We start from the raw sequence: 72,089 nt of genomic DNA on the forward strand, positions 1-72,089 counted from the left end.
ATAGGGGCAGACATGCTAGCGCTTTAATAATTGTAAAATAAATCAATCTTGCAAACTCGGCTCATTCTGTCTTGAAGCTCTCTAGATCTACATGTATTCGCTCAACTTTAAGCTTGTCATAATAAGCTGGTGCCTAAATCTCATTCAGCTTCACCTTGCATGACATTGAAAATATCTTTATCTTAGGCTAAGAAAAATAAATAGCTTGTTTCTCGTCCTCGCGAGCGTCAATTCAGACCCGCCTCGTCAACCTTTTTTCTGCTCATGAGGAAATAAAATGCAAAAAATACGCTAAAATACGCGACGATAGTGAATAACACAGGGCTGTATAAAACAGAACCGTAAACAAAATAACTGACAACTTACATTCCATTCAGAACTGTACACATATGTCGCTATTATATTAAGCTCAAAACTGTGCATTTGTGCATTTCTGCACAAAAGGTTAAACCGCAGAACTGTCGCTATACAAAAATGCTAAAGCAATACTGCTGTGCATTTTATCTCTGCATGCATTCCTATGCTGTTTTAATGTTTTTGTGCGTCGTTGACTGAAGAATTAAAAAATATTGAGAATAAAAAAATCGCGTCACCTCATCATTTTTGCAATATATCTTGAATGAGAAACAAACTTTTTATTTTCCTTGGCCTTATTGGCCATCCTAGAAAAAAAAAATCACACAGAATCAAACGATGTGGCTGAATAGAGTAGAAAAGAGGAAGTCACTACCACACCTGAAGTTCGTCACATCGAGCACGTCGGAAAACGAAAGTCGTTTAAACCTTAACACAGTATATTTACAAGGACAGTATTTCTGTACAACATTCTCATTTAATTAAGCAAAATCATTTACGTTCGACATTTGACATAGACGTGCTAGAAGAAATAAGAACGATAACGTTAAACAAACACGCCCTTGACCGCACCTTCTATTAGGCCTATTTCGGTAAATGTTGTAGTTTAGCTCGATACTCCACGACGTCATATGTACAAGCACTGGATTATGGCACTAAATAGAGGAAGATACCTCTCCGTCGTACATGAATAGATAAACATCGTCAAATATCAATAGTACAAATTTCATTGAAACTTACACTGTAACCAATTCTGCGAACAGAAAACAGGCAAAGGCCAAACTAATATCACCTCACATAAATTACCTTCGACGCTCAGAACAATAAAAATGGAATTTGTCGTCAGTAATCTTTAAGGTCGAAATAGGACAAAAGTGAAATGATAATAGATTTGGAAAGTTGACGGCTTAGTACCGTGTCGTCAAGAAAGACAATGTCACGGCAACATCCTAGTTTTTGATGTCGCTTTCGATTCAGACTATTTTCACTATAACTGAAGTCTGAATTTCTCCGCTATCGTCAATGCACAGGGTCAAAGTTCGGGACTGACAATGGCGAGCAAACAAAGTCGCCCAACTTTTATGATGCGCATGAATAATACCAAACTGTTTAAAATCAGACTGAACAAGGAATTTACACCACAGTAAGTACCTCGTGGGCAAGAAGGAACATGTCATGACCACATCATAATTGTTAATGTCGCTTTCGATTTAGACTTTGCTACTCTTACTGAAGCCTATTGTCCTTGCTGTTATGTGAGCATACAGAGTCTTAAAGTGGGAACAAGTAAAAGACAAATAAACGAAAGGGGTGACCTTGAACCCGACGCTTTTTGTCTGTCGCTCTGTGCTTTATTGTGTCGCGTTTGAGTAGACAGGTACAAAAAAAACAATGCAACTAAAATCACCTGACCATTTCAGCTCACTCGGATATGTTGATAACATATGCTGACATGAATGTAGTCAGTGGTCAACTGAATCGTGAAACTATGGAGGAACAGTGATGATGGACGTGGAAGATCAAAAGTGAGTGGCTTATCATTTTTCATTTTATTTTGATATAAATAATAAATTACCGCCCATTTGCCTTGGTGTTGTGAACGATGACTCATGCCTGTTGTTTGTAATCACAGTTGTGTGGATTATCACGTTTTTATCCACTTTGCTGAAGCCGACGAGCTTTCTCCCATATTGAATGAATGCGACATGGTCATTCATAAATACATGTGAATTTCAGATCATTTTTCAACTTTTAAACCTATTCATGTAATAAAGCAATGATGCAGAGCTTTTGATATTTTAACTTACACAGTTAAAATGACAGACTGGTCAATTTAGTATGTCGAATCTCTTCGATTTAAATGTAAAGTTTACTGCTAAGGTTCAATATTCGTCTCTCTGCCTGTCTTATATAGTGTCGTCTTAAAGCTTTGTATCACCTCTTTTTATTGTCTTTTTCACGGAAACACCGCTTTTCAGTGTCGGTCAAAATTACGTTACCTGAAAAAACACCATCTCATATTCTGGTTGAAAGTAAAATTAAAGAAGATGATATATATATTTAGTACAAGCGGTTCGTGTGTTTGAACATTTTTGAGAAATATCAGCAAATGCGCAAAGTAACCGGAAAACACGGGGCGAAATATGGTAGTAAATTTTTAAGAGTTATATTAAAAGCTTGTCAATACCAGTGAATTTCGTTAGGTCATCCCCCAGATTATCACTGATAATATTCCGATTACATGCAGTGTTGTTGCCCTATATCTACAACTTCCCTGTATTGCAAAAACTATAAAATAATAGCAAATATGTACCCGGTACCAAATCTCGGTCCCTAAAAGATTGAAGCAAACTCTTCGCACTCCGTAACATGTCGTGCAAAGTTTTCTTTGGCCCATCATTTTGGTCCGGGAGGAGATAAATTATTGCGTAATTCATATAAATTGTGACTGAATCGGTTAGTTAAAATCCACCTCTCTTCAGTTTCACTTGGGCATCGCAAGTGTCTTTTAGCTTTTCAAGTGCTGCTTTAAAATACTACCGGAAGAAACTTATCAGAACAATGTGCAAGGAATATTGCGCAATACAACACGTGTAAGAAAGAGAATGCCAGTATCATATTTAAAATTACTGTCGTCCCTTTCGTTTTTTTACAAAGCAGTACAATTAGGAAGTCCGGAATTTAAGTATGAATCCTTCCCAGTATTTTGAATCCAGTTCATGTCAACCATTCTTCCTCGTGCCACTACAATGCAACTATTGTCACAGATTAATTTATACAATACATATCGTTAATGCCCTATCACCATATATTTAAGGGCTGAAATATAACAGTGCTCAGAATTTTACATTCTGTCGTTAGGGACCATAGCACAGTGTTATCGCGCACACGTCTTCCTTCACTGTCGACGCGAATCTTTCTTGTGTGGCTTTTTGTTCTTCAGCTTTCGATTGTGGACTTTGTAACACAAAGACAAAAACCGTGATGTTCACGAAAGCAACCGCTGCGATGCGCAAGAACAATATTTAGATTATTTTTTTAATCAAATTAAACTAGCAATTTATACACAGCTGCGTCCTGCAAAGTACCTTTAATAAAGACTTCTCTTCCCCTAAAGACAACCATGATAATGAAAGAATATCTTATCAAATGTTGTAGGGAGCAAAGTCTACGAAAATAGAACAATAAATTAAAATCACCTGAGTACTTCAGTTCACTTTGGTATGTTGTACAGTGTTTATATGAATGTAGTCATCGTCGTCACTGATCCACTGCAGGCTGAAACAACAGAGGAGCAGTGATCATGGCGGACAAGGAAAATGAAAAAGTGAGTGGCTGATCCATTTTTATTTCCACATAATATTTTATGTAAATGATACAGTGCTGTCAATTTGACTCGGTGTTGTTAGTGCGTGAGGTGTTATCGAGTAAGATGAATAGTATTTGATAAAAATAGCTCTGAGTTCCTGCCGTTTAAGTAAATTTTAACATCTACTGTTGAGATAAATATGAGATAATTTCATGACTTCTTTTCAAATCGTCTGTTGTTGTTGTTTTTGCCCATGGTAGACTACTTATAGCTGTTTTGAAAGAAACAGCTAAAATGAACACAATTATAACATTGTCATTGAGAGTGGATTTTGATGCTTTTTATCCACTTTACTGAAGTGAAAGGGGACTTCTCGCATATTGAATGAATGCGACATGAACATTCATAAGTATTTAAAATTAAGGCCTTTTTCCAACTTAATTCAGAGTTTCTGAAATTTTATTTTACCCGGTTTCAAAAGGAATAGGTCATGTTCGTATGTCGTATGTCGAAGCTCTTCAACTAAAATGTAAACTTAAATGCTAGGGTAGATTCTATGTTCGCCAATCTCTGTCTGTCGAATAGTCCCATCTATAGCCTCGCCTTGGTATCGAGTCACTTTTCAATGCAAGTGACCAAATCTTTTTGACGGCAATACTGCTGACGAATTTCGGTTGGTATTTCATAATCTAAGTAAAACAAACCAATATTCTTATCGGAAGTTCAATCAAAGTGAAGGCCTAAAGTAGATACGGGCGCTTTTGTTTTGAGCACATTTTAATTAATCGCACGGCGCAGAGCAAATAGCTGAACTCTTTCAATACGATGAATGAATAAAGTTAGTGTGGAGACCATACTTGACTGGTATACTCAAGCTGGCTCCAGACTAGTGTTATGTACAAGGTGTTTTAGAGTATTGACAAGCTGGCTGCGGACAAGTGTTATGTACAAGGTGTTTTAGAGTATTGACAAGCTGGCTGCGGACAAGTGTTATGTACAAGGTGTTTTAGAGTATTGACAAGCTGGCTGCGGACAAGTGTTATGTACAAGGTGTTTTAGAGTATTGACATTGCTAAAATTACGTGAGTTGCGTTTTGTAAAACTGGCAGCTTTAAAGCTTTTAAAGTAACAGAATTGATATGTAAAGAGTAGTTCATTTTTGGGTCAGAAGAACACCCAGGTCTTTAAACTGGTGTTACTTTACCTTGAGGTATACCGTACTTAACTTTACTCCAGGAGAGGAAATGACCATTAAGGGTTGCACGCTGTATTCTATGACTGAAGATATGAGTGGAACCAATTCAAAATGTTACGATGGATTTAAAAGTGTGAGAGTCTATGCAGTAGAAATCTATTATTGACTGAGTCAAAGGCTTTGCTGAAATCAAGATATGTAGAATCAACTTGGTAACGATCATCGATAGCTCTAGATAAATAGTCTGTGTGTTAAACAAGATTGGTAACAGTGAAGCGGCCCCTAACAAATCCGTGTTGATTGTCGGCAAGTGCTCTATATGCGTGATTATAAATGTGGGGAGAGACAGATTTACAAAAACTTGACTAAAAATTGGAAGGCCTCATTACAGAGGCCAGATTTATGAACTGGAACGTTATCATCTCTTTTGAACAAAGAGGCAAAGACGCCATTCCTGTGTAATCTATGATTTACATGGTCATAAAATGGCATAATCGCATACCTTTCTTAAATGTCAATTCCCCCCGCCCAGGATTTATTATATTATTGTTCGTGAAAGACAGATGTTAATGCCCGCTGCCCTGCACGAAACGAAAGAGCGCGAGCTAATTATGGCAGTAATATCATTTTAAAGAACGCTACTTGCGAGTGGCGTGTTTTCTCGATCTGTATGGTTTACTCAAATCGCAATATCGAGGCACAACTACTCGGCTAGAGCTCCCGTTAGTATATTCTTCTCACCCACATAAGGAAGCATTTGGTTAGTACAGGGGGTGGGTGGAACTTTAGCGACAAACGAAATGTAAAAAGCGACCCCTCCAAGTCAAATTCTAAAATTTGACCCCCAAAATTCATCAATTGTAAAATGTGACCCCCACCAAAAAAAAATCATCAGATTTGATTCATTTACCCATCGCACCCTATGGTACTGGGCTGAAAAATTAGGCCCTTCAAAAGTTTTTGAAAGAAAAAGAGTTATCCACCCCAATTTTCATGCACAAAACACAGCGACCCTTCCCCAGATGTCACTGTCCGTATCAATAATATCTTAATTGACTTATAATTTCCCATTTGACCTTCGAACTTTCAAAGAATCCGTTTGAAGTTTACAAATATTCACTGGGTGAAATTCCAATAGCACATTGGTTTTTCAGATCTGCTCTTTCAAACATAATATTCTCATCACGTTCATTTATATCAATTGTCAAACCTTTTTAAAGCACAGATTTTAATAGCTAGTTTTGTATTGTAAAACAAATATTCTAAGTTTCCTTACAGACCACAATGTATAGAGAATCAACTTTTTTGGTAAAATTCAAAAATCAATATTTTGCACACACATCCACTTGTATCCACCCTAGTGTAATCAAATACATTAATATCAATACTCGAGGGTACACAAATACACAGATTTAGCTAGTTTTGTATTGGAAAAAATATTCATAGTTTCCTCATAGACAAGATAGTGAATCAACAGTTCGGATAAATTCCAAAATCAAATTTCGTCACACATGCACCGGTAACTACCCTAGTCTGATCAAGTACATTAATATCAATAACCAAGAGTCTATAAATACACAGATTCAGCTAGTTTGTATTTAAAAGAAATTATTCATAGTTTACTCATAGACTCCTCATAGATTATGTATGGAGGATCGAGCAACATTTCGGTGAAATTCAAAGTCAATGTTTCCGTAACTCCATACAAACCTTTGCAAATGTTGGCCCCTTCCAATCATTGATTATAAAATTTGACACACCCTCCTGATTTCCACCGACCCCCTCCCTGTAAAAAAACGAATGCTCCCTTATAGTCAAATGTTCATAAATACAGTCGCTGTAGTCGCATGAACGTCATTAGACTGCCTTAGATCAAACCACACTAGACATCTAGAATTTCACTGCATACATGATGTATCTTGTTTATTATCAAGAGGATCAAAAAATTATGTTGAGCTTTATTTACAACAACTTTCACTTTTTAAAAGACAACTTTAGTGAAAATCTCTTAAATCACCAGTATACAAGTGAAAGGATTTGTTTCATAGATTTACTAACAATTTTTGCATTTTCGTTGCAGGTGTTACTTTTTAATTCCATTTTCATTTTATGTAAAGAACATGTCCTAAAACAGACATTCACTTTTTAAATTTTCGGGGAATATTATACTTGACGCGGAATACGGAACTTTTCTCATAAAAATGGCATTTTCATTTCCCAATCAACAGACCTTGAGTTAATTAGTCTTTACAACACCATCGATGTTTTAGCTCGATTCCAGTCAACCAACATGCTGACCCGTGGTAATTAAATAACGCTTAATGCAAATAATACACTAGCCAGATACACAGAGAACCAATGTTGTAAGAACTGCTATGTTGACATGATTGACGTATTGTTTCATTTGACAGGCACAACCTACAGCGCCTCAAGGGGACGAACCTGATGCAGGTATGATTCTTTAATTCATGTCAAGGAATTCTCGCTTCGTTTACTATTCATGCACTTGTGACTTCATTTATAAAAAAATTCAGCTTTTATCAACTAGCAGAATATGAATAATAAAGTAATAAGTAATTCTGAATACAAAAGTTAAATATATTTATTAAACAATATGCATGTCGGCTTACTGAGAATCCGCTGTTGAAAGTGGTAAATATATATGCGCGGTTTCTTTTACTGATATTATGATCGACTTGATAGAAAAGAGTGAGATTTGAGGTGTCTGTCTGTCTGTCTCTATCAGTGTGTCTGTGTCTCCCCTCCCTCCTCTCTCTCTCTCTCTCTCTCTCTCTCTCTCTCTCTCTCTCTCTCTCTCTCTCTCTCTCTCTCTCTCTCTCTCTCTCTCTCTCTCTCTCTCTCTCTCTCTCTTTCACCGGGTTTTTTATCTTTAAGGTGGCATATTACAGCGCGTGAGATCAGTCAGACAAGAATCAACGGGAGCAAATGACTTAGTCACTTCACTTTGTGCGATAATATACATATCAGGTAAATAGTACACCGACTTTGAATGTTCCGTCAGACACCTATATAGTACATATCCTTGTTCTCTGTGGCAAGCCTTTTTTGTTACCCTGGTTTGCAAGATATTTTTAGGTTACTTAATATCTCCTGATAAACCAGCATGAGTTTCATGTGCTGTGTGAGACAAGTCACCAAACAAATGACTCGAATGCTGATATGACACAAAGAACAGGTGATAAGGGTCAATTTTTTTATCCGGCAACATACTGTAGAGCGCCGACTAGTCAGCGGCAACCAGTTTGTTTGTTTACCTTACAAGTGAATTGTTCTTCGGGTGTACCCCGCAACCGATGACGTTAAATGTGCATATCTCGACCTTTAATTTACCGTAAAATGTCAATAAACATATTTTACGGGAAACGTACGCGTTACCATGGCTAAGATGTTGGCATAGATACATAACCAAATAAATCGTTACTCTTCGAATATTCTGCAAAGCCATGATAATGTGAGTAGATTTCTTTCACACCCCTCTGCTGCTAGCGAAGATGTTTTATTGCATACTGCATGCCCTAAATGTAATGACTGGGCAGGGTACGGGACTGAGAGTTTGCGTGCACTAAAAAGAGGGGGGAGAAGAGCAAGAAAACTCTTTCTGCTACAGTAACGCGAACTCATAGCCTCGCCTCGCGCGGCACCCTCGTTGAGAGTGTGTGATAAAAAGACTTCACAGGCATTAATAATTGCATGCCATTGTGACATTACATTAGTTTTGCACACATATTTTCCTCCAATTTAATACAGCATAAAACTTATAGTTTCAATTAATATCTCCGCGTTACATTTTCAATAAAGCGTAATCATTAAAATAATTTTTTTCTGTTCCAGCCCTGGTCCTCGTGATTTTCTTTGTGGTCGCCGGAATATCACTGTCTGTGCCGATTACAATGATAGTCATTGGTGAGAAGCTATAATGAACACTAGTAATACCTAGTTATGAGGGATACAGTCCCCCGCGTATAACCCCGAGGACAATGGTTACTGAAAATACATCGCATCTTGCTCGAGGCCATGTAGGCCAACTTGAAGGGATGAGACGTGTTTCTGGTAACGCGCAGCCAAGATGAATAAACGGGCGTTGTAGCACGAATAACGATTTGGTTGTAGGTCTTTTAAAACACTTGCGTTAATATATATATATATATATATATATATATATATATATATATATATATATATATATATATATATATATATATATATATATATATATATATATACAAGTACTTTGTGTATAACGCAGAGCAGAGCAGTTAAACACAAAGTACTTGAAGACCAAAGTGACAATATCTATTACTTAAGTTTCATGCATCCTGCAATCTGCAATCCTGCGATGCATAAAACTTAAGTAGCAGATATGATTATTCTGTACTTGAAGTAATTTCTGCAAATTTATATATATATAGTTAGACAACTACAGACATTACTTTTTTGAATGTTTATGTCTCTGATATCTTACATATTTACACAATAGAGCTTAAATTCAGCACTGGTCATCAAGCTCCTTCTATACTGCGATGTTTTATAAATCTGTGGCCATAGCAACGGATCATCGATCATAAAAGTTAACGCGCAAGAAACATAATTGCTAAATTTTAGTGTCAACCCCCTCCACTCAGAACGAAACTCCTAAATGCGGAATTTTCTTCAAGAAAACTGTATTGTTTATTGTTTGTGAAAATACCAACCAGTCTTTCCAAGAACCCGTTGTGCAACATCTAAACATGTATATAGATAAACAAACTTTACGTTTACACTTTTTCAAAGATCCAAGTAGTCTACTTTCTTCTATCAGAGTTTAAATAACGTTCATTTGGCGGGGGGTGTCGTAATTTGGGTCCCATTTTTTTCTCAATGAACGCGTGGAATTGATACTGCGTAGGAGCCGTATTGCCACATTAAGATGAGCTCCCATGTTTAAAACTGCTCAGGAACAAGTGTCCCCGCCCATGTCTGTACGTCTTGTCATTTTTTCTTTTCTATCGATTTTCTGTCTTCCCTTCTGCTTTTATGTGTTCCACTTACTATATCGAATTCATTATGGTTTCACGTTCTGAATTTAGTATATTTTTGGTACGGCTTAATCCTTATGGCGCTTTGACTCACGCAAAACGAATTGGGGTCGTATCCCCTCCCCGCTAAACTAACAAATCACGTTTCTAGTGCGTCAAATTTGATAATCAACAGCTTCTAATGGATACAGTGAAAAAAAACTTGCTGAAAAAGCTGATACAGGCGCGCGATCACAGCTCTAAAATTTGACCGAAATTATAGACCCTGCGACAGAGGCCTTTAAACTAAACATATGATAGGCACTAAGTCATGACCTATCACACTGGCAGGCATGTCCTGAAATCCGCCAGTGTATTCTTTGCTATGTACACTATTATTTTCGATTTTAAGCAGTCTACGTTTGTCTGCAGAACATGAAAGCTTTCCAGACTATTACGATTACTCTATATAGTTTCTAAAGAATGTACAATTTCTTCCCCAACTCAGGAGCAATTTACAAAGACCAAGATGCGGCTGAACTTTACATACCAATTTTTCTGATCGTCAGTGGCACTTTCACGATTTTATCTATCTTCCTGTCAATATATGCCGGTAACAAGTACAGCCGTGAGATGAACAGTGGTGCACAACGACGAGGGCGCTGTTCTTCGTAGCTGTGCGAGGTGTATTTTCATGCTGGCCTGGTTTATCGCAGGTAATTATCTAGGGGAGGGGATATAATATTTCCTTCCTTGAGCTGCTCTAAAATGCACATGCATTCTTAGAACCGTCGGGAGGTCGTATCATTCTTGGTTCTTGACCTCCTCCTCGTTTGCACTCAGGTTCTGCGCGTCCAAGACCCCTAAAAAGAACACAATCAAACATTGAAAGAACAAACACAATCATAACAAATAGTAAAGCCGTATCATTTAACTATAAAGAGTCAGACCCGGTTAAAATACGAAAATTTGATTTCATTTGGTCGGAAATTGTCAACAAGCTTCTCAGCGGTTTCATCATGGAATCTTACATTTTCAACCATTATTGTTGGACGAATACTGATGACATCAATTCAGTGCAGTTCTTTAAGTGGATGTCAATAAATTTGACGAAATTAGTCTCAAATATTAAGCTACGTATGTATTTTATTCTATAAGACTGGGATCTGAATGATTTGTAAAATTTGTATGACAGTTTTTACAATTTATCTTCCAGTCATTTCAAGTACTTGTTACAAACAATTTGTAAAAGTGTGTTTGGTCACAAATGTATCATCACTAAAGAGTGATCTGTGACGGAGAAATGGCCAGAGAACCCTTGCGAGAATGCAGTAACATATTCAACGTAAAACATATTAAGTAGTTAAATTGTCCATATGTGTCATGTTTTCCAGCCACCCAATCTCCACAAACGTCTTTCATCAAAAGTAAAAGTTTATTTTCTCGATCAAGGCATGAATGTCAATTGTCTTATGAAGAATTTATATTTCTTCCCCGACGCTCCCCTGTGGATTGCTAATGAAGTCACAATCATACAGACTCCGACGGTTGTTGATGGGTCTTGGTGTGTTTTTTACAGGTAACGTGTGGATCTACAGAACACATGAGCCCAATTACAACGATGTGGAAGCGGATGACTACTGCCACAAGACTCTATATCTGTTCTCGTTCTGGCTGCTGAACGTGACCTATACTGATGGGGCTGAGCTGCTGTCTTGGCTGTTGTGGCTGCTTCGCTATCCGTTCTGATAGATAAGAATCAAAGAGGCCTGGAAGACACATTTTTAAAGTTTCGTCTAGCGGTGCTGTACTTGTCAACTATAACGGCACGATCATATATTTTTATTTGTCCTCAGCGTAAACATTTCAATCATTTTCAGTTGCATACAGAGAATATACATAAGTCAAATTGATATTTTCGGGTTTTAATGGGTTTATCAAAGCCGGTCATTATAATTCGACTGAGCGTTGCATCACGAATATTATTGAAACATTTCTTTGTAATTGCAATTAATGTAGATCGATGAGAATCTTTGAAACAGTTGCTGAACGTCATCTGCACTCGATGTTCCGCGTTAACATAGTCAGCTACATTACAATGTTTGTTCGTTTTTAGTTCATTGGTTTGGTACTTTGATGTACACTCGTATCATATATCTGTACTTGGTAAATACTAAGAGACACGAACAGGCATAATCACTGATTCCATAACACATGTAAGATATATATTCTGTCATAATCTTTCTTTTTCAGTACAACTCATGCAAAATTTTTCGTAACATAGAGTATCTTTCAAATTATATTAAACAGTTAGACCCGCCTTAGCTTACAATGTTCATTACTTCATCGAGGAATTCAGGATTATATTCCAGTGGTTAAACGGGAAGTTACAGGACCATGGGCGCACAATAGGGGGATTACTGATGACGCAGCCATTTGCATACCCTGGGCGCCGGGAGTTTTGAATTCTCAGAGCATCGCTTCGGGACATATGCAAAGCGGGGTCAAATGGTCAACAGGGAACACATTTGAAACATATGTGCTCTCCGATAAAAAACGGAACATTTTTTCTGTTTATTTTCGACTCAAGAGTAGTCGCTATATACTGACAGACATCATATGCAAGATTCAATGACAGTGAACGCCTGAAACATGGCAAAATTATAGGATTCTGGGACCAAACATTACACGTCCGATCACTACAGCGTGGCTTTTTTTTTACATTTGCATGGACTTACGATAATCTTGCTTTTATAGGGGAAGTTACTGTAGAGAGAGCGAGAGAGAGAGAGAGAGAGAGAGAGAGAGAGAGAGAGAGAGAGAGAGAGAGAGAGAGAGAGAGAGAGAGAGAGAGAGATGTAATTAGAGCAATACAGACAGACAGACAGACAGACAGACAGATAGTGAGACACATTTATAGATGGAGTCAATGGTACTTGGCTCAAGAGAGGCAAGAGGATCATACCAAATCACGGGAAACATTTTGGCCATACTTGGTCTTAAAATTAGAGTACGTAAAATTGAGATTATTGTACACATACGCAACTGTATTACATGTACATTGTAATTGCTAGATACAAGGTAGGGTTGTACATTCATGTAACACAGCGTATTTTACTCCGAATCACTTTTTTGCAAAGAGTCATTTAATTTTCATTTTTTGTAAAAGATTAACATTTGTTTGGTTCACCTTCCCTTCTAGCGTGACAATCAGCTGTATATTAGGTGAGAAAGAACTTTTAAATTATGTAAACGTATCCCTTGATTTCCTAGCTTCTTTTTTGTCCCGATTTCAACATTCAAAAATAATTACCTACCCTCTTTGTCAAATTTTGTTAAATTTCGATATTGTATTTTTAATTACATTATAACAATAAAAATATTTAGTTTGGCGATTAAGTTGTGAAATTACCATCGTAGGTCACCCTCTCTGAGACATCTAGTAACTTCAATCAGGATATTGGTACTGCTTGAGTCCACAAATCTAAACAGCGCATATCTACACATAAGCGAAGTTTCTTGGATTCAATGGTAATTGGCATTACAGCGGCTGGAGGGGGATCTACACCAACTTTTCCACTAATTTAAATGCGCCAGATTCTAATCTTGGTAAAGTACCGAGAGATGCTTACATCATTTGTAAGCCAGTTCATGATCATATGTCCATTATCGAGGGAGAATGTCATATTTCGCCATAAATATATACAGGTGTTGTGAATTTCCCAAGCTCTAAAATGTTCGGGGTGTCTGAAGCTAAAGTGTCGATGGGATCATTTTTATAAGTTTCCATTAGCCACTTCCTGGACATCCGGGGTATGGTATGGATATTTATTATAGTGACATTTGCACTCGCAGCTCTCGGCTGCAACTGCGACAAAATACAAAATGCAAAACTGTAAAAATACAATACGTGCAACCAGCCCACACGGGCTTACAGGTCACTTCAGAGCAGTAAAGTACAATAAATTAGCACTGGTGATACAAAAAAGTTTTCCTGACAGTATAAGCTGCTTCAACAAAGCGAGCTAATGGTCTACAACAATTTGTAAATAAGATTTTTAACTTTTTAGGGTCTAATAAGTCACTAAAGTTTGCTAATTTTTCTGTAATTTTGTCATATAATATTCGGGGTTTTGGCAGGCCCAGGTCTGGGGACGCCCTTAAACCCATGCGAAAGCATATCATGGCGTCTACTTTCAAACTTTCCGACTGCTTAGTTTTTTGTATCGGGTTAAGTAAGAGGGGGCAGGAATTCTGGTCAGCTGACCAAATTGTCGGAGTTCCGAAAATTTGGTCAGCTAGCCCCAATTCCTGGCCCCTACAGTGCTTCATCCGTCACAAAATCAAGAAAATGAAGACCAACATACACACATTTTAGGGTTAGGGCTAGTTAGTTCATGTCATCACGGCAGTAATTCTGTGTCACTCCGGGTATAATATAACCTATCTCACATTTTATTCATCAAATTTGTTATCATGTACAAACTGACTCCGACAGCGATGGCCATATTGACCTCTTTTCAATACAGCCGTTGCCAAATTTATACGGGACACTGTTACGTAACAGAGGGTATAGTCCAAAGCAAATAGCAATCAATATAAATATACAATTCAAACTTATTTGAACAACCCAAATTTTGGAGGTGAAAGTAACAGCAAGTGAGCTGCGTGCACACTATCACTCCGATTAATAATAAGTCCATACCTACAGACTAGTTCCCCGCATCCGCTCCTTATCAGGAAACCGGTATCCCATTTCGTCTGCCCAAGCCAGTTATAAGGTACCATCCATTGCTATCCTAGAAAAGCTCCCCATTCCGTTCTCTCTCTCTCTCTCTCTCTCTCTCTCTCTCTCTCTCTCTCTCTCTCTCTCTCTCTCTCTCTCTCTCTCTCTCTCTCGCGCCGCCAGAAAAGTTCCCCATTACGCTCTCTCTCTCTCTCTCTCTCTCTCTCTCTCTCTCTCTCTCTCTCTCTCTCTCTCTCTCTCTCTCTCTCTCTCTCTCTCTCTCTCGTACAGAAAAATACGGAGAAATTTGCAAGAAATGGACACTTTCTCGCTTTATTGTGAGAAGTAAGCGAGAATACAATTTTCTCGCAATCAACAAGCTGCGAGAACAATGTTTTCTCGCTCTGCATCTGCGAGCAATTGAAGGCTCCCAATCGGCCAGTGAGAAATTACTTTTTCTACTATGAAAGACATGGTTAATTTTTGTGAAATACTTACACAGAAAAAATCAATTTCCCCCTGATACAGAGCGAGATATCTAATTCCTCGCAGATTTATTGCGAGAATTCAGTTTCCAGCAGATGCAGAGCGAGAAAACACAGTTCTCGCCAGCTGATCGCGAGAAAATTAAAGTCTCGTCAATTGATTGCGAGAAAGTATTTTTTCTCGCTTACTTCTTGCAAAAAAGCGAGAAATTGCCCATTTCTCGTAAATTTCTCGCAAATTTCTGTACTAGTGTATCTCTCTCTCTCTCTCTCTCTCTCTCTCTCTCTCTCTCTCTCTCTCTCTCTCTCTCTCTCTCTCTCTCTCTCTCTTCCTTTCTCTCTCTCTCTCTCTCTCTCTCTCTCTCTCTCCTCTCTCTCTCTCATCTCTCTCTCTCTCTCTCTCTCTCTCTCTCTCTCTCTCTCTCTCTCTCTCTCTCTCTCTCTCTCTCTGCCATATGCCTTTGCCCTCCATATCGGCAAAAGATAGCAATAATGTCCCTTAAAGTCCCAGTATGTCAAACTTTGGGCTCTTTTTCAGCATTTCATTCCTTGAAGCTTGTTCTATTTACTGCAGCATCATGAATGACAAGAAATTGGCTTCTAAGCACAGCTGTTATGTGTACAATCAGCATTATTATTGTTGTATATAAATTCTAGTCCTCACTTGGAGGGCATAAACAGGCTACGTTGAGATTCTTAATGCTGGGCATGTCTTCCTACTATAGGGAGTGGGATGGGAATGTTGAGGTTATACTCAGAACAAAAGTACTGAACACAGTGGGAGTTACTGGGCCTTTAATTCAATAGTATTACCGATAAGCCTAGGGGGATGTATATTAAGTATGTAAAGCCTCGTTTCCAAGTATTGAATTTTGAACTTTAAATTTAAATTTTGCATTTGAACTTTGAAATTTACACTACAAAATTCAAAATGCAAAATTCAAAATTCTTTTGCGTTTTCATATCTGCCTTTCGATAAAAGGGTTGTAATAGACATTTCACAGATTGAATAATCGTATTCTCAAGAACATCGCTTCGATATATATATATATATATATATATATAGAGAGAGAGAGAGAGAGAGAGAGAGAGAGAGAGAGAGAGAGAGATAGATAGAGAGAGATAGATAGATAGATTATAGAATATATATATATATATATATATATATATATATATATATATATATATATATATGTTTATAACCGCGCACTTGGGTAGAATTAGTCATTATTTGATATTCTGTTGGAGAGTTTATTACAACTCTGTTGAGCACTTCAAATCTATCACATTTTAAAATTTAATTTAGGCTAATTTAAGCCGGGTAGAATGCACCTCGGGGACAGACATTTGGACTCTCAAATTTATACAATAGTTTTCTGATCTACCACATGTGGGGGTTCATTTTAAAGCTCTTGGTGAAAGAAAACTTTTCACCGGCTTAGTTTTTCGAAATTCTAAAATTTTCATTTTTCTCCATAGAGTTAACACAGGGATGGCGGCCATTTTGAATTTCTAATATCGGTAAATCTTGGGTAATTTGTTTCTCTAGTAGGCCTATCAATTTTGCACTGTGACCCCCTATTTTTAATCTTGATTTTGAAAGAGAATAGTTGAACGATTCCTTGAGGAAAGTTAGAGCAAAAGTTTAAGTCTTTCACTTTCGAGGTGCATACTACCTTAATTCAGTACTTCATCCAACGGACGAACCAACGCCCAATTATAAGATGAGGTACCCAATAGACACTGCCGAAAATGAAGTGCCTTGCTATAGGGTAGAACAGCGTGCTTGGGTCTCGAACTCGTTATCCTCCGATAGTGAGTCCGGTACCCTAAACAATGTCTACCATAAGGGAATCAGTACGTTGAGTTTGCTCTTGGTTTGAATTCTCTTCTTCTAGAGAGTACTGTGACGTAAATAGTCCAAAATTACAAATAACTATACCGTTTGACTCGCGGATGACTGTGTTACACTTGCATACAACTATTTCATTATTGTCGTCTGTTTAGGGATTTAGGTCAGTAGTTTGATAAGGACACAGTAGCACATAAATGGGCCATAAATTTCCGCCATATACTGACACCGTATGGCATTCAAGCATCAAAGTAAGTGTTTCCGAAGTTTTCGTTTGAACACTAAGGACAAAACCTCAAATTGCACAGTGTCAAGCTGAATGCGAAGTGTTTTCAGATGGATTTGTACTGAACGACTTTGGAATTTTCATTGAATTCGTTATGCCGGACTGTTCATAATTTTTGAACAATGTTCTATCATTAAGAAATCAGTTTGTTGTGTTTCTCTTTCTTTCGATTCTGTCTCAGTTGAAGTATTGTGACGTAGAAAGTCATCGGAACTACGCCAGCGCGACGTTGTTCATTACAAACAATGTATTTCATGGACGATACCTATAGATGCAACGCATCGACATAGCTGCGAGTTTTAAATTTTATGATTTTAATTATTTTACAATGTTTACATGGGTGATATGGTCTCATACCTTTCAGAGCTGTTTCAACACCCCCGCTTTAAATAGCAATAATAATTATCGCTTGACCTGCTGATGCCGTTTTAGGTGAGCATACAACTGAGCAATGTATTTTGTCATTTTTCTCTATGAATCAGGAGCCAAAAGAGTGCAATTGCTCTTTCACATATTAACACTAGCTGTCCCTCGTTGGCTCCGATGCGTGGCCCTCTGATGCCCTCAATTGAGCTTAAACGCGGTTTCCTCAGTAAGTTTGGCTGGAGCTTGCCTTACCAGACCGTTGAGGGCAACCATTGTGCAATAAGAATCTTATCGCATACCAAGGAAGGGTGTTATTGGGAATTAGATGTTATTGTTGGCAATCATGTTCGCACGTCAATTCAAGTGAATGGCTGTACACATAGCTGAATGTTTGCTCCTGTCTGCTGTGTTTCTATCCAGAAACCATTGAATACCAAATTTCGTTGTAAATCACGTGTTGCACAGTGATCTAGTTATTTTCATTCTTGGTTGGCGGTCGGCAAAAAGAACAAGGGAAGGCGAGGCTATTGTTATGTTTAGCAGGCAGTCAGGTCACGGAATCTTTTGAAGGTCGATTTTAGTATTTTATTACGTGAAGGAGTGTACTTTCTATGATAACGCACTTGAAAACTTTCCAAACAGCGCGAGGACAATCGACTTTTATATTGTCAAATAACGTCACTTATCAGAGGAAGTGGGTTTTATTGACACATGTCACCTGAACGTACGAAAACAGTGAACAGTTGTGTTGCAAAAATGTCAAAGTAGACCAGAATACTTTTGGATCGTGATTTGTCTATGGTGCGACCATTGGTTATAAGTACGAGTAGAGTTGCGTCACTGAAAAGTCTCGTGTGAACACATTCATTTTTTGCATTAAGCAATGAATTGTGGGTTGGAATGGAACGGGTTGGTAGCTTTGGAATGCAATAAAGCACCGCAACTAGTACCGGATTTACGGGCTTTGGTCATGACTCCGTGCAGGTACAGGAGTCTTTCTCAAATTCGAATGAATGTGACCTGAAAATTTGACAAAAGCATGTGCACGCTAGGAACTGTTTAATGATGCATAATATTCATGCTTATTTGTCCGGTTTTGTTAATGAAAAAATAGGGTGAGACATGCAAGCGCTTTAGTAATTGTAAAATAAATCGATTTTGCAAACTGGGCCCATCCCACAAGCTATCTAGATCTACATGCATTCCCTTATGCGTAAGCTTGTCATAAATAAGCTTATCATATGATGCACATATTTCCATTCAGCTTCATCTTGCAGGACATTGAAAATAATTTTATCTTAGGCCAAGAAAAATAAATAGTTTGTTTTTCATCCTCGCGCGTGTCAATTCAGACCCGCCGCTTCAACCTTTTTTCTGCTCATGAGGAAATAAAATGCAAAAAAATCCGCAAAAACACGCAATGATAGTGTATAACACAGTGCTGGATAAAACAGAAGTGTAAACAAAATAACTGACAACTTACATTCCATTCAGAACTATACACATATGTCGCTGTTATATTAAGTTGTCAAAACTGTGCATTGCTGCACTAAAAATCAAACCGCAGAACTGTTGCTATACAAAAATGCTAAAGCAACATTGCTTCTACATTCTATCTCAGCATGCATTCCCATGTTGTTTTTAATGTTTTTGCGCGTTCTTGTTGATTGCAGAATAAAAAAAACTGACAAGATAAAACCCGCGTCACCGCATCATTTTTGCAATGTATCAGCATTTTCCCCTTGAAATGACAGTCTAGAAAAAACACACCACACAGAATGAAACGACTATGGTTGAATGCAGTAAGTAGAAAAGAGGAAGTCACTGCCACACCTGAAGTTCGTCACATCGAGCACGTGGGAAAACGAAAGTCGTTTAAACCTTGAAACAGTATATTTACAAGGACAGTATTTCTGTACAACATTCTCACACACAGGCAAGTTAGCGTTGTTTTATTATGCAAAGTCGTTTACGTTCTTCATTTGACATAGACGTGCTAGAAGAAATAAGAAAGATGACAATAAAAAACACGCCCTTGACTGCATCTTCTATTATTTCGGTAAATGTTGTAGTTTAGTTCGATACTCCATGACGTCATCTGTACAGGCATTTTGTTGTGGCACTAAATAGAGAAAGATACCTCTCCCTAGTACATGAATAAATAAATATGTAGATAAGCATCGTCAAATTTCAATGGTACAAACTTACACTGTAAGCAATTCTGTGAACAGAAAACAGACAAAGGCCGAACTAATATCACCTCACATAAATTACCTTCGACGCTCAGCACAATCAAAAAATGGAATTGGTCTTCAGTAATCCTAAAGGTCGAATTAGGACAAAAGTGAAGTGATAATAGATTGGGAAAATCGACGGCTAAGTAATGTGCCGTCAAGAAAGACAATGTCACGGCGACATCCTAGTTTTTGATGTCGCTTTCGATTCAGACTGTTTTCACTGTAACTGAAGTCTGAATTTCTCCGCTATCGTCAATGCACTGGGTCAAAGTTCGGGACTAACAATGGCGAGCAAACAAAGTCGCTCAACTATTATGATGCGCATGAATAATACCAAACTGTTTAAAATCAGACTAAACTAGCAATTCACACCACAGTAAGTACCTCGTGGGCAAGAAGGAACATGTCATGACCACATCATAATTGTTAATGTCGCTTTCGATTTAGACTCTTCTACTCTAACTGAAGTCTATTGTCCTTGCTGTTATGTGAGCATACAGATTTTCAATGTGGGAACAGGTAAAACACAAATAAAAGAAAGGGGTAACCTTGAACCCGACCCTTTTTGTTTGTCGCTTTGTGCATTATTGTGTCGCGTTTGAGTAGACAGGTACAAAATTCTACGAAAAAAACAATGCAACTGAAATCACCTGACCAGTTCAGTTCATTCGGATATGTTGACAGCGGTGTTGATATGAATGTAGTCACTGGTCCACTGAATCGTGAAACAACCGAGGAACAGTGATGGCGGAAGGGGAAAGTCAAAAAGTGAGTGGCTAATCATTTTTTCATTTTATTTTGATATAGATAATAAACTGCCGCCCATTTGCCTCGGTGTTGTTAACGATGACTCATGCCTGTTGTTTGTAATCACAGCTATGTGGATTATCACGTTTTTATCCACGTTGCTGAAGCCGACGAGCTTTCTCCCGTATTGAATGAATGCGACATGGATATTCATAACTACATGTGAATTTCAGACAATTTACAACTTCTAAATCCTATTCATGTAATGAAGCAATGATGCAGAGCTTTTGAAATTTTAATGTACGCGGTTGAAAATAAAAGACTGATCAATTTAGTATGTCGAATCTCTTCGATTTAAATGTAAAATTCTACTGCTAGGGTTCAATATTCGTCTCTCTGCCTGTCTTATAGTGTCGCCTTAAATCTTGGTGTCATCTCTTTTTAGTGCCTTTTTAACGGAAATACTGATTTTTAATGTCGGTCAAAATTACGTAACCTGAAAAATACCACCTTATATTCTGTTTGGAAGTTAAATTAACGAAGAAGATAAATATATGTAGTCACAAGCAGTTCGTGTCTTTGAACATTTTTGATAAATATCAGCACAGCACCGGCAAACACGGGGCGACATATGGGATGTAAATTAATAATTATATTAAAAGCTTGTTAATACTAGTGAATTTCGTGACGTCATCCTCCAGATTATTACTAATAATATGTCCGATTATCCAGTATTGTTCCCTAACTATTTCCAATATCTACAAATTTCCTGTATAGCCAAAACTTCAAAATTGATAGCAAATATGTACTCGGTACGCAATCCCGGTCCATAATAGACTCGAGCAAACTTTGCACTCCGTAATGTGTCGTGCAAAGTTTTCTTTCGTCCATCATTTTGGTTCGGGAGGAGATACATTTTATGGCGTAATTCAGATAGATTTTGAAATGTGTTTAGCTGTGACTGAATCGGTTTAGTTAAGTTCCGTAGGCCGTCTTATTCTCGATGCACCCACCTCTCTTCAGTTTCACTAGGGGCATCGCAAGTGTCTTTTAGCTTTTCAAGAAAATGCTGCTTTAAAATACTACCGGAAGAAACTTATCAGAACAATGTGCAAGGAATATTCGGCAGTACAGCACGTGTAAGAAAGAGAACGCCAGTATCATATTTAAAAATACTGTCTTCACTTTCTGTTTTTACAAAGCAATACAATTAGGAAGTATGGATCCTTTCAAGTATTTTGAATCCAGTTCATATCAACCATTCTTCCTCGTGCCACTACAATGCAACTATTATCACAGAGTAATTTATACAATACATATTGATAATGCCTTATCTCCATATATTTAAGGGCTGGAATACAATAGTGCTCAGAATTTGACATTCTGTCGTTAGGGACCATATCACAGTGTTATCGCGCACATGTGTTCCTTCACTGTCGACGCCCAGTAATTGCATGAAAACTTTAGTGCGGTTACCTGATGTTATTCACAACACAATTGAACACAGACCACTTTGGGCATGCGCAGTGATATCATCAATTTTTGCCGAATCCTTCTTGTATGGCCTTTGGTTCTTCAGCTTTCGCTTATTGACTTTGTAACACAAACACACAAGTCGTGATGTTTATGAAAGCAACCGCTATGGTGCGCAAGAACAATATTTCGACTATTTTCATATCAATTTAAACTAGCAATTTATACATATCCGTGTCCAGTTTATTAAAGGCTTCTCTTCCCCTAACGGCAACCATGATAATGAAAGAAAGATCTAGAATCTTATCACACGTTGTAGGGGAGCAAAGTCTACCAAAATAGAACAATAAATGAAAATCACCTGACTACTTCAGTTCACTTTGGTATGCTGTACAGTGTTTATATAAATGTAGTCATCGTCGTCACTGATCCAGTGAAAGGCGAAACAGCAGAGGAGCAGTGATCATGGCGGACGCGGAAAATCAAAAAGTGAGTGGCTGGTCATTTTTTTTATTTTCACATTACATTTTATGTTAATGATACAATGCTGTCAATTTGACTCAGTGTTGTTAGCGCATGAGTTGTTATCGAGTAAGATGGGCCGTTTTGATAAAAATAACACTGAGTACTCTTATATTCGAGTTCTTGCCGTGAAAATAAAATTTAACATCTACTGCTGGGATAAAAATGAGATAATTTAAGGATCTCTTTTCAAATCGTCTGTTGTTTTGCCAATGGTAGCTACTTATAGCTGTGTTGAAAGAAACTGCTGAAATGAATACAATTATAACATTGTCATTGAGAGTGGATTTTGATGCCTTTTATCCACTTTGCTGAAGTGAAAGGGGACTTCTCGCATATTGAATGAATGCGACCTGAACATTCATAAGTAGGTAAAATTCTGACCTTTTTTCAAACTTAATTTAGAATTTCTGAAATTTTATTTTACCCGGTTTCAAAACGAATAGGTCATGTTCGTATGTCGAAGCTCTTCAACTATGTAAACTTAAATGCTAGGGTGGGCTCTATGTTCGCCACTCCCATCTAGCTTCGTCTTGGTATCGAGTCACTTTTCCATGCATGTGACCAGATTATGACGGCAATACTGCTGACGAATTTCGGTCGGTATTTCATAATCTGAGTAAAACCAACCAGTATTCTCATCGGAAGATCGATCAAAGTGAAGGCATATTGTAGATAAGGGCGCTTTCGTTTTGTGCACATTTTAATTAGTAATCGCACATGCTTACAGTGAATAGCTGAACCGAGTCGTCATTTATGACGTAATTTTTTAATGGGGCCAAATAAACACTAATTATTTCTGTAAACTGAGCTACCAAAGACAAATCTGCCGACGCTTAACATTCATTTTCACATTTTCAAAAAAAATTGAGCAAACTCTCTAAATTTTATGGGTGTCAGCCTTCAAACATAAAAGTAAAATTGAATTCCTCCGACCTACGTATACCCTTATTTTCGAAGGCATGTTACCCAGACACATTTTTTTTTCAATTTGGCGTAACTGATATAACTTGTAAGATATATTGCTCACGCTCGAGGGTCAAAGCTAACAATGGATACTACCAGGGTAGCTTCGTTCCCACGATATCCAACACAGCCTCGAAACCGCCCCATTTAAATTACAATAAAACAAGTATTATTGCACACTTCCTGCACCGATGCCTCGATGCATTCACAAAAGGGCCCATCGAGTTCTGTTCAGTTTCACTGGTACATTGAAAATCTCATTACCTTTTTCAATAATACTACCGGAAGGAACTAAACAATGTGAAACGAATATTGGAAAGTAAAACATGTATAAAACGAAAACGCTATGTCATACTTTAAGCTACTGACGTCACTTTCTATTTCGTGTATTCCACGAAAGCTATAAAGCCAGAATTTATAGACAGACCCTTCCCCGATGAAATATTTTTAAAGTTGAATCAGGTTTGTATCAACCATTCTTTGCCCATGCTTCCCATTACTCATTTATTTATTTATTTATTTATTTATTTATTTATTTATTTATTTATTTATTTATTTACTGGCTGTAAACTAATGGGATTTGGCCCAAATATAGTTCCAGAAAAAGTCGAAAAGAACAAACATAAAGCACAGCAGAGAAACAAAGTAAAAACAGAGCTAAAGCGATTATGCATTAAATAAAATCCATAGTTACAATTGAAATGTCGAAATTCTCATTGTTCAAAATAATATTAAAAATTTCCTAGTTCGTTGTAAAAATGCTGAAGAATGTTGTTTTGAGCGCGAAGAGCTAGCAAAAGGCATAGAACATACATACGTAAAGGAAGGTCGCACCTACAAACTCCTGATGTGATGTAAAGCTGGAATGTTGAAAAGGGTACAGAGTAGCTTGTAGTAGGTAATGCATATAATGCAAATTGTACCACACTGTACTTACGAAATTTACACTGAACTTTCAATACGGTGAATGAGATACAGCTGATGTGGAGACCGTATTTGACTCAGTGGCATACTCAAGCAGCTGGCTCCAGACTCGTGTTATGTACAAGGTGTCTTACAGTAGTGACATTGCTAAAATTACGTGAGTTACGTTTTATAAAACCTAGCAGCTGAAAAGCTTTGACAGTAACCGCACAAATGTGCGCAGAGTAGTTCAGATTTTTGGTGAGAAGAACATCCAGGTTTTTTAACTGGTGCATGGTGTTACTCTTCAGAAGATATCCCCATAAATACTATAACCATACAGAATTGGAGTTTTCTTGTTTGTAAAGGATATAACCACACATTTTGTAAACTTCAGTTAAAGTTTCCATGCCGTGCACCATCTCTCAATGTGATTAAGGTCTTGTTCAAGGAAAATGTTAGAAAGATTTTAGAAATTTGCTAATACAGTTTTGAGTCATCTGCATACAATGAAATGAAACTTGAAAGTCAAGAACTGATATCATCACTGATATCATTAGTAACGTAGGGAACCGATAAAAGCGGACCTAACTGAGACCCTTGAGGTATACCAGGAGTAACTTTCCTCCATGAGGAGAAGTGACCATTAATTGTCACACGCTGCACTCTATGACAAGGATATGAGAGGAGCCAGGTCAAAATGTTACCATGGATGCCAAAGTGTGAGAGTTTATGCAGTGGAAATCTATGATTGACTTAGTCAAATGATTTGCTGAAATCAACTTGGCCACGATCATCGATAACTCGAGATAAATGGTATGTGTATGAAACAAGATTGGTAACAGTGGAGCGGCCCTTAATAAATCCGTGCTGATGTCGGCAAGTGCATTCTGCCCGTGATTATAAATGTGGAAAAAAGACAGCTTTTTACCAAAAACTTGACTAAAAACTGGGAGATGGGAGATTGACCGGTAAGTATTGCGTCATTGCGAAGGCCAGATTTATAAAGTGGAACGAGATTACCTCTTTTGAACAAAGACGTAAAAGACGCCATTCCTGTCTAATTTATGATTTACATAGTCATAAAACGGCATTATCGCATTCCTTTCTTAAGTGTCAATTCTTGCCTCCAGGTTTTATTATAGTTCAGTACAAGAAAGACAAACGTGAATGCCCACTACCCTGCACGAAACGAAAGAGCGCACGATAATTATAGAAGTGATATCATTTTAACGAACGCTACTTGCAAGTGGCGTGTTTTATCGATCTGTCGATGGTTTAATCAAATCGCAATATTGAGGCTCAACTACTCGGCCAGGGCTCCCGTTATGTGTTCTTTTAACCCATATAATAATCGAATGTTCAAGAATGCAGCCGATGTACCGATGAACGTCATTAGACTGCCTTAGATCAAACCACACTAGACATCTAGAATTTCACTGCATACATGTATCTGGTTTTCTTATCGAAATGACTGGAAAATCATGTTCAGCTTTTTTACAACTACTTTCACTTAAAAAAAAACAACTCTCGTGAAAATCTCTTAATTAACCAGTATAGAAGTCAAAGGATTTGTTTCATAAATTTACTAACAATGTTTGCATTTCCATTGCAGGTGTAACTTTTTAATTCTATTTTCATTTTATGTAAAGAACAGGTCCTAAAACAGTCATTCACTTTTTAAATTTTCAGGGAATATTATTCTTGGCCGAACATGGAAGTTGTTTCATGACATGACATTTTCATTTCCTATTTAAAAGACCTTGAGTTCACTAGTCTTTACAATACCATCGATGTACTAGGTGGATTCTAGTCAGCCAACATGCACAGACATGGTAAATAAATAACGCTATATGCAAATAATACACCAGCGAGAACCAATGCTGTAAGAACTGCTATGTTGGCATGATTGACGTATTGTTTCATTTGACAGGCCCAACCTTCTACAGCGCCTCCAGGGGACGAACCTGATGCAGGTATGATTCTTTAATTCATGTCAAAGAATTCCTGCTTCTTGTACTTTTCATGAACTTGTGACTGCATTTACTAAAAATTCAGCCTTTATCGACAAGCAGAAGATAAATAAAGCAATTTTGCATAAAAAAGTTTAATATATTTGTCAAACAATATGCAAATAGGCTTACTAAGAATCCGCTGTAGAAAGTGGTGAATGTGTTTCTTTTACTTAGATTATAATCGACTTGATAGAAAACTGTGATTTGAGGTAAAGGCTTGTTTGAGAAATATTGCAGTCACACTAGTATTGGGGTTATTTTGTGGCATGCAAAATGTTCTAATTTCATTTTAATCTTCTCTTGCCTCTCTCTCTCTCTCTCTCTCTCTCTCTCTCTCTCTCTCTCTCTCTCTCTCTCTCTCTCTCTCTCTCTCTCTCTCTCTCTCTCTCTCTCTCTCTCCGGGTTTTTATCTTTTAGGTGGAATGTTACAGCGCGTGAAATCAGTGAGACAGGAATCAACGGGAGCAAATGACTTATTCACTTCACTTTGTGCTATAATATGCGAATCAGGTAAATACTACGCCGACTTTGAATGCTGTATCAGACACCAGTATTTTACATATCCTTGTTCTGTGTGGCAAGCCTTTTTTGTTACCCTGGTTTGCAAGATATTTTTAGGTTACTTAATATCTCCTGATAAACAGCATGAGTTTCATGTGCTGTGTGAGACAAGTCACCAAACAAATGACTCGAATGCTGATAAGATACGAAGAACAGGTGATAAGCTGATTGGGTCATTTTTTTATCCGGCAACATACTGTAGAACGCGAACAGCGGCAACCAGTTGTTTGTTTACCTTACAAGTGAATTGTACTTCGGGTGTACCCCGCAACCGATGACGTTTAATGTGCACATCTCGACCTTTACCATAAAATGTCAATGATCATATTTTACGGGAAACGCACGCGTCACATGACTTACTCGGATGACGGCCAGATACACGATCAAATAAATCGTCACTCTTCGAATATTACGTAAAGCCATGATATGTGAGTCGAGTTTCTTTCACACCCCTTTGCTGCCAGCGAAGATGTTTTATTGCATGCTGCACGCCCTAAATGTAATGATTGGGCAAGGTTGGCACTGCAAGTTTGCGTGTTCTCGCTGAAAGGGGGAAAAGAAGAGTAAAAACACTTTCTGCTACCGTAATACCAACTCTCGATGAGAGTGTGCGATAAAAAGACTTCACAGGCATTAATAATTGCATGACATTATGACACTACATTAGTTATGCACACATATTTTCCTCCCATGTGATACAGCAACTGAAAAGAAATGTAACATAAAACTTACAGTTTCCATTTATATCTCCGCGTTACATTTTCACTTTTAAGTGTAATCATTAACATTATTCTTTTGTGTTCCAGTCTTGGTCCTCGTGATTTTCCTTGTGGCCGCCGGAATATCACTGTCTGTGCCGATTACAATGATAGTCATTGGTGAGAAGCTGTAGGGAAGATCTATCACCAAGTTATGACGGCTACAGCCCCGCGTATTACCGCCGGGGCCGTGGGTTACTACAAATACATCGCATCTTTCTTAAGGCTGTAGCCCGACTTAAAGGGGTGGGACGTGTTTCTGGTAACGCCCAGCCACGATGACCAAACGGGCGTTTTAGCACGCATAAGTCAACATGCCTACATTATGCCCTTATTATTTTAATGTGTATATGTATCTCGTTGGAAATTACAGTGCTCGATGGAGAAAGCAAAAAGCAGAGCCTTATAACACAAATTGCTATTAAGAATGTTCATATCTCTGAGATCTTACATATTTACACAATGGACGCCCTCAAATTCAGCACTAGTATTTCAAATCTGTGCCGGGCCATAGCAACGGATTGTCGATCATAATAGTTTACGCACAAGCAACATACTTCCTTAATTTGCATAGTGTCAAACCCCCTCAAAACGAAACTCTTTAATGCGAAATTTGCTTCAAGAAAACTGTGTTGCATTTGTTAATCATTGTTTGTGAAAATACCAACTAGTCTTTAACAGACACTTTGCGCAAAATCTACACATGAATACAGATAAACTTTACGTTTACACTTTTTCAACGACCCGGTAGTCTATTTTCTTCTACCAGAGTTCAAATAACGTTTGTTGTTAGGTTGTCGTAATGAAGTCCCATTTTTTTCAATGAACGCGGAGATACTACTGCATCGGAACCGTATAGTCCCCCCACTAAGGAATCACGTTTCTAGTGCGTCAGCTATTATGATCGACTGCCCCTAATGGTACAGTCAAAAAGACCTGACTGCACACTTGTTTGATGAAAAAGCTGATGCAGGCGTGCGATCACAGATCCAAAATTTGACCAAAATTATAGACCCTGCGACAGAGGCCTTGAAACTGAACGTATGACAGGCTAAGTCATGACCTATCACACTGGCCGGCATGTCCTCAGTGAAATCTGCCAGTGTATTTATTTGCTATGTACACTATTATTTTCGATTTTAAGCAGTCTACGTTTGTCTGCAGAACATGAAAGCCCTTCAGACCATTACGATTACTCCATATAGTTTCTAAAGAATGTACAATTTCTTCCCCAACTCAGGAGCAATTTACAAAGACCAATGTTCGGCTGAACCATACATACCAATTTTTCTGATCGTCAGTGGCTCTTTCACGATTATATCTATCTTCCTGTCAATGTTTGCCGGTATCAAGCAAAGACGTAAGATGGACAGAGGTGATGACGACGAGGGCGCTGTTCTTCGCAGCTGTGCGAGGTGTCTGTATGGATTGATCAGTATTTTCATGCTGGCCTGGTTTATCGCAGGTAATTACCGGGGAGGGGAGGTATTATATTTCCTTCCTTGAGCTGCTCTGAAATGCACACGCATTCTTCGAACCGTCTGGAGGTCGTATCATTCCTGGTTCTTGAGCTCATCTTTTGTACTCAGTTCTGTGCGTCCTGATCCCCTGAAAAGAATAAAATCAAAACTAAAAGAACAAACAAAATCATAACAAATAGCAAATCCGTATCATATAACTATAAAGAGCCTGACGTGGTTAAATACCAATTCGGTCGGAAATTGTCAGTATAGTAACCTTGTAACCAGTTTCTTTCTTGTATTTTCAACCATAATTGTCGACGAATATTGATAACATCAGTTCAGAAAAGTTATTTCTTTGGATCAAATAAAGTTGACAAAATGTGTTTCAAATACGTAGTTCATTCTATTAGACTGGAATCTGAATGATTTGTATAAATTTATACAACAATTTTCACCATATCTCTTCCTGTCATGTCCAGTATTTTTTACAAACAGTTTGTAAAAGTGTGTTTGGCAAAATGTATAATCACTGATTAATGATCTGTGATGGAGAAATGGCCAGAGTACCCTTGCAAGAATGCAGTTACATATTCAACGTAAAGCATATTGAATAGTTAAATTGTCCATATGTAAAAGCAGGCGTAATGCTACGTAAAGTTAAACATATTTGAGACCACCGAGACCTCCTTAATGTTTTCCAGCCACCGGTCAATTGTCTTATGACGAATTTATATTTCTTTCCCGACGCTGCCCTGTGGATTGCTAATGGAGGCACGATCACATAGACCTCCTGCGGTTGTTGATGGGTCTTGGTGTGCTTTTTGCAGGTAACGTGTGGATCTACAGAACACATGAGCCAAACTACAACGATGTGAACGCAGATGACTACTGCCACAAGACTCTATATCTGTTCTCGTTCTGGCTGCTGAACGTGACCTACATACTGATGGGGCTGAGCTGCTGCCTTGGCTGCTGTGGCTGCTTCGCTAGCCGTTCTGATGGTTAAGAATCAAAGAGGCCTGGAAGACACATTTTGAAAGTTTCGTCTAGCGGCGCCGTACTTGTCAACTATAACGGCGCGATCATATATTTTTGTTTGTCCTCAGCGTAAACATTTTAATCATTTTTAGTTGCATAGAGAGAAGATACCGCAGTCAAATTGATATTTATCAAAGCCTGTCATTATAATTCGACTGAGCGTTACATCAAAATTTATTTGTAATTATAATTCTTGTAGATCGATGAGAATCTTTGAAACAATTGCTGAACATCGTCTGCAGTCGATTTTTCACATTAAAATAGACAGCTACATTGCCGTCTTTGTTGTTTTTGAGTTCATTGGCTTGGTTCGTGTGCTTGTCTGAGTTGAAAAGTACTAATTCTTATGTATCGATTCCTTTGAAGTATACGGTGACAATTTGCTTAACTTAGATGTATACTCGTATCTTATATCTGTACTTGGTAAATACCAAGAAAAATGAACAGGTATAATCATTGATTTTATAACACATGTAAGGTATATATTCTGTCATAATCGTTCATTTTCACTAGAACGCATGCAAAAGTTTTCGTCACATAGAGTATCTTTCAGGTTTCATATTATACAGTTGTACCCGCCTTAGCTTACAATGTTCATTGCTGCATTCAGGAATTCAGGATTAAATTACAATGGTTAGGGTCAGCTGTCTTCTCTCTGTCTCTGCCTGACCTCCCTCCTCTGATAGAAAATGCCAGAAGGTATGTCACAGAGAGAGAGAGAGAGAGAGAGAGAGAGAGAGAGAGAGAGAGAGAGAGAGAGAGAGAGAGAGAGAGAGAGAGAGAGAGAGAGAGGAGAGAGAGAGAGAGAGAGAGAGAGAGAGAGAGATGTAATTAGAGCGATACACGGAAACAGACAGACAGACAGTAAGTCACATTTATAGATAGAGTCAATGGTACTTGGCTTAAGAGAGGTAAGAGGATCATACCAAATCACGGGAAACATTTTAGCCATACTTTGTCTAAAAGTTAGAGTATGAAAAATTGAGATTAATTTACACATACCTTACTGTATTACATACATTGTAATTGCTAGATACAAGGTGGGGTTGTACATTCATGTAACACAGCGTATTTTACTCTAAATCATTTTTTTGCAAAGAGTCATTTAATTTTTCATTTTTTTGTAAAAGATTAATCTTTGTTTGGTTTACCTTCCCTTCTAGCGTGACAATCAGCTATATATAGGGTGAGAAAGAAGTTTTAAATTACGTAAATGTATGCAAATCCCTCGATTTCCTGGCTTCTTTTTTGTCCCGATTTCAACATTCAAAAACAATTACCTACCCTCTTTATCAAATTTTGTTAGATTTCCATTATTGTATTTTGAATTACATTGTAATAATAAACATATTTAGTTTGGCGATTAAGTTGTGACATAATCATCGTAGGTCACCCTCTCTGAGATATCTAGTAACTTTAATCAGGAGATCCAATTGAAATGGTACTGCTTGAGTCCACAAATCTAAAAAGAAGCGCATATCTATACATAAGCGAGGTTTCTTGGAGTCAATGGTAATTGGCATTGCAGGGACTGGAAGGGGATCTACACCAACATTTCCCCTAATTGAAATGCACTAAAGCTAAAGTGTCGAGGGGATCATTTTTATAAGTTTCCATTAGCCTCTTCCTGGATATCCGGGGTTTCGGCAGGTCCAGGTCCGGGTACGCCCTTTTGCGTAACCCATTCAAAAGTACATCAGGGAGTCAACTTTCATGATTTCCGACTGCTTAATTTTTGTATCAGGTGAAGCACAGTGGGTTGGGGCAGGCATTAGGGTCAGCTGACCAAATTGTCGGGGCTCCGACAATTTGGTCAGCTGACCCCAATTTCCGGTTCCCACATTGCTTCATCCGTCACAAAACCAAGCGAATGCAGACCAACATACATATTTTAGGGTTAGGGCTAGTTAGTTCATGTCATCACGGCAATAATTCCGTGACATTCCGGGTATAATATCACCTATCTCATATTTTATTCATAATTATTGTAATCATGTACACACTGACTCCGACAGCAATGCCTATATAGACCTCATTTCAATACAGCAGTTGCGGAAGACGGCACACTGTTTCGTAACAGAAGTTCAGGGTGAATTTCAAAGCAAATAGCAATATACAATTGCAAGTAATTTGAACAACCAACATTTTGGAGAGGAAGTAACAGCCAGTGAGCTGCTTGCATACTGTCGTCTCACTCCGATTCGAAAAAAGTCCTGCATACCCTTAGACTAGTTCCTCGCCACCCGCTCCTTACCAGGAAACCAATATACCATGTCCTCTGTCCAAGCTAATTATAAGACACCCTCCATTGCTCTCTCTCTCTCTCTCTCTCTCTCTCTCTCTCTCTCTCTCTCTCTCTCTCTCTCTCTCTCTCTCTCTCTCTCTCTCTCTCTCTCTCTCTGACCATTCTGACTTGCAAATATCTGTAAATGTTCGGTAAGTTGTTTTCCAGAACCAAACTTTCCACGGCGACATCTGATTCTTATTTTTGGTTTTGGGTAGAGAATGTTTAAATTTTTCATTGACGGACGTTTGAGCAAAAAGCCTAATTATTCCACTTTCGAGAAGCATACTACCTTAGGGACTGGTCAGTTTCTTCGGCCGGGGGGGGCCGTGGATTATTTTTTGCTGACGTAAAAAATGGCTGACCCCCCCCCCCATTCCAACTTTCGAAAACGGGGTGACCCCCATTCCAACTTTCGAAAACAGGGTGACCCCACCCCTGCACACGACAAAGGTAAAACAAAATGTTGGAATATAAATTACATAACTCAGTGTACATATATATATATATATATATGTGTGGACCCTCATTCCAACTTTCGAAAACAGGGTGACCCCACCCCTACACATATATTATATATATATATATATATATATATATATATATATTATATATATACATACACACAAAATGTCATACAATGTGCCTCCCGGTTATTGTTGTCATGTCAGTTGTAAGATAGGAACTTAAAAGTTTGAATACAGTATTTTGAAGGAGCTGTGAATGTACTCCACTCTTTTTATGCATAAGCAGATGTCCAGAATGTTTAAGAGAAATGTGATCGTGAAATATGAGTGCATGTTGCTTTCTAATACTGAATTCTAATTGAGGAAACAGAAAAGTATCAGGAACTTGTCATGCTTATCATATGAACTGCAGATTTCATAATGATTACAGACATCAAGATATACCTAACATATATCTCTGATATATTAATTTACGGCGCCCTTCAGGCGCGCCGAAAAATATTAAACATCCAGATATCTCTGATATATACATATCTGATATCTGAAAGTCATGCAGCTGAAGGGCATGCTGAAAAATATTGTTTGATAATGTAAAGAAACGCGCCCTTTGGGCGCGCCGAAAAATTTTAAACATACAGGTATCTCAGATATATATATATGTCTGATATATTAAAGTTTTGCACTAAGACGGGGCTCTGAAAAATATATCTTATTATTATTAAAGTTACGCGCCCGCGCCGAAAAATGCAACTGAATGATGAAATTTGTGGCTGGCACAATGCATTTTTTGCATGTCGAAATTCAAAAACACACAGACCCCCCCCCCCCGCCCCTATTGGGCATTTCAAAAACATGGTGACCCCCCCCCCATTACCAAAGTCAAAAACAGGGTGAACCCCCCCCCCCCATGAATCAACCGCCCCCCCCGGCCGAAGAAACTGACCAGTCCCTTAAGATATCAACTGTTTGTACCAGTGTTATGAATTGCTCTCGCAAAATGATTTTGATGAATAAGGTGATATTGCATAAAAACTTATGTGATATTGTCCACGCGAGCGTAATGTTATTTTCCCCTGTGGACATTTCCACTCAGTACACACCATTTCTGTTCATAATGAATCGTAAGCGACATTCTTTGCAATAACGATGGACATGAAGACTCAAGTCACCGATAATAATTGTGCAAACGTTGCCATAGATGGGATGGCCGAGCGAGTTTTTCAAAATTCAAAATGCAAAATTCAATATGTGAAAACGGGGCTTGACAGGCGCCATCTTGGTTGGATATTTGTGATGGCTAGTTTTTCATAACTATTTTGAGTACTTCATTAAAGATAGCTTTCTCATTTCATAATATCGATCTCAATCATTTGTTTGTGATCTAGGCCGAGTAAGGTATTAATCTGGTGACCAAATAATCACAGCGGCATTGATTATTTTGTGATAATATGATAACAAGAACACGGGGTTTTTTTCCGCTTTCCTATTATGGGTAAAATACTTCCTTGTAGTAAATATTGCAATCTTCTTGGAATACAAGTGATAGGGATATGAAAAGCCATCGTGACCCTAACAGAGAAATAGTGGTATATTTCCATTTGACCATTTTGACCTAATATTGTATATGTTAACCTAATGTTCATGGAACTAAGGTTTCAAAGAGCTTGTACTTAAACAAGTAATATTATAACAAGTAATTTATACTGCCTGTATTCTTTCAATCTCTGCTAAATGGTGAGTGATCGACAATTGAACGTTGACTCTAATGATGAATGCAGCAAAATTCATCAAAAATAATAATGCCTAGAGTTCGAAAGTTAATTTAACAGCACAATTAATTTGCATCTCCAAAATCCAAAGAATATTAAATGGTTCAGCCGATATCTTTTTATTGGGTTTATAACATGTAACGCAGAGGATGTTTACACGCATGCCTAGTCGAATATCTTATTTCGAGTGTTTTGTCGTCACAGTATAGCCCACCAAAGTTAATATAGATTATGCTTATACCCTATGGCAGCACGTAATAAATAAACGCCTTTGAGTAATGTGGCTGAAATCCTATCTCTCAGGTAGATCGGTAACAGTCTTCCTGGAAGCCAGTTCTTTCTGGTGTTCCCCAGCGCTCTTTAATTGGCCCTCTTCTTTTTATTCTTTATGTAAACGATGTGTCTACTGTTATTCCTCATTCAACCTTGTCTATTTATGCAGACGATACAAAATTGTTCAAATGTCTTGACTCAGCTGATGACTGTATATTTCTTCAGCAAGATTTGAACAATATTTCGAATTGGTGTGCAAAATGGAAACTGAATCTTAATGTTTCTAAATGCTGTATTATATCATTCACCAACAAAAGAAACAAAATAGTCGCTGATTATTCACTGAACGGCTCTATGCTACAACGGGTGTCTTCAGTTAAAGAATTAGGTATAACCCTGACATCCGATTTAAACTTTAAAACTCATATTAACTCCATTATCAGTAAATATTACAAAATGCTAGGTTTTCTTAAGCGCACCTGTAAATCTTTCACCAATATACAGGCTTTGCGGACTTTGTACATTTCCTTAGTTCGATCATATCTTGAATATGCTTCCACTGTTTGGTCTCCGAACCAAAAATATCTCGTCGAAAGACTTGAAACTGTTCAGTTGAAATTTATTAAATTTCTCTGTTTTAAACAAAACATTCCCTATGTATCAGAACAATATGAACAGACATGTAAATATTTTTACCTCCCCCTGCTATTCTCTCGTCGCAAGGCCGCTGATCTTAACTTTTTTACACAAGTGCGTTCATTCCGAGGTCGACTCACCCTATCTTGTAGAACAGGTTAATTACAACTTTCCAATGACGACACTTCGTCACTCTGAGTCTTTAAAACCCGCGAGATCTCGGCTAAACGTTAGGAAGTATTCCTTTTTCCCAAGATCCATGTCCGCTTATAACGATTTAGTAGGTAAATAAAATACTGTTGACATTTTTACTACTAGGTCTGCCTTTCGTACAGATAATGTTTGTGTGTAATAGGTTCGTACACGTGTATGTTTGTATCAGACTTTTATCCTTGCTCTTATTGTCAGACCTATAAGTGGGCCTTTCGCCTGTTGGATCTGAATAAATAAAATAAAAAATAAAAAATAATAATAATGGGTTATATCCACAAGTTGTGCTTAGGGCGCTTTACAATTATTGTTACCCATGGTCAATGGGCCTAACTTGCTACCACTCCACTCCCTGGGGAACAAACAAACAGCTCATATGTGCGGCCAATCAGCGCAGCAGAGCTAAACGCAAACACATTACAACCACTGTCCTACCAGGTACCCATCACTCCTGGATGGGGAGAAGCAATGAGGAATAAAGTGCCTTGCTCAAGGACACAACACCACAGTCACGCCGGGGCTCGAACTCACCATCATGAAATCGTGTGTCCACTGCTCTAGCCATCGGCCCATGATGCTTCATTAAAGGGACATTATCGCTATCTTTTGACCTTTTTTTCACCAATATTGTTTAAAAAGAAGCAGTTGCTGATATTGTTCGACTACTTGAAAGATGTCTAAAAAATGGTCGACCATAAACAACTACCATCCCATCTTGCCCACAATGTGTAGAAAAAACCTCGTGTAAGAGGTTTTAGGTGGGCTACAATGTCTACCATTAGGGAATCAGTACGTTAAGTTTGCTCTTGGTTTGAATTTTCTTCGTGTGGAGAGTACTGTGACGTAAACAGTCCAAAATTACAAATAACAATTTCGTTTGACTCACGGATGACTATTTTATGTTTGCATAAAACTATTTCATTATTGTCGTTTGTTTAGGGATTTAGGCCAGTAGTTTGATAAGCACACGGTGGCACATGAATGGGCTATTGATTTGCTCCATATACTGACACCGTATGGTATTCAAGCATCAAAGTGTTTCCGAAGTTTTCGTTTGAACGCTAGGGACAAAACCTCAAATTGCACAGTGTCAAGCTGAATGTGAAGTGTTCTGAGATGAGTCTGTACTGGACGGCTTTGGGATGTTCAATTTCGTTATGTCGGACTCTTCCTTGCTTTTGAACAATGTTCTACCATGAAGAAATCAGTTTGTTGCGTTTACTCTTTGTTTGGATTCTTTCCTTTTTGAAGTACTGTGACCAAGAAAGCCAAAGGGGTCGTCGGAACTACGCCTTCGCAACGTTGTTGTTTACAAACAATGTATTTCATGCGCGATATCTATAGATCTGCAATATTGAATTTTATGGTTTTAATTATTTTGATGTTCATCAATCGATCATACATGTACCTTCAATACAATGTTCACATGGTGATTTGGTCTCCTACTATCACATGGTGATTTGGTCTCCTACTATCTTTGACAACAGTTCCGACGACTCTCGCTTAAAACTGTACAGCGTTAATAATTACCGCTTGACCTACTGATGATGATTTAAGTGAGTATACAATTAAGCAATGTATCTTTTCATTTTTCTCGCTGGATTCAGAAGCCCAGACAGTGTAATTGCTGTTCACATATTAGCACTGGTAGCCCCTCGTTGTCTCCGATGCATGGCGCGCTGCTGCCCTCAATTGAGTTTTAACGCGGTTTCTCAGTACTTTTGGCTGGGGCTTGCCTTACCAAACCGTTGAGGGCAACCATTGCGCAATAAAAGCCATATCGCACACCAACGAAGGGTATTATTGGTAATTACATGTACTTGTTGGCGATTACTGTTCGAAAGTCAAGAGAACGGCTGTACACATACCTAATTTTTTGCATTTCACACTAACGCTGTCTGCTGTGTATCTATCGTGAAAAGCTGATGAACCACAAGGTACCAAATTTCGTATTGAATTACAACGTGTTGCACGGTGATCAATTTACTTTCGTTCTTGGTTGGCTGTCAGCAAACAGAACAAGAGAAGGCCTGAAATAGTTGTGCTTAGTAGGTAGGCAGGTCACCAACTCTTTTGAAAGTTGATATTAGCACTTTATGATGTGAGGAAATACACTTTCTGTTACAATGCATGTGAAAAATTTCCAGACAGCGTGATGGCAATCAACTTTATCAAATTACGTCATTGATCAGAAGAAGTGGGTTGGTTTGATACATTACATCTGAACGTAAGAAAACATTTCAGTTGTGCTGAAAAAAGTAAGTCTACCAGAGTACTTTGGATCTCAATTTGTCGATTGTACTCACACTACCGACAAGTAAGCGTAGAGTTGCGTCACAGAAAAGGCACATGATTGGCGGCCTTGAAATGTAATAAAAAGCGCTACTATACCATAGTGCTGAGTTAGAGGTTTTGGTCGCGACTCCGTAAAACCAAAGGAGTGTTTCTCAAATCGAATGAATGTGACCTGAAAGTTAACAAAAGCACATTCATTACAAAAGTTAATTCTGATAAATGATGCACAATATTCATCGCTTATTTGAAAGAAAACGTATATATATATTAGTCTTGGCTTTTCCAGAAAACACAATATTTTTGCCGTCAAGAAAAATGTCATGACAGCATCCTCAGTTTTGATGTCGCTTTCGATTCAGACTGTTTTCACTCTAACTGAATTCTCAATTTCTCCGCTATTGTAAATGCACCGGGTGAAAGTTCGGGGATATCTGTGGCAAGCAAACAAACTTCCCCGGCTATTAGGATCATTATATATTGGCACAATCTGTGTAAAATCAGACTAAACTAGCAATTTATTCGACGGTGAGTAACTAGAGGGCAAGAAGGAACATCTCATGACACTATCCTAATTGTTGATGTCGCTTTCGATTTTAACTTTTTCCAAACTAACTGAAGCTTGAATACCTCCCAAAAATAAAAGCACAGTGACTGGGTAAATAAAGGGCTAACAATGGAGTAGCCAAAGCCTTTTAAAAAGGGGCTGCTGACCTAAATACTTGTTGTAAAACTATCATTATGGTGCCGACAATTGTCTTTGCTGTAATGTGACCATGCAGATTTACAATGTTGGAACAGGTAAACACAAATAAAAGAAATGGGAATATCTCGAACCCTACGCTTTCTGTTTATGGCTTTGTGCACCATTGTGTCGCCGTTGAGTACACAGGTACAAAATTCTACGAAACAAAGGTACAACTAAAATGACCTGACTCTTTTAGGTCATTCAAATATGTTGGCACTTGCTGATATGAATGTAGTCACTGACGTCACTGTTCCTAAGGTGATGAGACGATAGAGGGACAGCAATGGCGGACGAGGAAAGTCAAAAAGTGAGTAGCTAATCGTTTTTCATTTTATTTTGATATGATAAAATGGTGCCCACTTGCCTCGGTATTGTTTACGCATGACTCGCGCTCATTGTTTCTACTCACAGTCGTGTTGGTAAGAAAATCTCGAAATGAAAGCTTTTTCATTAAAACAGTGGATCATTGCCTTTTTATCCACTATGCTAAAACCAGGGACCTTTCTATCATATTCAATGCGACGTGGACATTCATAAATACAATAAATTTTAGACCATTTTTCAACTTCTAAACCCATTTATGTAATAAAGCAATAAGGCAGAGTTACAATAACCAAGATATGACATCATGTCAGTGAGTCGAAGCTACTCGATTAAAATATAGACCGTCCTGCAAGGATGTGTGTGTGTGTTTCCTACATCTGCGACTTCCCTGTAATGCCAAAACTGTAAAATAATTTTAGTAATAATGCACCCCATCCTGGTCCTTGATAGACTCAAGCATACTTTGCACTCCGTAAGTAAATAGTCTCGTATATTATGTTGTGCAAACTTTACTTTCGTTTTTACGGTCCGAGAAGGGATACGTCAGCGTAATATTTAGAGGTTATAAACGGCAAGCAAGGGTATTTGGTTGCGGATATAAGACCTCTGGGGTGAAAATTAGCATATTTGGCGGGAAATAATCACCGAGCGAAGCGAGGTGATTATTTCACCCAAATATGCTTATTTTCACCCCAGAGGTCTTATATCCGTAACGAAATACCCGAACGCACCGTTTATAACCTCATTATAACAGTGTTCGAAATAACGCCTGTCCGGCAGTCCGAGACTGGCTATTTTTCCACCGGACTGGTAAAATAAAAAAGTTACCAGTCCGTCGGACAGGCAGAATTCAGCGTGGGGTCGACAATTAACCTTTGGCGATCATACTTCTTAGACCGTGATGTGACACTGGCCGTCCTGGATAGCGCCACCAGCGGTATCTTTTGGCCCCTCCTCATTCATGTATTGCAAGTAAGGAACACGCCGATTCGACAGAGTGACGCATGACCTTGATAATCAACCAATCATAGTAGATTTTGCATGAGTTTCAAAGTACTGAGTCAATCAACAATAACACGGAATTGTGCGGTGGTGGGTTTTGAAGAATTATGCTCCGCAATTCTCGACCTACAAACTCTCTCGGCTAAACGAAGAACACTGGAGGAAACCTTACGGGCAAACAGGGAGTATGATGCCACTAAACATAAGAGAACAACTGTTCAGGCATGGAATATTGAATTAAAAGATTGGTTAGTTACCGACGATAGTGCCCGCGAGCAGAAGTTGCACTGCAAATTATGCAGAACTGTGTACACGCCCATTGCCTAAAAACAACAACATGCTGGCAAGTACAAAAAATACTCGAATGGTTCATTCGTGAGAGGCTCTACAGATCTCAGACACAAAACTCTGAAAACACATGAAACTTCAGAGGGTCATAAATATGCCATGCAATATCATAGGGGATTCGATCTCCGATGATGACGATGATGATGATGATTAAATATTTGAAAATGAAGAAAAATAAAAATATATTTGGACTCAGTAAATTTGTTGTCGTTGTTATTTTTGTTGTTGATAGTATTTGCAGAAAAGAACAAAGTATGCGCTGCAAATTCAATACAGCCAAACTATACACATGCACTGCAATTTGTGCAAAATTCAATACAGCCTTTATACTATATACACATGCGCTCCAAATTCAGTACAGCTGTATTGAATTTGGAGCGCATGTGTATAGCATGGAGGTAGCTTACCTCCATGTGTACAGTGAGGCTGTATTGAATTTTGCAGCACATAATTTGTCCTTTTCTGCAAATACTATCAACTACAACAACAACAATAACAACAACAACAACAACAACTTTACTGAGTCCAACTATATTTTTATTTTTCTTCATTTTTAAATGTTTAATCATCATCATCGTCATCATAGGAGATCGAATCCCCTATGGCAATATATGCAAAAAATATGCAAAAATGCTGCTCCAGGTGACTCAGTAGCGTAAAGGACACTGCAGTCGATGAACACTGCAACATTTGATAAGCTGTGTAAACTATTCAGAAACGCTCATGCTCATGCATAACTGTGTACATTTTGTACCTGTTTTCTCCCAGACTCATGACTTTAAATATATGATTGTATTCTGTTATACATGGAAACTGACAGTACGCATTGTGAATACAAAGTAAAGTACTCACGTATTGTGCAGTATATGTACCTTGCAATTTATGTTCGTTTACAAATAAAGGTTATTTAAAGAGAAAGATGATTCCATCCCATCTTCATTTGTTCACAGACAAGGTAATAGCCTATTACAGTATAGGTAACTCTTAGGTGTACTTGATTACTTTTAATTGCAAGGCATAATATCAGGACTGGGAAGTTTTTGGCAGGACAGGCAACTTTTTAAAGTTACCAGTCCTGTTGACTGGTTGATATTTTCCACGAATTTCGAACACTGATTATAATATGCTAAAGTTAAAAACAAGTGGACAATTTCGTTATTTAGGGCCGAAGTTGGAACGAGAGTTCAGGATCTCGGAGCGCCCAGCCTCATACAAACTCGAAAAAAGAACGTTTCAGAACGCGCGCCTGCACAGTTGAATTCATAAAATACGGTTACGCAACGCATCGATATCGCGATTAGACATCGAACTTGACGAATTTTACTCCAAAGAAAGCTCATAAAACTTTAAAAAATTATGTTGTTGTTACATAGCCTCCGCTGCTTACAGAAACTCTTCATATGTTGGTTCGTCAAGCTGCACTAGACTAAAATTGAACAATCAAAATAAATCTGAAGCCATAGATTTGTTCGATATTATGGCGCGTTGAGCTCTCAAGTTGGCGTTCGAAATTTGCGCGAGCTCAAAAATGTTACGCGGCGCGCAGGTCTTCTTGTTCAGAATATAAACCCCGGCTCCAGCCAATCAGATTGCCGGATTCCAGCCAAGCATAATATAATGAAGAGTACAGCACGTGTAAGAAAGAGAACACCAGTATCATGTTTAAAGTTACTGACGTCTTTTTTTATTTCGGGTTTTTTTTCACAAAGCAATGAAATCGGGAAGTTAGAATTTATGTATAGTTCCTCAGTAAAACTTTTTTTACAGTAGTTTGAACAAAGTTCATGTTAAGCATTCTTCCCCGAGCCACCACCATATACCCATAATGCAAACTATTATCACACAGTAATTTATGCATTTCATGTTGACAATGACTTATCACCATATATTTCAGAGCTGGAATATAACAGTGCTCAGAATTTGACATTCTGTCGTTAAAGACCATAGCACGGTTTTATAACATGTCTCTCTTCACTGTCGACACCAAAAAATTATCTCAAACTTTAGTGTGGTTATCCGTTCTTATGCACAATACAAATGTACATTAACCGCTTCGGGCAATGATGTCATTATTTTTGACGAATCTTGTGTGGCTTTTTGTTCTTCAACTTTCGCCCTTTGACTTTGTAACACAAACACACAAATCGTGATGATCACGAACGCTACTTCTATGGTGCGCATGAACAATATGTAGACTATTTTTATATCAGAAAGTAAACTAGCAATTTATACATATTTGTGTCCAAAGAACCTTCCGCATAAAGACTTCTTTCCCCTAATGACAATAATGATAATAAAAGTATGAATCTTATCAGACGAAATCGGTTTTAAAGACCAACAACGGGAGTAAAGTAAACTCAAACTGGCTCCTGACTAGCGTTATGTACAGGGTTTAAAGAGTGTTAACATTGCTAAAATTACGTGAGTTACGAAGCTTTTACAGTAACCGCACTAATATGTGCAGAGTAGTTCAGATTTTGGGTGAGAAGAACTTCTGGGTCTTGACCTGATGTTACTCTGCATAAAATGTCTCCATTAATGCTAATCATACAGAATCGGAGTTTTCTTGTTTGTAAAGTATATAACCATAGATGTTTTAAAGTTCAGTTTAGGTTTCCATGCCATGCACAATCTCTCAGTGTTGGTTAGGTCTTGTTGAAGAGAAATGCAATCTGAGATATTTTGAGTCATCTAAATACAATGACATGAAACTTGGAACTGGAGAACTGATATCATTAACATAGAGAACCAATAAAAGCGCACTTAACTGAGACTCTTGAGGTACGTGCCACAGAAGTAACTTTATCCAGAAGGAGGGGTGTCCGTTAAGGGTCACACGCTGCACTCTATGACTAAGGTATGAGTAGAGCCAGTTCAAAATGTTATTATGAATGCCAGTGTGAGAGTTTATGCAGTACAAGCCTATGGTTGACTGAGTCAAAGGCTTTGCTAAAATCAAGACATATAGAATCAACTTGGCCAAGATCATTGATAACTCTGGATAAATAGTCTGCGTACAGGAAACAAGATTGGTAACAGTGTAGCGCCCCCTAACAAATCTGTGCTGATTGTCGGCCAGTGCATTATGCACGTGATTATGAATGTGTGGAAAGACAGCTTCTTCAGAAACTTGATGAAAAATTGGGAGGAGAGAGAATTGGCCGGTAATTACAGGTTTCATTACCAGGGCCAGATTTACAAACTGGACAGACATTACCTCTTTTGAACAAAGACGGAAAGACGCCATTCCTGTGTAATTTATGTTTTACATGATATTACTGCCGTTAACATGATCACAAACGGCATTATTGCCTACTTTTCTTCAATGTCAACTCTCCCCGTCCAGGACTGTTGTTACAACGGTTTTATTATCGTCATGTCCATGAAAGATAAACGTGAATGCCCTTTACCCTGCACGAAACGAAAGAACGCAACCTAATTATGGCAGTGATATCATTATTTTTAACGAACTCTCCTTGCGAGTGGTGTGTTTACTTGATCTGTCGATGGTTTACTCAAAGCATAACGTTGAGGCTCATCTACTGGGCCACAGCTCCAGTTACGTGTACTTTTAACCCATATAATAATCGAATGTTCAAGAATGCAGCCGATGTACCGTGAACGTCATTGGACTTCCTAAAATCAAACCACACTTAGTCTAATAATCCTGAATTTCACTGTATATCTGGTTTGTGATCAAGAGGACTGAAAAATTGTTTTTAACTCTATTTACAACAACTTTCACTTTTTCGGGAAAACTCTTCATTCATCAGTTTACAAGTCAAAGGACTTGCTTCACAAAATTACTTACAAATTTTTCATTCATTGCAGTAGTTACTTTTTTAATTTCATTTTCATTTTATGTTAAGAACATGTCATGAAAAAGGTATTAACTTTTTTAATTTTCAGGGAATATTATAATTGACGAGTAACATGCAACATTTCCCCGTAAAATAGTATTTCCTTTTCCCAGTAAACATACCTTGAGTTCGTCCTTACAACGCCATCTATGTTTAAGTTCGATTCCAATCAACCGACATGCACAGCCATGGTAATAAATAACGTTTAATGCAAATAATACAATAGTCAGATACACAGAGGAATGAATTTTGTAAGAACTTGTATTTTGACATAATTGATGTATTTTCTCATGACAGATACTACCTTCTGCAGCGCCCCCAGGCGACAAACCTGATGCAGGTATGGTTCTTTCATTCATGTCAAGGAATTCTCCCTTCGATTACCAGTCATGCACTCATTCTGCACTCAATGTTAGATTTAGTATAGGTGTACTCAGCTTGTACCAGCTATAGAGTGGACAGAATGAGCAAATTTTGCAAAAAAGTTTTAATATGTTCGTTTAAATATCGGCTGACAAAGAACATGTTGTTTAAAGTGGTGAATAAAGTGGTGAATGATTTGCGCTCTTTCTTTCACTGAGAGTAAGCAAACGTCAGAAACTGTGATCGTGTATGGCTTGTTTCAAAACTATTGGAATCACATTAATGTTACATTTATTTTATGGCATGCAAAAAGTCCTAATGTCATTTTTACCTTCTCTTGCCACTACCTTCCATGTGTCTGTTCTCTCTCTCTCTCTCTCTCTCTCTCTCTCTCTCTCTCTCTCTCTCTCTCTCTCTCTCTCTCTCTCTCTCTCTCTCTCTCTCTCTCTCTCTCTCTCTCTCTCTTCCCCCCTCCGCGCGCGTGGGCGAGCACCGGTTTTATTTTAGATGGCGTATTAAATCACTTGGAAAGTGGGGACTTAGCAACTTCACTAAAAGATAAAATTTCTGGATCAGGTAAATAGTACACCGACTTTGAATGTTGTACCAGACTCATGTATTTTTAAATATCCTTTTTAGGTGCGACAGGCTTTTTATGTTATTCTGTTTGGCAAGATATTTTGAGGTTGTTAACCATTATCATCTTATAAAAGCCAAAATTGTCCCTTATTGGTTTTCATAGTATCTAGATTCAGTTGCCTGTTGAAAAAAAACATATGTGAAAAGCGCCCTCACATCGATCCTTGCAGTTTTTGTACTTCTTCTTATTGATTGTAATCACATCAGTGAAGCCATGAATATGATAACTAATCGTATTTCTAAATTCTAGTGCAATCCGGAGTATACAAAGCGCGTTATTGATACATGTTGCCTATATTTGTTTGAAATATGAAAGAATCAAATCGAGTGTGACCACGCGATGCTGCATCAGCCTAACCGTCAGCATGATGTCGCTCAAGTTCAAGTGCAAGGTGATTTCATCGCGAAACGGTCATATATAAGCTTTACCTAAAGGCAAACTATTTGTTTCAATAGAACTTTTGTCTGATGACGTGATCTCGTTTCCTGTTTAGTGTAAATAATATATAATTGACATCACGCCGTTGTGCTTATTACACCTCTCTTTTTCGGGCACGTTCGTTGCTTTGCGTGTTCTACAAGTAAATATATTAATAGCCAAGTCCCCTGCCCCATTTTTCTACCGCTGGCTGCGCTGCTCACAAAAGAGGGTCAGGTATGAGCAATTGTAAGCATGGCTGTCAATGGTCAATACTTCGAGCGCAGTGAATGCATTTTATTTTCAACATGAATCTACCTTCGAATTTAAATTTCGTTTCCAAATTGAGCCGTGGTTTCCGGAACTAAGCATCCTGTATTGAATGAAATTACTTTTTTAAGTCACCGCCATACATGCGAAAGGAATGATAGCCTGTCAAGTCTGAGAAAAACCAGTGGACGATAATCATCATTTCACCACAGTGACCGAATACTATCATAGAAGTACAGAATCGGAGACTTTAAAGTGACGCCGAGCAAATAACGTTCGATGTTTCGACGTCTAATTTCCAAGATGGCTACTATACAGATATGCTGATCACATTATCTTGTCAGGTGACTGTGCTCATTAATACGAAGTTACGATTCTGACTTAAAAATGGCGGCCCCTATCCAACCCTATTTTCGTGAGCGGCACAGCAAGCGGTAGAAATGCCATGCCGGAACACGGTATACAGATTAGTAAACATATGACATCAGTACTTCAAGACCCGATGGTATGCGGTCATCGCTTTTCCGAAAAATTGTCACAAATGTAAATGTACTTTTGATGAAGTTCGCATTGTTATCTCCAAAATTGTGCTGAAGATTATTTTAACTACATATTTATCATTCCATAAGGTATATGATAAGACCGTTATTACATGCCTCGTACATTGAACGTCGCGCGCTCCACAGGATTCAATGGTAAATTTTTGACGACGTCACGGGCCGCATGTTCATCATTTGACTGAAATGAACTTGAACTATTTTCAACTTGGCAGCTTAGAGATTTAAAAATAACCAAATTATTTGTTTTAAATAGGAAATACTGTTGTTAAAACATAATGTGTAAAAAGCTAATAACCGGCATAACAGTTATTAAAATATATCAATACGCCATTCGATTATGGAAATCGTATTCTCTTTAAACAGATTGTCGCATAACATGGAAATCAAGTTTATAAACCAAAAAATTTGGAGTAAAACTTCTGAAAGGGAGGCATGTGATAAATATCCCATTGGCAAACAAGGGACTATGTAGTAAAATAACTTATATTTCTAATTAATATATTCGTGTTACAGTTTTACTAAAATGTAATCATTAACATAATTATTTTGTATTCTAGTTGTGGCAAGCATTGCTTCACTTGTGGTTGCCGGAATATCACTGTCTGTGCTGATTGCAATGATAGTCATCGGTGAGTAGCTGCAGTGAACACCTATTACCTAGTTATGAAGGTTGCTGTCGCCGTATATTTACCCCGAGGGCCGTGGGTTACAAGAAATACATCGGATCTTTTATAGACCTGACGTGTTTCTGGTAACGCCCAGCCACGATGGATAATAAACGGGCGTTATAGAAGGAATGGAGATTTGGTTGTAGGTCATTTCATACACTCCGCATACATTGTGCCCTTGAGGCCCTCGTTATTCAAATATGCTTTGATGTGCGAGCTTTATCATATATATATATATATATATATATATATATATATATATATATATATATATATATATATATATATATATATATATATATATATATATATTTATATATTTATTACATGCATCGTATATCGAACGTCGCGCGCTCCATAGGATTCAATGGTAACTCGCCGATGACGTCGCGGGCCGCATAGTCATCACTGGACTGAAAGTGAACCGGAACTATTTTCAACTTGAAAACTTTTGGACGTAAAAATCTTGAAATTTCATGTTTTGCACAGAAAATCCGGTTTTTGGAAAATATCGCATAAAAATATTGATAAACCGCATAACAGTAGTTTAAATATATCAATGCGCCATTCGATGATGAATTTAATAGTTTTTCGTCTAAAATGAAATAAAGCATTTGACTATAATTTGCCGATAAACGTAAATATTTTTCGTACAAACTGAGTAAGAGAGGCATGTAATAAAAACATTATAGCCAAAACAAGGGACTATGTACCCTCGGGGCAGGAGACCATTTGCCCTCCTTACGTCGGGCAAATGGTCACCTACCCTCGGGCACATAGTCCCATGTTTTGGCTATAATATAATATATATATATATATATATATATATATATATATATATATATATATGTGTGTGTGTGTGTGTGTGTGTGGTGTGTGTGTGTGTGTGTGTGTGTGTGTGTGTATGTGTGTGTGTATACACACACACGTTATTTTTGAGTTCCATACAAACTTTGACAACTCTGTACTGTTTTTGAATTTCTAATTACGGAACGATTGCATGTGGTTAGTGAAGCGCGCCTTGAAGATGTTAATAGTGAGGCCAACGTAAGGCTTCACCGTGTTGTCCTCCGTTGATACTTTTGCCTTGTAAACCAGGCCTTTGATTTGACAATACACACACACACAAATGTTATGTATATATATATATATATATATATATATATATATATATATATATATATATATATATATATATATATATATATATATATATATATATATATATATATATATATATATATATATATATATATATAAACATATTACTTCAAGTACAAAGTAATGAAATCTAATAGATTTCATTACTTTGTACTTGAAGTAATCTGTTTATTTATAACGCTCTGCTTTTTGCATTGAGCACTGTAATCTCCCTCGAGGACATCTGTATACTTCGATATATATATATATATATATATATATATATATATATAATATATATATATATATATATATATATATATATATATATTATACTGAGAATCTAGGAACTTGTAGTTGTCACTCTACAGGCTGTTTCATGCGCTAAGCAATCATCAGATGATTGCTTAGCGCATGAAACAGCCTGTAGAGTGACAACTACAAGTTCCTAGATTCTCAGTATTACCGCCCTGCAGAAATGCATTGAGCACTATACTTTGCCTGCATTGACAAGCAAACCATTTTCGTATATATATATATATGTATATATATATATATATATATATATATATATATATATATATATATATATATATATATATATATATATATATATATATATATATATATTATAGACACTTGCACAACTTCAGACCTATTACTTCAGAGCGTCCGAAAGCCAGATATCTCACGAATTTTTACATGATACAAGCCCTAAGATTCAGCACTAATCATCACAGCCCGTTCTATGCAGTGATATTTCAAACTTGTGGCAATGGTAATCAATTGTGGTTCAGGAAAAAGCTGACGTACTAGAAATGTACTTCTTTACATTGCTGTCAAACCTTTCCCTTAAAACGAAACTCTTTAATGCGAAGTTTCATCATGTACGGAGATTACTCACCTGTCTTTCACGCACACGTTGTGCCAAACATCTATGAATATAGACAAACCGATGTTCAATTTTCATAGCTGTGGATGTTTGTCTGTAGAATATGAAAGCTCGTTAAACAATTATTCTAGTTTTTAAGAATATACAATTTCTTTCCCTATGCAGGGGCCATTTATAAAGACCAGTGTCCCGCTCAACCCAACATACCAATTTTTCTGATCGTCGGTGGCACTGTCACCATTGTGTCTTTCTTCCTGATGATATATACCGGTCACAAGCGCAGGCGTGGGATGAAGAAGGATTATGACCGAGCGAAGTGTTGGTGTGGATTGATTGGTGCATTCTTAGTGGTCTGGTTTATCGCAGGTAAATACTGACGGAAGGGGAAGAATTATGTTTCCTTTGCGCTGCTTTTAAATGCATATGCATTCTGAAAATCGTCGGGAGATCTCTCTTTTCGGGTTCTTGACCTCTTCTACACCCAGTTCTGCGCGTCCCCACCCCCTATAAAGAACAAAACATTGAAACATATATTGAAAGAAGTAAAAAGAAATCATAACAAATAGCAAAGCCGTAAAATATAACTATAAGGCTGCGTTCACAAATAACGATTAGGGGGGCTGGAGGAATCGCGATTGGAATCTATTTTTTTCAGATCCCCCCTCACTACCCTAAACAATTTCAAATACCCCCCTCTATATGATCAAATTTTTTCAAGTCCCCCCAAACAATCACAAGCCCGCATATTTGTAAAGGATTTACCCGCAGAAAAAATAAACACGTATTGCGCCGTTCCGCTCGCAGGTGTTCAACACTACCTGTTATTAGCAGTTTGTAAAGTAATATTCCTAAGGCAAGTTCTTAAATTGATTCATTTTTAAACGCATTGGTGAACTTTTTGGATTTATCGGTCTAAGCCAACTTGAGTTAATCCAACTCTGGCCAGGTCAATTGCTCCTGTCAAAGAGCATACACAAAATGACGATCATGAGAGAGTAGGCAAATTGTGAATTCTGGCTAATTACCATATTGTAAAAAAACTGAGCACAGTGACCTACCAAAATTTGTTTCAAATGTACAAGACATATATGAATTAGATATTAGATGCTACTCAAAATTGACAATACTGGAAGGTCAAAATATTCCATCAAATAAATGTTTTAATCTCTGAACTTTTGGGTGTAATAATGGCAAATTTAGTCCACATTTTTACATATAGTCTTTACTATTCAAAGTTACTTTTGTATTATTTTATGACAAGAATGTGAAAATTTAGAAAATCAAACATGTTGACCTAATGTTTTCTCTTTAATATTTGATATGCCGCCATTAAAAAATTCTCGATAACTTGTAAAGTCTCATTGTCTTCCATGTGTTACTCTCAGGCCTGATCTTGTGTACAAGTATGTTTCACTGTCATGAGCGTCATTTGACCCAAACTCTTTCTTTAACTACGGTTAGAGCTATATCTGTCACTACTTAGGTATGAAGTGACAGTGACACTGCAGTAGTAGGGCTATACCTGATAGTGACACTGCCCGTAGGGAGTTGTTGTATTAACTTTGATAATTTTGGCAATATTTTTTTCATTTTATACAACTGTGTTCTTGTCCTACTCCCTACAGCATGTTGAACTGTCCAGTATTCAGCTTGCTAACATAGCCTGTGTATGTGTACCATGCTTTTGTATCACTGACAACTGTCAGTCTGGACTCTAATTAAATTATCACCTATATATACAGGCTTTGTCGACAAACTGAACATTGTGTGTTTGAGCATGCTGTAGGGAGACAGGGGAAATATTGCAAAAAATCATCAACAGTTGCAGCTTCTGCCCTGTTACGAGGCTCAAGTTTGGATTTTTACAACAAATCACACGTTGAGATTTTTTCGAGATAAAAGTAATGAAATATGGCAAAATGGTTCTAGATTTTTTAAATTGTTACTAACATTACAACAATTGGATGACATAAAAATGGTACTCATTTTTCATTGAATTATCTACAAAAACTTGGAATTGGAAAATGTAAAACATAAAAGGGAACCAAAAAATGTTAAGTCCCCCACAGGTTGAGCAAAATTTTCAAGTCCCCCCTCTACTACCCCAAAATTTTCGAATCCCTCTGAATTTCTCCAGCCCCTCTCCCCTAAAAAGCCTAAAAAGCCTGACCCGGTCAAATACCTGCATTTGATTTCATTTGGTTGGAAATTGTCAGAAACCCTGTCACCGGTTTCTTTACGATGTCTTATATTACAGTTGTAAACGAATACTGATGACATCAATTCCGTAAAGCTCTTTCAGTGGATGTAAATACATTTGACGAAACCAGTCTCAAATATTTAGCTACATGCGTATTTCGTTCTATAAGATTAAAATCTGAATGATGTGTAAAATTTGTACAACAGTTTTCGTCATTGTTGTTCCTGTAATTTCCTTAATTTTTCATAAACAATTTGTAAAGGTATGTTTAGCCGCAAATGTAAAATCACTGAATAGAGAGATCTGTTACTGAAAAATGGTCAAAGAACCCTTATCAGAACGTAAAGCTTCTGAAGCAGTTCAAGGAAGCCAACTTATAAAATACTTCTTCTCCAGTCCCGACGCTTCCCCTGATTACTAATAGAGTCACTAGAGAGGTTATGATTTCATACGGGAAAGGAACGTGAGCGGATACGTCATTTTCTGCGCGCTGTTATCATATTCTGATGATGTAACACGTTCTCTTGTAGTTTTGCAGTCGTTTCCTACGTGAGGTGGCCACTTTTCACGTACATCTGTTCCGAGTGTGAGAGCAATTTTCACGCTCCCTTCGCCATAGACTTCAAAGTTGATGTTCAATACTGGCATTCCTTTCGTTTTGTATTGTTGCTCTTACCTTTATCCATATCCGTCTGATTTTGAGATATTTTAGGCAACAAAAAGGATACAAAGTTACGCTGAATAGAGCAAAAGTCTCAGACGACGGCACGCGAGTGGCAAATGTCGCATACACACTGCATTCAGGCTAGAAATTAGTCTCGCTCTCAGACCTCGAAGCTGCGGGTAACTGAGAGGTCTGGCTAGAACCAACTGCTCAGGAATATGATGACGTCATAGTGGGCTGTCTTTCCTATGCTAATCAGCATAACTTTGGACCACCGCGCAAGCGCACTGACGACTTCAGAGCATTTTCACTGTATCAGTGTATGTACCATGGTATGTACCAACCATGTTTCACACATCCAAGCTGAAAAAAACACGACTTTAAATACCTAAGGCGAGCATTTAAAGCGAGGTCTTTTATCACCAGCTCATCAGCAGCCGAATGCGGCCAAAAGGCTGGAGGAAATAGAGCAATAACATGAAAAAGTAAGCTCTTCAGAGGATCGACAATCGTAAGCAACAAAGCAGCCTGGTAACCGAGAGAGTTGCCATATCCCGTCGGCAAATTCACGAAAATGTCATTTCCTTCCGAAAAACGTGTCATTGTTACAGCCTGCGTCAGTTTCATTTCCAGGCTGTCCACCATCTCCAATTTCTTCTAATATACTCAATTGAGTTCAAACGGTTATTTTTGAAGCTCCGCCTACAGACATGAATGATTAATAAATATGCTCTTTCATTTCGCCGATTTTCGAGCATTCTATTGAACAGGATATATAGCACGCAGGTTCTAGCGAGACCTCGTAACCTGCAGTCACTCGCACCTCGCGGCTTCGCCACTAGTGGCGCACTTCATGAGTCGATCAGCAGCCGACGCAGGTTCGAGGTCTGGCATGAGCGACTGGACTGAAATCAACATCAATTTGTCATTTGTTTTACCTCCTTGGCTTTGCACGGTTTTTAAACACAAATTAAAATTTCAGTATTTCAAGTTTCTGTGTTCAATATCAAATCAAAATTTTTAGACAACACGACTTTGTGAGTCAGGTGTGTGAGTCGATCGGCAAGTCTTAATCTAGCTTTGCTTCAAGTCCATTGGCATATAAAAATCAAAACAGAGCAAATTGAAGGTATAAACTTCAGCAGACTCACATTTGTGGTAAACTGTTACGTAGATAATTACGTGAACGCGATGGCACATGGACATGTGAACCTTACTCGGCCAGCCAGTTAATGCTACCGACAAAAGCCAAGCGACGGGACCCGGGCGAAGTCTTAATCCGAGTCTTGCAGAACGTTACGCGTACGCGTAGCCACTCTACGTTACGTTCTCGCAACGGATGCAATCTTAACCTCTCAATTGAACGAATATACAACCATCCTACGGTTCACGTTGCTAATGGGTCTCGGGGTGCTTTTTGCAGGTAACGTGTGGATCTACGGAACACGTTATAAGCCCTCGTACACAGAGCCGAATCCGTTTATCTACTGCCACAAGGGACTGTATCTGTTCTCGTTTCACCTGCTGAACGTGACCTATATACTGATTTTTGTGATCTTATTAACCTGTGTTGGCTACGTCGCGGACCACAATCAGGATCAGGGATGATCGTATGTCATACTTTAAAGCTTCGTCCAGTGTTAACGTAGTTGTCAACCATAACAGAGCATCCCAATATTTCTGTTTGACCTCTTTGTAAACATTTTCGATCATTTTCAGTTTGCATAGAGAGAATAGCATGATACCGCAGTCATATTGATATTTCTGGATTTTCATGAGATTTATGAAAAATGTCATTATAATTCGAGTGTTCAACCACGAATATTTGTGCAGCGTTATATTGTACTTGTAATTCTTGTAGATTGATGAGAATCTTTGAACAACTTGAAAAGGTAGTCTGCACTCGACATTCCACGGTAAAATAATCAGCTACATTATTTTGTTTTTGAGTTCAATTGTTTGTTACTTGTGCTTGTGTAGTTTAACTTAATCTTTTGTATCGATTCTTTTGAATTATGTGTGACAATTTCCTCCACTTTGATTTAGAGGTGTATTTGTTCAATACAAAGAAAAATAGCCAAGTGTAAACATTGATGAACAATAGATGTTATTACTCTGTCATAATTTTTTTTTTATTTTCACTACAATGCATGCGATACTGATAGTTTCCATTAGAGTGTCTTTCAAGTAACATACGTTGTATTAAACGAGTATACCTGCAATAGCTAACAATGCCCATTACATCATTCAAGAATTTAGGATTACTGTGTAAAAATTGATAAATTAAGAGAGAGAGAGAGAGAGAGAGAGAGAGAGAGAGAGAGAGAGAGAGAGAGAGAGAGAGAGAGAGAGAGAGAGAGAGAGAGAAACTGCAATATTTAAGGTGGTGTCGCTCATAACACAGCGCATTTTGCTCAAAATAACTTTTTTTTTGCAAAGATTCATTAAGCAAAGAGAGTGGTTCAAGTTTCATTGATTTGCAAACCAAAGATTCATGTTTGTTTTGCTCACCTTCCCTCCTAGCATGTCTGATTCAGCTGAGTCTAAAATTGTGTAAATATATGCAAATCCCTCGATTTCCTGGCTTCTTTTTTTATCCAGATTTCAACATTCAAAAACAATTACCTCGACTCTGGTAGTGCCAAATTTTGTGTAATTTTCTCAATGTGTTCTCTATTTGTAACAATAGAAATATTTTTGTTTGGCAATAAGGTTGTGACATTTTGAATATCATAACTTTGTTCATCACGACTTTAATCACATTTTGAATGTCGGTTTTTCAAATCCTGCCATTTAGGAATAAGATTTGATGATGCAAAAAATTTGAAGATGTGTAGTATGAGGGGGCTTTCACGCACGTTTGATAAGAACCATTGCTCTGAAAAAAAGAGTTGAATTGCTTGAGGGCAACGCCATCTTTAAAAAATGCCAGGGGTAATAAAAGACAATGTATACCAAGATGTGACCACACTTTTGATGAAAGAATCTTGAAATTCCTAAAAAATAGTACTCAAACGGAGACTTAAAGTGAGAACTCCACCAACATACAGAGAAAGTATCGAGATGTACCAGATGTCAGACATCTTTGTTTATATGTATGTATATGGGTAGGGATTTATTTTTCTTCTTTTTGTTTTTCTATGTCTGTTCGTCGTTTGTTTGTTTGTTTGTTTGTTTATATATTTATGTATGTTTTCGCCATTGTAAATAAGAAGATCACATCGCCTTGAAGATAAAAGGAGTAACAAATTAATTTCTACAACAGCGGACACGGAAACAGCCTAATCTTTAAAAATGTTCAAGGCAGGCCACTGGATACAGCACAACAACAATAGACACAGATGCCGAACACCATCCACAACCTGAATCAGGGACTGGACGTAAATTAACAGGGGGCGGGGGATTCGGGGAGGGTCACAAATTTTTAAACCTCTGTTTGGGGGACGGTCACAATTTTTTGAGCTCCTCTGAAGGGAGAGTCACACATTTTTGGGCATGTTGTTGGGACACTAAGAAGTAGAAAACAAATTGTTTGTAAAGACAATATGCTCACTTGACATCACTCGCATACAGCCTTTTACTTTCTATTTAAATGCTCATATCCCAACTCTCTGCATATCTCTTCCCCACCATTATCTTAAACAAGATTGTCTCTCTTGTTGCTAATCTTGTCACCATTACGTTTACAGCAAATCCAATCTATTTTTCCTCAGCTAACCAAACTTATTAAAGGGAATGACTCGTGGCATTCTGGCTGCACATTGTACATGTAGTGTTTTGTTACTAAACGCTGGACAGTGTTTTTGCTAGGATTGGGGAACACTGGCAGGATATATGACATTTGTTGAAATTAATGTGGGTAGTTTATACAGTGAATAAACAAAAGTATTAAAAAATTTTTAAAGTCTTACAAATTAATGTCGTTTTGGTATAATCTGTGTATAAAATTTTTAGGTCAATACATGCATCTTATATCATAATTTCATAACACAAACTTAAAATAAATATGCCACATCCATTCCAAAGATAATATCCATTCTGAAAAACCAAGTAAAATTGATAATTCTTGAATTAGCCATGTTGATCACATATTCAGATTGAACTTGATTAAATATGGTGAAATCCCTTTTCTGAGAATCTTGATGCAACATTATGTACTAACAAGCAATATGCCCTGCTACCCAATATCATTCAGAATATGAAGACTTGATTGAAATTGTTTGCCACTTCTGTGTCAAATCAGGATCAGTCTATTCCCTATTATCTAGGCTGCTTTCTGTGATATGTTCAAATTGCAAAGAAACATATCCCCTCTGCAAATTTACAAAGTACTGTCAATGTTAAAACACCATAGTTTCACACTAAAGCATTCAATCTATGACCGTATTTTGAATTGTTTGCTTAAATCATTGCTTGAATAAGCAACCTTTCCCCCAAAACAGGGCAACATGACCAAAACTTCTCATTGTCTACTGGAATACACAGTACATTTTGTAAAACTGGATTTACTATGAGTGCAATGAGCACATGTACAGGTATTTTCGGTTCTGTGACTACACAGGTCTATCGGGAATATTATAAAATTCAGTGAATAATGGGTCATGCACACACATGTAGTTCTATATCTGTAGCAGGAACACATTTTAAACATACTTTCCCATATTTCCTTCCCATGTAGAGATTGAACTGCTCAATACATTGTACATGACCATATAACATTGTTGTGGAGATCAGTGTTACCGTGTGTTTCCAGTATTCCCTCAATTATCAATGTGATACATTCCAAAATTACGAATTTCACTGATATTTTAATAAATATCAAATTATAATTCCTGGGAAAAAATGGCAGGTACATGTGCATTAATATAAAGAAAACATTTGAAGAGCATTATTTATTACAATCACTCTTAATGGAGTATAAGTGTGATCTAGTCCATTATGAGCCAATTTGGCCATTTATCATTGGAATTATTGGACATCCTATTGAATGATAAAATTCCACATGTGCAGTTCAAAGCCAAAGTGAAAGGGTACATATTTACTGCCTACTTTACATGATATATGCCATTGACTTGGTGTAGCAGTCTAAGCCCTACGAGAATGGTAAGAGTATTCAGTTATTGGCTGCTCTGATTGCCTCCAACAATGGCATACTCGTCACACACAGGTGCAACCACGGTCGCTACGCGAAGGCCTATGTACCCGATAGAGAGAGAGCTCTTCCGGGCTTATAAAAATAGTAGAAAGTGAGCAACCAGCTGAAAGTTAGTCGAGGAGACCTTAAACTTGTACGCTACGCATATAATTAGCATCTCATTGTCGGCTACATGGACTGTGTGCCCTCTACCGGGTAAGTAGCCTTCGCGTAGCGACGGTGGTACACATATCCTCCTGGCGTAGGGCAATATTGCTATTGTACCTCAATTTTTGGACTGGTGTTTAGGTAGGACGTCAACTTGATCAAACCTTAACATTTAAAGCTAAAAAGTAGAAGCTAAAACTCGAAAAAGGCAAAACCTTCACCTTCGGAGCTGCAGCTACATAAACCAAGGAGTGATACGGTAACCATGGAACTACCAAAAGAGTGTGGTAGCTCCATAGTGATACTGATACACTCCTGCTTGGGAAAACAACACCGAGGCTTGTGAATTGCAATATCAACATCCTTCTGATCCTTAATATATTTTTCATAAACCAATAAGTCAAACATTTAAACATACAGACCTTTATTTCCTAAAAGTGATAGGCTAAAAGGTACAGTGTACGTCCAGAGAACTTCATGGTGGTACAGCGCGACACGTAAACAAACGTACAAAGTTGAATGCGAGGAAGATATTTGAATATTTTTAGAAAGATGTTCACAGTCACACTTTGAAGTAGTGACAATTTAGTCCAGTTGTAAGTGAAACACATTTATGAAAATCATTATTAAATTAAGTACTTTCAATACTTAGACCTCAATCAATTTTGACTGTCAAGAAAAACGGACAGAAATAATTTAGTGAAATTTGACTAATATGAGAATCTCTGACTTAAAATGATGTAAAAGTTATTGTCATTTTCCAGTCGAATACAATGTACGTACCAAGCTTGCAGGTCAAGTCCAGGGGGTCATGGATGATATAAAATAGGCCAAGCAGAAAGTTTTTAAATAGCTTTGAAAGAAGCAGACAGCCGATCTTGTTTAGCAGTCAACTAGTACCAAGACTTTAAGTTTTCTCACATGATACTATGCTTGGTGTCTTCCTCCATGGTGTACAGCATACATGATTCGGCACTCAGCAGAGAGCAGAGGACCGCACTTTCATATTGGAAATATTTGTGGGTTCACATGGTGGTGAAATCTTACATCCTTTTCAGAAATGGCTAATGTTATGATACTTTGGACAAAGCTGTTTTTGTTAACATTTTACTGTACTATCTTGTCAATGCACCAATTATACAAATATTCATTGCCACCAGTTTAATACTCCAATAGTGCAGTGGTCATGCTGCTTGATACTTAAATTTAAAGAATCTGTACTAGATATGTACCAAGTTAAAGGGACAAAGGTGCTCATTTTTGACATTATTTTGCCATTTAAATTTCTTTTGATAGATCATTCTCACTGAAATATGCTCACTTTCCGGTTATTGCAATTGCAATTCAATTCTCACCTTTTATAAGACACATTAACATGTGAAATTTACTATGTTACAATTTTTTGTACATACCTTAAATTAAATTATTAAGTGATCACATGTTATATCCATACATGCACATGAGTTGAGCTGTGACAACCAGAGATTGCAATTGAGCCCATTTCAGCGAGCAGCAGAAAAGCATATGTTCGACAAAAATTAAAATGACCAAAATGTTGTCAAAAATGAGTGACTTTGTCCCTTTAATGGCCAATGAAAATGGCTAAATTCCATGTTTGCTGTTTTGTTATATTTGCCTGTAATTTGAAACAATGGTGTATGGACAAGGTGTAGTTGATTTTGTTGTTTACTTAGCAGGTCAGAGTTACATAAATTCATAAGATTTCAGAATCAGAATTTTACCTGGACAGATGGTTTTATTTTTACTATAGAAAATTTATGAATGGTAAAATTAATTTATATGTATGGTTGAACAAGGATATCAGACCCAACGCTTTACAGTACTCTAAATGTGTGTTGAGACTTGCTGTCACAACTCTGACCTGGCAGTTGTCTGAGTTTGCTGAAATAAACGTGCGCTGTACCACAAGTTTGTTAAAGGGACTGCAAAAGACCTGGCGAGGAAGTTAAATAAATTATATGCAGTAAGAGAGGACAGGAGCTGAATATTATTTTCAGAATTTTTCAGTGTTAGCTGCTGTATTTTAGCATGATATGCTCAGTATGTATGATTCAGTTTGTCAGCATAGCCTGATGACACTTTAGCAGTTATTATTTTTTAGGTCCAGCGAAGTCTTAAAACTCTTTTTGTGGTTTGTTTCACATTTACAAGTGTGCTGACAAAATGGGAAATTGAGCATTTCATCAAACTTGTGCAAAAAATCAAAAAAAAATCAAACAATGAATTAATTTAATCATAGAGTTTATCCTATTGTGTTCCCCAGAACTATCCACCCATACCACACTGGAAACAAGAATACCAGTACTCCTTTATCTGATGATTTATTTACTAAGTTTAAACAGTGTAAGATTTAAACAGTATATTAAACCATTATCATAACAATTGAAATGCATATTATGTAGACAGAGCAATCAGGGGTTTCCCTTTTATTAAAAGTTATGAATTTCTGTAGCATAGAATTATCCAGATTTTTGTCTACAAGATTAGTTTTACCCATGCTGGTCAAAGTGACTGACACCAAGTCATTGAAAGTATTCTTGGGTAACGCTAACATCCATATCTAGACTTGTTCTTGTCACAAGCAGATTATAGAAGCAAATAGAAAATTTGCGGGCATCCTTTGCTGATGTCCATCTATATTGCCCTGTGTTGTAAATCCCCACCTCTATTTTTGAACGTCGAAGATTCGATCAATTTGTAATAATCTATATTTTTTTGAAACTGGGGAGGGTCACAAATTTTTTAACCTTGCTTTGGGGGAGGGCCATAAATTTTTGGACTCAATTTTGGGGAAGGATCATGATTTTTTGGCCACTCTCTCGCGAACTTCCCCCGGCCCTCCCCCTGCTAATTTACGTCCAGTCCCTCATTTGATCCAAAAGCTGATCGGAGTTCATGCCGACGTAACTTTAGTTATGCAACAATTACCATTACAACTTCGCCGATGCTAACTCGCCGTGCATGCAACCCCGAAATTTCAGGGTTAGTTAATATGCTAAGCCGGTCGGAAGGTGACTCTGAGTATACATCTACTCGAGAACTTGTGAGCTTCGGACTGACTGCAACTATCGCTCTAGCTAGCGTCTCCGTTTCTTTTTCTGCTATTGGCTTTAACATCCACTCCGCGACACAATCGCTAACTACCTGTGGATTTTCAGAGTGTGCCTGTAATACCGCGGCGCACTTGAACGGGCTGGCATCTGTGTACATATCTAGAACCATGTGACTCTCCTGCAGCCACCTGAAGGGTGTTGCATTGTCAACAATTTCTAACCACGATGCCAATTCGTCTCTAAGAGGGCCTTTAGCCCGTACTAGGTTCTGGGCTGACGTCTGCATTTTTCATCACTGCGTACATGCGTGTGCGACCAGTCTTATATACAACCGCGCACACGGGATAGCCAACGGAAATGAAACACTTACCCATAATTTTTTGTAACAGGGTTACTGGGACTGTTGACTTCGACAGCACAAAATGACCACTTGATGACAACGCGCGTTTTATTATCTGGAATTATAAAAGCCGGGCTTTCCGTGTTTTTTTTTGTTTTTTTTAAGTTTTTTATTAAGCTTTTCCATTTTGCTGACACAATACAAAGACACAAGACGAGACAAAAACAAGAAAGACACATAATAGTGGCATACAGAAAAAATAAGCGCTTTGGAGAAAAAAAAAATTACACGTCTTTCAGTCATGAGAGAAAATGCCAAGAGAGTTTGACCGGTTGACCTCGCTGTTAATTTTATGCAGGAAATTACAATAACAATGCTTGGTCGAATGACGTATTGCCTTGAGGGCGGGATAGCCAGTGGTATAGGGGGAGGAGTACCTTCAAGATAGTGATAAGTGGTGCGGATTACCGTCGCCTAGGTGTCTGGCGTATACGCGTGCCAAAAGACACCTATGGTTGATTTTCGGTTGACCAGTCTGATGGCAGAGTTGCAAATACCTGGACTGAACTATTCTGTATTTTGTAGGTGTCGTTGGCACTTTGACAATAAAAGTAAAGACGCACACATATTGAGTTTATTGTCTTGTTTATGAGCGGCCAGTATTTCCAACGGCATAAATTGTGTGCATTTGCCCTAGAATAAATGATTTCGAATAAAACATCGCAAATGTAACCACATTCCTTAAGCTCGACGTACACTTAATTGCCCTAAAGAGCCATGGAATCGCCCGACTTCGATATGATCCTACAGAAATTTCAAAATGCCAGATGACTTTATTTTTATAAACATAGACAGTATAGAATGATGGAAAGTTACGCACACTTGTCAAAACAAATGACACACACTTGTTAATTTGTGGAAATTTTATTGGGTGCTCCGAAACCGATCGTCACTTCGGCAGTTTTTCTTCTCAAGTTGAGCGTGCCAACAAAGATCGGTGTTTGATTATGAACTTACAGAACATTCATAAAAAGAAATCGTTTAAATTGATGCGTCCATTTACAAGTTCAATGACATGATGGCAAGGGCAAAGACGCGGCCTGTGCACAATCAGCCGTGAACCAGACAGCTTGTAAAGCTCAACAAAATTTGATTCACGAATCCCGTTCGTGTCCCAGTTAGTTTTTTCTAAAAACTTGGACTATGGTCTTGTATGCCTTTTTTTTCTCGGCCAGACCAAATTTAATACCTACCCTGACAAAAGTGTCGTAATGTTTGTGTATCCAACAGGCGCACTGCAGAGTAAATTAAAGTTCTATCGCCCAATGGTCATGAAATCATTCAGGATCACCATTTTGCCTTGACTTTTGACAATGAACGGACATAGACGAATAGAACTTTGCTTTTAATACTCCTTTATTTCCCCGTATGATCGACTTCACTATTACGTACATTTGGTCACAGGTCACCCAGAAAAAAATGAGTGGGTTCAATGATACTGTGGCCGGAATTTTTTTCAGAGCGAGAAATTTTCGCAAACTTCGCGAGGGCAAAAGAAAGCGAAAACTAATACTTGCGATATATGTAAAAAAAAAAAAAAAACATTGCGTGATTTACATCATGAAATGTAACACACTCAGTGCCATGATCACTGAACTTTTATAGTAAGCCTGTCACCTTGAAGGTAATACTGTAGATAACACGAGGGCTTCAAACGCACAATGGTACAAACAACACCACAAGTGTGGCCGTCCCCGTCTCGGGGCTGTTCTCGGAGCGGGACAGTTTTCTCTGGTTTTCCGTCAATGTTTTCCACCACGGACAAATGGTAACAACACTGAACAAAACCTGAATTATATGCTTGTCAAAACAGTTTGTGTCAGTGCCGCCGGTCACGCGCACCACCAAAAAGTTTGACCGTCATTTAATATCGAACAGTATTCAAAGAAACGGTCCTACTAATTACTGCCGTCCCTCCCCGTCATTCTTCTAGCAATGCCCGTCACGAAATTGGCCTTTTCAATACAGTAATAGGTCGATATCTTAATATTCCACAACATTTGTTTGTGATATAAACTTATAAAATCATAGTCCAGGGTCCCCAAACCGCCGATCGATTTACAACCCGATAGTTATGCCGCTGACGCTGATATTCACCGTTGGTTGCCTGTGTGTGCGTACATGGACAGTCTGCATAGCCCTTGAATGTGGGTCTCGGTTTTGATCAAACTTACAATTAAGGAGTATATATCAAAACAGATAAATGATTTATGTTTCACATGGATTCACAAAAAGTTTCGCCCCGGTGTTCATTTTGGCCCTGGAATTCCATCTACCCACCCTTTGCAGAGTAGTAAGCTTATTGGGCAAGTAAACATGGATGCGCCGGTGCGATTCAACGATCAACCTGTATATCGGATCGAAAGTCAACAATTTTACGGCTCGGACTATGATTTTACAAGTGTATATAGAAAGTATAAGGCGCGGGGTATTATATATTGACTGATTGCTGTAGCTATGATAGGCTACGGGCAGCGACGGGCAGTAATTAGTAGGCAAAACAGGTGGTTTTCACCGTGGACAGAACTCGGTGCAATGATACTGAACATTAATAGTAAGCCCGTCACCTTGAAGGTAATACTGTAAGTGAAACAAGGACTTCAAACGCACGATGATACAAACAACACCACAAGTGAAACGTACACATAGAAATACACGCGTTCCTACGTTGTGCCCACCCGGGCCACGCGATTAAAATATGACTGATACTGCTGGATAGTGTTAATTGGGTCGGTAAACAGTCAATTAATAGTTTAATTGACTACCTGGGTAATTGGCAGGTCGTGTCCAACGACGCATATGCAAAGCAGGCCAAAAGACAAAAGCCCCCAAAGTTATTGACAGCTGGCCAGGGGTCACCATGAATACGTAATGAAGCTTCACTACGCAGAAACTGCGTAGTCAAGCCCTTCTTAACCGGTCAAACTCTCTTGGCATTTTCCGGCATGAATGACCATTTTCTGTTATGGATTTCTATTTTGCCATTATCCTTTGCAATATATTCCTCAACATTCCGTGTTTGTTTTATCATTGCTCTAAATCCTGGAAATATCGGTAAACACTTCTGCATTTTGCACTTGTAAAGATATTGTTTCCCAATTATCAAAAGATGGTTTAAGATGCTCGGAAAATCCACGGAACCAAGAATTACATGTTGTAGAGTTGGAAACTCTGAACTACTTACAAATTCTTTATACGATTTGTGAAAAGTATCCCACAATTCTCTTGCGTAAATGCAAGAATAAAACAGATGATTTCTCGTTTCAACTTCCCTGTGACAAAAACTACAAAATGGGTCAGTGACATTCAGAGCTTTCATTTTAAAGAGATCGTTATTTGTGTAGAGAATACGATGTAATAACTTAAATTGAAAGCTTCTAGCTCTAGTGTCAATTGTACACTTAAATGGAAGTAAATATAACTTTGAAAGTTCATCAACAGAAATATTAAAATCTCTTAAAATATAAGCAGAACTGGTTGGAAGGGCAGTATTCCTACCCCTTAAGCTGTTGTTAATTACAGTTTTACTGGCTTCAAGAATATTAATAAATTTGTCTATTATGTATACAGAGAAATCATAACATAACTCATTTGGAGTAGTCAATGATAAAGATGGTGGCGTTATCCTTAGGTCAGGTGGGAGCGCATCCCAAATACAGATTAGCTTAAATACTTGGGTGGCAGAAAGATTAAACATTTCTCTCAGGTCATTAGCTCCTCTAAATCTTCCCCTCTCCAATAAATCAGTTACATAGCAAATCCCTTTCTTAAAGATATCTTGACAATACACAGATTTCCCATTAATAACAATATTTTTGTTATTCCAAATGATACAATTCATAGCAGTATTCTGAGTATTGATACTCTTAAAGTCTATCCAGGAGTCGAGTGCTTCACAGTAGAACTCACCAAGGTGAACAGGGAGCAACTTAATATTATAATTGCAGTTAAATACAAATTTACCACCCACTGGTTGCAACCGTTTAATACAAAAATTGCTTCCATGGGTGTTTAACAGAAGGGTCCAGAAAACGTTTAATCCATGATACACGAAATGACTTAAGAGAAACAAACACATCTAGAGCACGCAGGCCACCATACTTAATATCTGACATCATTACTTTCCTTGCAATTCTATCTTTCCCTTTCCAGATAAACGAAAAAATTTTACTGTTAACCTCATTCAAAATCTTCTTCGGAACACTTGTCATACGCATAAGGTAGACAATCTTAGATACCGCTAGACTCTTAACCACCTGGATTTTACCTAAAATGGTAAGATCTCGTTGACACCAGAAGTTAAGAGTCAATTCTAAGTTTTCTAGAGGTTTAGCATAATTAAGTTGAGTAGCCCATTCTTTATCGTAAGAAATAAAAACTCCAACAATTTTGATTGGCTCATTAGGCTATTTGATTCCGAATAATTTATGTTTACTTTTCTTCCATTTCCCAAGCCAGATAGCCTCTGTTTTTTCTAAATTTATATGAAGACCAGATACATTAGAGAAAAGCTCCAAAATTACAAAAAGAAGAGTTGCTGATTCTTCATCTGCTAAAGTACAGGTTAAATCATCTGCGAAAGCAATTTCCTTTACTTCATCTCCCCCCGTATGGAAACCATGGATACCAGGATTCTTTCGAATCGCAATTAAAAGTGTTTCAAGGGCTAAAATAAATAAAGCAGGTGAAAGGCGGTCTCCCTGGCGAACTCCACGTTCGATGCTAAAATAACCAGTGGTTATGATAGTATGTCTTGATCCAACTAATAAATGACGGACCAAAGTTAAAGGCTTCAAGACACTTATAAAGAAATGGCCACTCTAAGGAATCAAATGCTTTCTGAAAGTCCACTGCCAAAAGAATCCCCGTCAAGTCATGCTCCTCAGTATAAGTCATGATTTCCTCAATTAAGCGAATACAATCTGAGATATCCCTCCCCTTGACAACTGCAGATTGAGTACAATGAATTATACCTGAGAGATTTTTTCCAGACGCTTGGCAAGGCACCTAGAACCAATCTTTGCATCAACATTAATCAAAGAAACGGGTTGCCAATTTTTTTATGAACTGCTTATCTTTTAACCTTTTTTCTCAATTAAAGTAATTATACTTTGGCGTTGTGAAGTTGAAAGTTTACCACAGTCGTGACCAAAATTCAGAGAGTTAATAACAAAAGGACCAATTTTATGCCAGAAAGCAAGATAAAAGTCAACTGTAAGGCCATCGTTACCAGGAGTTTTCCCTTTTGACATGCCACATAGGGCTTCATAAGCTTCATTCATTGTGATAGGACCTTCACACAAAAGTTTCTCGTCCATAGATAACCTTGGAATATCATCGTTAATGAAATCTTTAAAACCACTATCGTTACTATTACCAGGGTGAGTGGACTTATATAAATTACAATAAAAAGACTTTAATTGTGACAAAATCTCTCTATGGTCTTGAATAACATTTCCCTGAGAACCAATTATCCTTTGAAGATGAGACCTATTACGATTCCTTTTCTCCATACCTAGAAAAAACTTGGTGCTCTTTTCACCCTTTTCAACCCACTGAGCACGGGAGCGGATTATAACATCTTGAGCGATGTAGTCATAAAGTTGATCAAGCTGTGTACTTATCTGACTTCGCTTATCCAAATTTGAAGGGCTAGGGTCCAGGCTACAAAGTCTATCAATTTCTGAAAAACTCTTCTCTAATTCATTAATTTTGGCCCTGCGCTCCTTTGACTTTTCTTTGCTATATTTAATGGTGAAATGCCTAATGTGATACTTTAAAATATCCCAGAAGAGACTTTTATTATCAATGAGGATGTACTCAAGACTCCATTCATCAAGTAAATCTTGCAACTGATTAATATAGACTGGGTCATCTAAAAGACTGTTATTAAACTTCCAAAGCGATGGCCCAAATTGAGCTTTACCCAAAATAAGTGTAAGAGTCACAGCTGAGTGATCACTGAATGTAACAGGTAAAATATCAGTGGAATCCACAATAGTCTGAGAACAATCTGAAATTAAAAAATAATCTAGACGGCTAAAGATAGTGGTAGTCCCACCTCTCCACCAAGTAAAACGATGCACATCCGGTTGCCAGAGACGCCAAATGTCAACAAGATCATGCTCTTCGAGCAATTTAGTAAATGCTACCTTTGACCCTTCCCAGGTATTAGGGTTACCTCCCTGGCGATCTATATCATTATTAGGTGTAAAGTTAAAGTCCCCACCCATAATAATCTGAGTGTTTGGATCACAGTAATGGTCACTGATTAGCTGGATCATGCGCTCCAAGAAACTAACGTGAGAAGTGACATCATTCGGAGCATATATATTTAAGAAAACAAACGGTAAAGAATCAATTAACAGATAAGCTAATATATAGCGCCCGTTAGGGTCACACACAACCTCTTGAACATCATATTGAAGATCCCTAATAATTGTAAGAACCCCCTACTATTACTGGTACCATGTGAGAAAATGCTATAACCCTTAAATTGTTGTTGCCAATATTTCTCATCTTTACGGAGACTGTGAGTCTCCTGTAAAAAAATCATCACATTTGCTTTCTTATGATGTAACCAACTAAAACACTTTTTCCTTTTTGTGTAGTTTATAAAGCCATTGACATTCAGGCTTAATACTTTTAACATAGCCATGCGTACATTTTACAACAACTAAATAGTGCCACTATGAACAGAAAAACAAAACAAAACAAAAAGCAAAAACAACACGGCGGAGAGCGTTGACATGCCAACACAAAGAACCCCGACATGGGAAAAAAGACAGATGAAAACAAAAAACGAGCCTCAAAAAGCCTTCGAAGGCTCCCGGTTTCTAAAGACTCGCTCCGGATTTTCCTGTTGGAGTCCAAGTCGTCAATACGTTGGCGGATGAACTCTCTCAAACCAACTTCAATCTCCGCGTCCTTCATGGCCACATGCTCACCTATTCCCGCCGGGGCTTCTCTGGCGGTTGACTTCGAAGAGTTGACCACGAACTTGTCCAATTTCTGCGTATTTGCGGTCGCTCTGGTATTTGGTCTTGGCTGACTCATTATTATTACCTTAAGTCTTCCCTCTTGTGACAACAAAGTCAAAATGTAGGTTGAAAAAAGTCGGTTCAAAAGCTTCGAAACCGGGAGCTCCTGACACACACGTCTACTCGCCACGAGACATGAAAGCGCCCTCCGGGGCTTTCCGTGTTTACGGCCATACCCAATAATATCAGGGATCTGACAGCGCGCAAAACACTTTTCTCCAACGCAATGAAATACCCTGTATTTATACAGAGACTGAGAAGGATGTATGCGGCAGCTTCGGTGAGCTCAAGGTCGGTCCAATTATTAGGTTCTATACCTGACAAGTTGTTATAAACACTCTCAGAGGGCCCCCGTGCCTGCCATCAATATACTATAAGCATGGGACATCCAACATTCTAGCATAACTGCTTTCAGTATAACCACGCGTGCGGTACATGTACGCTGACAAAGGGGAGGGTGTTATTTACATGCCACCGCCCAGCCCACTGGACACCAACATACCCTTCTTCCTGAATTAAAAACATGGTCATAACCACTCTTGTCATCACATTTAAATTGGCATTCCCCGTGTTTCATGTACCTAGAGACTTCAATTAATTTATCCAGCTTAAACGGCTTATCAGTTATGCATAGATTCAAAAATATATCTACATATGCGTTGTTTTGGGGCTCTACCGTTATTGGCATAATAGTACGTGTGGTGGAGGGTCTTTCGCCATCTCACCAAACACTGAGATTGCTCCAGTTTTCAGTCCGTCTGCTGTGGTTTTGGCAGGAGGGATCATTGGGTAAGACTTTCCGAGAAAGCGATGGATCGTCATTCTGAGATCCTTTAAAGATACCCTTGAAGTGTTTAAAATATTGCGAAACACAAACTTCATTGCGAACCAAGTCCATGATTTGATTTGGGTTATCAGAAACTGGTGATAATTGTTGCCACACTTCCTCTTAGTGGTTGTGTATTTCTCCAGCCATAAACTCGTGTGGATTCCGGAAAGATAACAGAGATGGTGACGCTTTGCAAGTTGCCCTGGCAACATGAACGTTGATATTCAGTCTTCTTGGTTGCCTCTAGGGGCGCCCTCAAGAGTTCACCCATGAATAAGACTTCCTTTGGGGGGGGGGGGAGATGTCCTCAAGGCTCAACTATAAGGTGCGAACTGAAAGACTGACAAATAGCAGTATTTTGTACATATCAGTAAGGGGGGGGGGCTGCATTAGAATTGAAAAGGCTACACGAGCCTTCCAGTGTTCAGTGAATGCACCGAAATTTTTTGGTATACCAAACTCGCATTGAATACAATACGCATTACCGTAGCCTGAAAGGGTCACGCTTATAAAGCAAAGTCTGTTGTGGTTTTTTTATGACTATTACTTCTTTTTTTACTGAAAATGGTAAGTATATGCAGATATATGCAAAATTTACATAAATAAGCGACAAGGAAACCAGTAGTGGACATACATTGTTTCTAATGGACCAGCCAGGTTACGGCCTAGATGCACTTATTCTATACTACACCACTCAAATAACCACAACAAGGATAAATATGCTAGAGTGCAGTTTATTTACAGTTCTTAAGTCCTGAATCAAATGTTATTACATTCCACACAACAGCATAACAGTATCATGTTCCAGGGATGAGTGTGAGAGCTGTACAAGTGAGTAAAGTGCATGTGAATGGGTAGGCTGCCATGCGTGCAAATAAGTGTGTGCGTGCGTGCGTGCGAGAGGATGAAGAGATTGCATTGGTAAAGACTGATGAAAATTTTACTTTCTTTTTGATCAATAACTAGCAATATGCCCCTTTTCTTCAGAAACGTAACAAGTGATGGACTTTTTTTTATTTCTTCTATCAGATCTCTCATTATCAGCCCTTTGGATGACGATTTGAACTAACTGTCTCATGAATTTCGACACTTTAGAGGCGATCTCGTCCCCTTCTTTGTTACCCAACAATAATATTATTTATTTCCCCGGCCCCTTTACCAAAATCGTTCGATTCAAATTGTGCTAACACTTCTCTGCGTCGCTGCAACTTAGGGGCCGTGGATAATTAAAACACGCGCACAGTAAACGCAACTTCTGTTTGTAGGGGGGAGGGGGTTTGGCTGCATTTCGATTACCGTGCGCAAAAATCGCCCAACAAGTTTTCCTATCGCAACATCTCGCTACATGTTTTTCTGTATCGCAAAATATCCCGCTATATTGTTTGGCATGTACCAGGCCAGTACGGCACCGGCGCTACACCAGCATTCTTCTGACATACATGTGATGATTAGTGCACGAGTAAAATAACGTAACAATCATTTTGGATACACAGTTTCATTTTATTCTATTGGTTGCATCATTGTTGAGTTGGCGCCGAACAGAGATTTATTTTAAAGGGGATATGCGTTGGAGGGGGCGGTCGGTAGAGTATGCGTGATTTCATAGCAACGTAATTACAGATTGTTTGATGCAGATACAGAATGAGGCTTTGTTGAATTTTCGTACTTCCAAACTTTCGTTTAGGGGAGGGGGTGGGGTTTGAGGCCAAACGCACTTAGTTTCGTTTACCGTGCGCATGTTTTAATTATCCACGGCCCCTTAGGGTGTACTGTCATCGTAGCGATCCACTAGGGCTCTCAGTGCTGCAATCAATCGTGAGCATGACGTCAGGGACGGACTATGTACAAAGTTCTTAATTGTTTCAAGGGTGTCGTCCACCGAGACAGTCTCAGTCAACTCCTGTAGTTTTTTCACCAGAGTCTTTAATATCTCCCACTCACTGTCCTGCGCGAGAAAAGAAATGCACCTACAATAGATTCAACGTCATAGTACACACTTGCCTATACGGCCTCTTTCCTCTCTTCAACTAAAACACAGTTGTACATTGTAGAGTAGCAAAATTGTAGCTCCCAATAAAAAACATTCTTGTCATTAAACCACTCTCCTTGATGACATTACCGTATTAGCGCTCTCATAGGTTTTACCGCCCACTCGGCCTCACCCGGCACTCATGCAGTTACCAGTAACTAAAAGGTGAACTGCCTGGCCGTCTCACTGGCGCTCACATGGGTTTTAACCCACCTGGGCCCTACACAGAAATTATTGGTACTCTCGTAGTCTCAAACTACCTGGCCCCTCATTTACATAAGAGTCAGTCACCACACCCTGACTGCCCACAATTATGCAAGCAAAGCAAGTTATGCGTAGTAAACTACGACAAATGAGAAGAAACGACGTAGCGGGTGCATACAAGCTAAATGTCTATGACACGTGGAAGGATTTTTTTTTTATTTTAAATTTTTTTTATTCTACTATTCAACGGGTTGCGAATGTATATTTTTAATGCGACGAAAATACGACAAGTCAATACATATGTTACCGCACTCGGTATAAATGGGGACATCTATATACAGCGGTAGCAAGCAAAGGGTGGGAAAAACCTAATGGAAACTCCACGTCGAAAGACTAGCGGAAAATGCAAACATATATAACAGGAGAAAACAGACTACAGAAATTTTACACTGAGCTGACCCGAAAGCTAACACCTCAGAAATTTACGGATACTCGCCTAGACTACAGACAAAAGGGGAAAGCTACGACACTGAAACTCGGAAATTTTTTACGGGGGGACTCTCGAAGCTCACCTGACTCGCATTTCTGTTGTTAGCAGCGACTTCTCCACGGGTTACTCTTCTGTACTTGGGTGGCATCTGGCTGCGCTCTCGAGGTGGTTTGCGTACCATTGGAACCGGGCCTTGGCTGTGTGCTGGCAGGATCTGTAGTTTCCCTATGGGAGGCAACAGACACTCGAGCCGCTGCCGTGCTGGGTTGTGAAGCAATCGTGCGTACTGGCTGGCCTATTGCAAGGGAGGGACCGACCACATGTTGCTACTTTCTTTTTATACTGCATAAATTTGCATATCGCGTATGGATATCGCTTCGTGATGCGGCTTTGAATATTTGTGTGTGGGCTTTGAAAAAATA

The 72,089-nt window shown here is 38.2% G+C and overlaps 3 protein-coding genes across 4 annotated transcripts; all 3 read left to right on the plus strand.

Moving 5' to 3' along the window:
• The first annotated feature begins 3,570 nt into the window (after nt 1-3,570).
• On the plus strand, nt 3,571-13,267 carry LOC139130429 (uncharacterized). Its single transcript, XM_070696219.1, has 6 exons — nt 3,571-3,682; nt 7,271-7,310; nt 7,755-7,847; nt 8,712-8,783; nt 10,383-10,590; nt 11,454-13,267. The coding sequence occupies exons 1-5, from the start codon at nt 3,659-3,661 to the stop codon at nt 10,547-10,549; spliced, it is 396 nt and encodes a 131-aa protein (XP_070552320.1). The 5' UTR covers nt 3,571-3,658; the 3' UTR covers nt 10,550-10,590; nt 11,454-13,267.
• Nucleotides 13,268-20,432: 7,165 nt separating this feature from the next.
• LOC139130949 (transmembrane protein 272-like) lies at nt 20,433-31,639 on the plus strand. 2 transcript variants are annotated; one of them, XM_070696803.1, is made up of 6 exons: nt 20,433-20,594; nt 26,371-26,413; nt 26,870-26,962; nt 27,820-27,891; nt 29,012-29,236; nt 30,062-31,639. In XM_070696803.1, the coding sequence occupies exons 1-6, from the start codon at nt 20,571-20,573 to the stop codon at nt 30,238-30,240; spliced, it is 636 nt and encodes a 211-aa protein (XP_070552904.1). In that variant the 5' UTR covers nt 20,433-20,570; the 3' UTR covers nt 30,241-31,639. The 2 variants fall into 2 exon arrangements, with proteins under 2 accessions (XP_070552904.1, XP_070552903.1); XM_070696802.1 differs by lacking the exon at nt 20,433-20,594 and adding an exon at nt 22,416-22,535.
• Nucleotides 31,640-39,192: 7,553 nt separating this feature from the next.
• On the plus strand, nt 39,193-54,747 carry LOC139130950 (transmembrane protein 272-like). Its single transcript, XM_070696804.1, has 6 exons — nt 39,193-39,258; nt 44,783-44,825; nt 45,356-45,424; nt 47,293-47,364; nt 49,601-49,801; nt 53,723-54,747. Exons 1-6 carry the CDS (start codon nt 39,235-39,237, stop codon nt 53,905-53,907), a joined length of 594 nt encoding a protein of 197 aa, XP_070552905.1. The 5' UTR covers nt 39,193-39,234; the 3' UTR covers nt 53,908-54,747.
• The last annotated feature ends 17,342 nt before the right edge of the window (nt 54,748-72,089 follow it).

This window comes from Ptychodera flava, chromosome 4, assembly GCF_041260155.1.
Source record: "Ptychodera flava strain L36383 chromosome 4, AS_Pfla_20210202, whole genome shotgun sequence".
Taxonomy (NCBI): domain Eukaryota; kingdom Metazoa; phylum Hemichordata; class Enteropneusta; family Ptychoderidae; genus Ptychodera; species Ptychodera flava.

Bases quoted from the DNA above. Each gene is read 5' to 3' on its own strand.
- LOC139130950 (XM_070696804.1), top strand. From the start codon at position 39,235: ATGGCGGACGAGGAAAGTCAAAAA. The intron at 44,826-45,355 runs GTATGGTTCTTT...GTTTTATTTTAG, and splicing joins AGGCGACAAACCTGATGCAG to ATGGCGTATTAAATCACTTG. The intron at 49,802-53,722 runs GTAAATACTGAC...TGCTTTTTGCAG, and splicing joins AGTGGTCTGGTTTATCGCAG to GTAACGTGTGGATCTACGGA.
- LOC139130949 (XM_070696803.1), top strand. From the start codon at position 20,571: ATGGCGGAAGGGGAAAGTCAAAAA. The intron at 26,414-26,869 runs GTATGATTCTTT...TTTATCTTTTAG, and splicing joins AGGGGACGAACCTGATGCAG to GTGGAATGTTACAGCGCGTG. The intron at 29,237-30,061 runs GTAATTACCGGG...TGCTTTTTGCAG, and splicing joins GCTGGCCTGGTTTATCGCAG to GTAACGTGTGGATCTACAGA.
- LOC139130429 (XM_070696219.1), top strand. From the start codon at position 3,659: ATGGCGGACAAGGAAAATGAAAAA. The intron at 3,683-7,270 runs GTGAGTGGCTGA...TTCATTTGACAG, and splicing joins CGGACAAGGAAAATGAAAAA to GCACAACCTACAGCGCCTCA. The intron at 8,784-10,382 runs GTGAGAAGCTAT...TCCCCAACTCAG, and splicing joins GATTACAATGATAGTCATTG to GAGCAATTTACAAAGACCAA.